This window comes from Convolutriloba macropyga, chromosome 12 (genome assembly GCF_964194025.1).
Source record: "Convolutriloba macropyga chromosome 12, txConMacr16.3, whole genome shotgun sequence".
Taxonomy (NCBI): Eukaryota; Metazoa; Xenacoelomorpha; order Acoela; family Convolutidae; genus Convolutriloba; species Convolutriloba macropyga.
In genome coordinates, this window is record NC_134479.1 from 54,185,156 (window position 1) to 54,257,244 (window position 72,089).

General features: G+C 36.6%; 2 protein-coding genes across 2 annotated transcripts in view; one reads left to right on the top strand and one right to left on the bottom strand.

Annotated features, from left to right (window-relative positions):
• Positions 1-12,640: 12,640 nt before the first annotated feature.
• On the top strand, positions 12,641-33,898 carry LOC142350546 (uncharacterized). Its single transcript, XM_075402395.1, has 6 exons — positions 12,641-12,748; positions 16,258-16,359; positions 17,011-17,074; positions 19,044-19,824; positions 32,355-32,719; positions 33,147-33,898. Exons 1-6 carry the CDS (start codon positions 12,641-12,643, stop codon positions 33,692-33,694), a joined length of 1,968 nt encoding a protein of 655 aa, XP_075258510.1. The 3' UTR covers positions 33,695-33,898.
• Positions 33,899-71,322: 37,424 nt separating this feature from the next.
• The window catches only part of LOC142350787 (2-oxoisovalerate dehydrogenase subunit alpha, mitochondrial-like), a 130,168-nt gene continuing 129,401 nt past the window's right edge, over positions 71,323-72,089 (bottom strand). Inside the window, exon 9 of the mRNA XM_075402743.1 lies at positions 71,323-72,089. This exon is cut by the window's right edge and continues 269 nt beyond it. The gene's annotated coding sequence lies outside the window, so the exon portion shown is untranslated.

A 72,089-nucleotide genomic window follows, 5' to 3' on the forward strand; every position in this document is an offset into this window, starting at 1 on the left:
AACTAAGTTTGTTCTGTAGAACAAAAAACATATTTCGTGGACAAAAATTTTCCGCTCGCTTTTCTCTCCTAATATTTAGACTTGAAAATTTCGTTTTTTATAAAAATTTTCCCCTATTTTTGGCCCTCATTCGTTGATAACATTTATATAGAGTAAATTTGTGCAAAGAAACTGTCAGAATTGACTTTTTTGCAAAATTCTTAGAAATTTTTACTTTTTGTTTGCTTTTTCCGGGTAAAAAAAACTCTTCCAACAAGATTTAGCTACCCAGAGGGAAATGCGTTATTTTTTAGCCGTTTTCTGTTGCACTAATGGTTTTGTAAGTCTACTGTGACGCCCATTTTTGGAAGAAAAAAGTCGGATTGTTTGTTTGTTCTAGATTTGCATGTTAGAAGAAATGGGTACTCTTGTTCTTCAAAAATAGAGCATCTTTTTTTTTGCTAATATCTCACTAAGTTGTCTTTTTTTGGATATTTGACCGTCAAAAGGTGTTAATCAACAATAGCAGACGTGCCCAAAAGCCAAAACATCAACAGTTTCTACGCAAGTTTGTGCTGTAGAACAAAAAACATATTTCGTGGTCGAAAATTTTCCGCTCGCTTTTCTCTCCTGATTTTTAGAATTGAAGATTTCGTTCTTTATGAAACTTTTCCGCTATTTTTGGCCATAATTCGTTGAAACCATTTATATAAAGAGAATTGGTGTGAACAAACTGTCAGAATTGACTTGTTTTGCAAACATTTTAGAAGTTTTTACCTTTTCTTTGCTTTTTCCAGGGCAAAAACTCTTACAACAAGGTTTGGCTACCCAGAGCGAAATGTGTTAGCTTTTAGCCGTTTTCTGTTGCACTAGTGGTTTTGTAGATTCATTTTGACGCCCAAATTTGGAACAAAAGTCAGATTGTATGTTTGTTCTAGATTTCCATGCTAGAAGAATTAAGTACTCTTGTTCTTCAAAAAAGGGCATATTTTTTTGTTGATATCTCACTAAGTTGTCTTTTTTCGGATATTTGACTGTCAGAAGATGTTGGTAAACAATATTATATGTGTTCAAACGCGAAAACAACAACAAAAATCTACCTAAGTTTGTGCTGTAGAACAAAAAACATTTTTCGTGGTCGAAAATTTTCCGCTCGCTTTTCTGTCCTAATTTTTAGACTTGAAAATTTCGTTCTTTATGAAACTTTTCCTCTATTTTTGGCCATAATTCGTTAATACCATTTGTATAGAGAGAATTGGTGTGAACAAACCTTCAGAATTGACTTGTTTTGCAAACATTTTAGAAGTTTTTTTGCCTTTTCTTTGCATTTTCCAGGGTAAAAACCCTTACAACAAGCTTTGGCTAACCAGAGCGAAATGTGTTAGCTTTTAGCCGTTTTCTGTTGCACTACTGGTTTTGTAGGTCTATTGTGATGCCCAATTTTTAAACAAAAGTCGGATTGTATTTTTTCTAGATTTCCATATTAGAAGAATTATTTACTCTTGTTCTTCAAAAATGGACCATTTTTTTGTTATTATCTCACAGAGTTTTCTTTTTTTTAATACTTGACCGTTAGAAGGTTTTGGTCAAGAATAGTGGACGTGTTCAAATGCGAAAACAAGAACAGTTTCTAACTAAGTATGTTCTGTAGAACAGAAAATATATTTCGCAGACAAAAATTTTCCGCTCGCTTTTCTCTCCTAATCTGTAGACTTGAAAATTTCGCTTTTTATAAAATTTTTCAGCTATTTTCGGCCCCTATTCGTTGATATCATTTGTATAGAGTAAATTTGTGCAAAGAAACTGTCAGAATTGACTTTCTGCAAAATTCTTAGAAATTTTTACCTTTTCTTTGGTTTTTTCGGAGAAAAAAACTCTTCCAACAAGGTTTAGCTAAACAGAGGGAAGTGTGTTATTTTTAGCCATTTTCTGTTGCACTAATGGTTTTGTAGGTCTACTGCGACGCCCATTTTTGGAACAAAAGTAGGATTGTATGTTTGTTCTAGATTTGCATGTTAGAAGAATTTGGTACTCTTGTTCTTCAAAAATAGAGCATATTTTTTTGTTAATATCTCACTAAGTTGTCTTTTTTTGGATATTTGACCGTCAGAAGGTGTTAGTCAACAATAGTAGACGTGTTCGAAAGCAAAAACAACAACAGTTTTTATCTAAGTTTGTTCTTTAGAGCAAAAAAAATTTCGTTGTCCAAAGTTTTCCGCTCGATTTTCTCTCCTTACACTTCGACTAGAAAATTTCGTTCTTTATGAAACTTTTCCGCTATTTTTGACCATAATTCGTTAATACCATTTGTATAGAGAGAATTGGTGTGAACAAGCTGTCAGAATTGACTTGTTCTGCAAACATTTTAGAAGTTTTTACCTTTTCTTTGCTTTTTCCAGGGAAAAACCTCTTACAACAAGGTTTGACTACCCAGAGCGAAATGTGTTAGCTTTTAGCCGTTTTCTGTTGCACTACTGGTTTTGTAGGTCTATTGTGATGCCCAATTTTTAAGCAAAAGTCGGATTGTATTTTTTCTAGATTTCCATATTAGAAGAATTATTTACTCTTGTTCTTCAAAAATGGACCATTTTTTTGTTATTATCTCACAGAGTTTTCTTTTTTTGTGTACTTGATCGTTAGAAGGTTTTGGTCAAGAATAGTGGACGTGTTCAAATGCGAAAACAAGAACAGTTTCTAACTAAGTATGTTCTGTAGAACAGAAAATATATTTCGCAGACAAAAATTTTCCGCTCGCTTTTCTCTCCTAATCTGTAGACTTGAAAATTTCGCTTTTTATAAAATTTTTCAGCTATTTTCGGCCCCTATTCGTTGATATCATTTGTATAGAGTAAATTTGTGCAAAGAAACTGTCAGAATTGACTTTCTGCAAAATTCTTAGAAATTTTTACCTTTTCTTTGCTTTTTTCGGAGAAAAAAACTCTTCCAACAAGGTTTAGCTGCCCAGAGGGAAGTGTGTTATTTTTAGCCATTTTCTGATGCACTAATGGTTTTGTAGGTCTACTGTGACGCCCATTTTTGGAACAAAAGTAGGATTGTATGTTTGTACTAGATTTGCATGTTAGAAGAATTTGGTACTCTTGTTCTTCAAAAATAGAGCATATTTTTTTGTTAATATCTCACTAAGTTGTCTTTTTTGGATATTTGACCGTCAGAAGGTGTTAGTCAACAATAGTAGACGTGTTCGAAAGCAAAAACAACAACAGTTTCTATCTAAGTTTGTTCTTTAGAGCAAAAAACATTTCGTTGTCGAAAGTTTTCCGCTCGATTTTCTCTCCTTACACTTTGACTAGAAAATTTCGTTCTTTATGAAACTTTTCCGCTATTTTTGACCATAATTCGTTAATACCATTTGTATAGAGAGAATTGGTGTGAACAAGCTGTCAGAATTGACTTGTTCTGCAAACATTTTAGAAGTTTTTACCTTTTCTTTGCTTTTTCCAGGGAAAAACCTCTTACAACAAGGTTTGGCTACCCAGAGCGAAATGTGTTAGCTTTTAGCCGTTTTCTGTTGCACTAGTGGTTTTGTAGGTCCATTTTGACGCCCAACTTTGGAACAAAAGTCAGATTGTATGTTTGTTCTAGATTTCCATGCTAGAAGAATTAGGTACTCTTGTTCTTCAAAAAAAGAGCATATTTTTTGTTAATATCTCACTAAGTTGTCTTTTTTGGATATTTGATCGTCAGAGGGTATTAGTCAACAATAGTAGACTCGTTCGAATGCGAAAACATCAACAGTTTCTGTCTAAGTTTGTTCTTTAGAGCAAAAAAAATTTCGTTGTCGAAATTTTTCCGCTCGATTTTCTCTCTTTACTCTTTGAATTAAAAATTTCGTTCTTTGTGAAACTTTTCCGCTATTTTTGGCCATAATTCGTTAATACCATTTGTAGAGAGAGAATTGGTGTGAACAAGCTGTCACAATTGACTTGTTTTGCAAAAGTTTCAGAAGTTTTTACCTTTTCTTTGCTTTTTCCAGGTAAAAAACCCTTACAACAAAGTTTGGCTACCCAGTGCGAAATGTGTTAGCTTTTAGCCGCTTTCTGTTGATCTGGCGGTTTTTTAGGTCTATTGTGATGCCCAATTTGAAACAAAAAACGTAATTCATGGTCTTAAATTTTCGGTTCGCTCTTCTCTCCTAATCTTTGACTTGAAAATTACGTTCTTTATGAAACTTTTCCGCAATTTTTGACCATAATTCGTTAATACCATTTGTATAGAGAGAATTGGTGGGAACAAGCTGTCAGAATTGACTTGTTCTGCAAACATTTTGGAAGTTTTTACCTTTTCTTTGCTTTTTCCTGGGAAAAACCTCTTACAACAAGGTTTGGCTACCCAGAGCGAAATGTGTTAGCTTTTAGCCGTTTTCTGTTGCACTAGTGGTTTTGTAGGTCCATTTTGACGCCCAACTTTGGAACAAAAGTCAGATTGTATGTTTGTTCTAGATTTCCATGCTAGAAGAATTAAGTACTCTTGTTCTTCAAAAAAAGAGCATATTTTTTGTTAATATCTAACTAAGTTGTCTTTTTTGGATATTTGGTCGTCAGAGGGTGTTAGTCAACAGTAGTAGACGCGTTCGAATGCGAAAACAGCAACAGTTTCTATCTAAGTTTGTTCTTTAGAGCAAAAAAAATTTCGTTGTCGAAATTTTTCCGCTCGATTTTCTCTCTTTACTCTTTGAATTAAAAATTTCGTTCTTTGTGAAACTTTTCCGCTATTTTTGGCCATAATTCGTTAATACCATTTGTAGAGAGAGAATTGGTATGAACAAGCTGTCACAAGTGACTTGTTTTGCAAAAGTTTTAGAAGTTTTTACCTTTTCTTTGCTTTTTCCAGGTAAAAAACACTTACAACAAAGTTTGGCTACCCAGTGCGAAATGTGTTAGCTTTTAGCCGCTTTCTGTTGATCTAGCGGTTTTTTAGGTCTATTGTGATGCCCAATTTGAAACAAAAAACGTAATTCATGGTCTTAAATTTTCGGTTCGCTCTTCTCTCCTAATCTTTGACTTGAAAATTACGTTCTTTATGAAACTTTTCCGCAATTTTTGGCCCTAGTTTGTTGATACCATTTGTATAGGGTAAATTTATGCAAAGAAACTGTCAGAATTGACTTTTTGCAAAATTCTTAGAAATTTTTACATTTTCTTTGCTTTTTCTGGGGAAAAAAACTCTTCCAACAAGGTTTAGCTACCCAGTGGGAAATGTATTATTTTTTAGCCGTTTTCTGTTGCACTAAAGGTTTTCTAGGTCTACTGTGAGTCTAAAGGTCTGAAATTGTCTTTTTTTGGATATTTGACCGTCAGAAGGTGTTAGTCAACAATAGTAGACGTGTTCGAATGCGAAAACAACAACAGTTTCTATCTAAGTTTGTTCTTTAGAGCAAAAAAAATTTCGTTTTCGAAAGTTTTCCGCTCGATTTTCTCTCCTTACTCTTTGAATTAAAAATTTCGTTCTTTGTGAAACTTTTCCGCTATTTTTGGCCATAATTCGTTGAAACCATTTATATAAAGAGAAATGGTGTGAACAAACTGTCAGAATTGACTTGTTTTGCAAACATTTTAGAAGTTTTTACCTTTTCTTTGCTTTTTCCAGGGCAAAAACTCTTACAACAAGGTTTGGCTACCCAGAGCGAAATGTGTTAGCTTTTAGTCGTTTTCTGTTGCACTAGTGGTTTTGTAGGTCCATTTTGACGCCCAACTTTGGAACAAAAGTCAGATTGTATGTTTGTTCTAGATTTCCATGCTAGAAGAATTAAGTACTCTTGTTCTTCAAAAATAGAGCATATTTTTTGTTAATATCTCACTAAGTTGTCTTGTCTTTTTTGGATATTTGATCGTCAAAGGGTGTTAGTCAACAATAGTAGACGCGTTCGAATGCGAAAACAACAACAGTTTCTATCTAAGTTTGTTCTTTAGAGCAAAAAAAAACTTTCGTTGTCGAAAGTTTTCCGCTCGATTTTCTCTCCTTACTCTTTGAATTAAAAATTTCGTTCTTTGTGAAACTTTTCCGCTATTTTTGGCCATAATTCGTTAATACCATTTGTAGAGAGAGAATTGGTGTGAACAAGCTGTCACAATTGACTTGTTTTGCAAAAGTTTTAGAAGTTTTTACCTTTTCTTTGCTTTTTCCAGGTAAAAAACCCTTACAACAAAGTTTCGCTACCCAGTGCGAAATGTGTTAGCTTTTAGCCCCTTTCTGTTGATCTAGCGGTTTTTTAGGTCTATTGTGATGCCCAATTTGAAACAAAAAACGTAATTCATGGTCTTAAATTTTCGGTTCGCTCTTCTCTCCTAATCTTTGACTTGAAAATTACGTTCTTTATGAAACTTTTCCGCAATTTTTGACCATAATTCGTTAATACCATTTGTATAGAGAGAATTGGTGTGATCAAGCTGTCAGAATTGACTTGTTCTGCAAACATTTTAGAAGTTTTTACCTTTTCTTTGCTTTTTCCAGGGAAAAACCTCTTACAACAAAGTTTGGCTACCCAGAGCGAAATGTGTTAGCTTTTAGCCGTTTTCTGTTGCACTAGTGGTTTTGTAGGTCCATTTTGACGCCCAACTTTGGAACAAAAGTCAGATTGTATGTTTGTTCTAGATTTCCATGCTAGAAGAATTAGGTACTCTTGTTCTTCAAAAAAAAGAGCATATTTTTTGTTAATATCTCACTAAGTTGTCTTTTTTGGATATTTGACCGTCAGAAGGTGTTAGTCAACAATAGTAGACGTGTTCGAATGCGAAAACAACAACAGTTTCTATCTAAGTTTGTTCTTTAGAGCAAAAAAAATTTCGTTGTCGAAAATTTTCCGCTCGATTTTCTCTCCTTACACTTTGACTAGAAAATTTCGTTCTTTATGAAACTTTTCCGCTATTTTTGACCATAATTCGTTAATACCATTTGCATAGTGAGAATTGGTGTGAACAAGCTGTCAGAATTAACTTGTTCTGCAAACATTTGAGAAGTTTTTACTTTTTCTTTGCTTTTTCCAGGGAAAAAACTCTTACAACAAGGTTTGGCTACCCAGAGCGAAATGTGTTAGCTTTTAGCCGCTTTCTGTTGATCTGGCGGTTTTTTAGGCCTATTGTGATGCCCAATTTGAAACAAAAAACGTAATTCATGGTCTTAAATTTTCGGTTCGCTCTTCTCTCCTAATCTTTGACTTGAAAATTACGTTCTTTATGAAACTTTTCCGCAATTTTTGGCCCTAGTTTGTTGATACCATTTGTATAGGGTAAATTTATGCAAAGAAACTGTCAGAATCGTATTTTTGCAAAACTCTTAGAAATTTTTACATTTTCTTTGCTTTTTCTGGGGGAAAAAACTCTTCCAACAAGGTTTGGCTACCCAGAGCGAAATGTGTTAGCTTTTAGCCGTTTTCTGTTGCACTAGTGGTTTTGTAGGTCCATTTTGACGCCCATTTTTGGAACAAAAGTCGGATTAAATGTTTGTTCTTGATTTGAATGTTAGAAGAATTGTGTACTCTTGTTCTTCGAAAATAGAGCATATTTTTTTACTAATATCTCAATAAGTTGTCTTTTTTTGGGATTTTTGACCGTCAGGTGTTAATCAACAATAGTAGACGTGCTCAAATGCCAAAAATTCAACAGCTTCTACCTAAGTTTGCGCTGTAGAACAAAAAACATATTTCAGGGTCGAAAATTTTCCGCTCGCTTTTCTCTCCTCTTATTTAGACTTGAAAATTTCGTTCTTTATGCAAATTTTCCTCTTTTTTGAAATAATTAGTTGATACCATTTTTATAGGGTGAATTGGTATTAACAAACTGCCAGATTTGATTTTTTTGCAAAAATTTTTGAAATTTTTCTTTTCTTTGATTTTTCCAGGAAAAAAACTCTTACAACAAGGTTTGGCTACCCAGAGCGAAATGTGTTAGCTTTTAGCCGTTTTCTGTTGAACCAGTGGTTTCGTAGGTCTAATGTGTTGCCCAATTTGAAACAAACGTCGTATTGTATTTTTCCTAGATTTCCATGTTAGAAGAATTTTACTCTTGTTCTTCAAAAATGGACCGTCTTTTTTGTTAATATCACACTAAGTTTTCTTTTTTCGGATATTTGATTGTCAGAAGATGTTGGTAAACAATAGTATATGTGTTCAAATGCGAAAACAACAACAGTTTCTATCTTAGTTTGTTCTGTTGAACAAAAAACGTAATTCATGGTCCCAAAATTTTGGCTCGCTCTTCTCTCCTAATCTTTGACTTGAAAATTTCGTTCTTTATGAAACTTTTCCGCAATTTTTGGCCCTAGTTTGTTGATACCATTTGTATAGGGTAAATTTATGCAAAGAAACTGTCAGAATCGTATTTTTGCAAAACTCTTAGAAATTTTTACATTTTCTTTGCTTTTTCTGGGGGAAAAAACTCTTCCGACAAGGTTTGGCTACCCTGAGCGAATTGTGTTAATTTTTAGCAGTTTACTGTTGCACTAGTGGTTTTGTAGGTCTTTTGTGAAGCCCAATTTTGGAAAAAAAAGTCTGATTGTGTGTTTTTTCTAGATTTCCTTTTTAGAAGAATTAGGTATTCTTGTTCTTCAAAATCAGAGCATCTTTTTCTGAAAGTTCAAATGCGAAAACAACAACACCTTCTACCTATATTACGTGGTCAAAAAGTTTCCACTCTCCTTAATCTCGGTCAGTTTTTGTTGAGATCGGTGTTGTCTGATATGCGCAGAACGGGAACCTGTATGAGGCAAACTTCGAAAATGTTCTCAATACCGAGAACTACCACTCAGAGACGCGTTCAAAGAAATAAAGTAGTTCTCAGCAGGGGAAGGAGGCCAACTTTGAGAGCAGAGATTGCAATAGATGTGTTCCAAAAATCTGTGGACGCGAAATCCAGAACATAATTTAGGAAAATTGCGTACCAGGCAGCCTTACAAGAGAAAGTGGTTATGCCTAGAACATGGCTTCAAAAAGAGATAGCTGGCAATGATTGGTGCTTGAACTTTCTAAAGAAGTATCCTTATCTAGATTACATAATCAGGAAAAATAAGGATTCGACAAAAGATCTGTCTTTCAAATGTTGCGTGTGCGAAGAGCTGTTTTATAAGAAAACTCAAATTACCTTGTGCAAAAGTTGCTGCAAAGTTAGGTGTTTTTCATGCTAAAATCCATCGAAGTGCTTGCAAAAAGATTCGATCGATGAGTAGTCGCAGACCTATGATTCTTTGCTGTTAATTTTGTTCAAAAAAATGTATGGAATCGACCTAATCTGAAAGAACATGGGCCCCGGTATTTTTATTTTAATTAGTTTGATGATCTGTTGCACAAAGCAAAGAAGAGCCATAATCATGATCTTCTTTTATTTTTGTGCTATCATTTGTGTTTTCGTGATAAAAAAGATTTAGGTTTACTGCCATGAAAAAAAGGAAGGGCCAAAATAATGACCTTCGTTGTAAATTAAATTTTTAGACGTAAAGCTTGTCCTTGTTTAGTTTGCTGATCTGTTGCACAAAGTAAAGGGGAGCCATAATCATGATCTTCTAGTAACTTTGTACAATGAGTGTTGTTTTTGAGGTTGAAGAGAGTTAGTTTTTTTCCATGAAAAAAAATGATGAAGGGCCAAAATATTGACCTTCAATATTTTTCAGCCTAAATTCAGTTTTGTTCTAAAAACTACGTAAGCGACGCAACAGTGGCCTCATCTAATTATTCGTAGGCGTAGAAATCTATGCCTTTATTAGAAAACTAAACTCTGAGAGGAACATTAATGTTGATTTAATATTCTTATCACAGCTATCATGGGTTTGCCTTTTTCTGGGTGTGCTAGTTTTTTTTCCTAGATCATGTCCTTGACTGATATTGTAATAACGCTGGGTTACGACCCCGAGCAGACAGGAGCACTCCTGAATATTGTGAGGCAGAATTTCCTGCAATTGAAATCCTTCCAGCAATTACCTGACGATAGGCTGGAAAAAATGGAGTTGCTTATTGCTGTCATTTATCCCGTACGTCATAAGCTTAGTACGGGCACCGAATCACCTGCTGCGCCCTTGCAAACACCGAGAAAGCAAAAGCCAGCTGCAACTCAGCGGGAAGTACCCCGGCGCAAGTTCGAACTCCGGTCATTACGCCCGAGTAAGCTAATGTGCGTGAACCGGCTTCGCTTGAAGACCTTAGAGCGCTCACAAGAGGTATCAAGCCAGAAATAGAGGGCCACAATATGAAATTTGTGTCCACGGTGTGCGAAAAAATGGTGGAGGTAATTTTCTATTTGAGTTAACGACGTGTTCTTTCGTCTTTTTCAATACTGCTTCGGGATACAATATAACTCATAATTTTTTAGCTCCTCGGCTGCAGGCCGAGCACAACAATCAAATGCTTCTATGCGCAAATGTGCGTGAACTTGTTTCCGGTTTATGTTGTTGAGGGAAAAAAGTATCCATATGTTAGTGTCAATAAATAACATTGCTCATTTAAGTGCGTGTGACCGTTTTTTTACTTCTAGGGCCTTTTTCCAGCCGTTGCATAAACTTGCAGATGGAATATCAATTCCTCAATCAGGCATCTTCGAGCACAAATTACGTAGCATGCGCATGCAAGAGAAAAAGAATTTACCTCCCTCCGATGAGTTTAACGATGACATAGGTAAAAAAAATTGATTTCCTTTGGTTTTAGTTGAGACTTCTCTTACCCAAAGTTCTTGGTTTTTAGCTGTTATAGACAGCCAACCGAACGTTCGTAAGAGAAAGCACGCATCGGGCAGTCGGGTAGTGAAAACTCCTGATCGTTCAGAACTTAAGATACTTTTCTCGAGGACCGATCAATCCATTGAAAATATACTTGCATCGACGTTTTGTCAGAAGAAAGAAATACTCCAGAACACAAAAGAGGCCATCGATATCACCGAGTACTGCTCGGTCATTGGACTGTCTTTTAATGACATGCTACTCGTAGGTTAATTTTCTTTAAAAAATTAAGTGGTGAGAGGGTTCTTTTTGTTTTTGCCTAGGTTTACCTTGATTATAAACGCTGGACGAAAAATGATCTTGAGAAACCATTCAAAATCCTCTTTACAATAGAGCGAGAAAAAATTTTGTTAATGGCAGAGCAAGTTGGGGAGCTTCCAGCTGAAGCTGAGGCCATCTTGCAAGGTATGAAAACTTTCCTTCGATTCTTAATCAGGGAAAGGCTGCTCCACAGTTCTTAGTTTTTTTTCTAGAAAGCAATTCAACCGTCAAGGCATTACTTCTTCTGCCTCATCTTGTTCCCAAAAAAAGGAATGTTGGAAGCAGTCGTGTCAATGACACGGTGTCGAGATGCAGAATGAAGTTGAATTTTATCAGCCAAACAACTGTAAGAAATTTCTAGTTCATTGAATATCGGTTAAAAGATCTAAAGAGTGTTGTTTAGGACCAAGACAATATTGATGAGTTTGCGGGTATATGTAATCTTTGTAATGGAGCCATTGTGCAAAACTCTATCAAGGTATTTTATACAATGTTTATTTTTTACCTTTTGTCACTTAGTTGATATAACCAAAATCCTTTGTAGGCTTACGTTGTTTGCGGACGCGAGTTAGCAGAACTCCCGACATTGGTTGATGCAGTTGAGTTGAGTCACAAGTACTTCACCTGTCTCAACCTCAAGTACCCAAATTCAATATCTGTTATCTGGTCACACTTGGACAAGTATGTTTGGAAGAAGCCAGTTCTCAAAAGAGTACCCGCAAAGGAAGATTTCAATAAAAGCTCAACCTTGTTTGGGCCAAAAAAAGCCAACTTGTAAAATGGAGGGCCATAATATTGACCTTTAAGTTGAATACTCTGAAACTGCTGTGCTTCATTAGGTGAATAAATAATCAGGCTCTGAAGAATTTTTGCTAAAGTTGAAACGCTGGATTTGTACTTGAAATCAAAAACTGAAAAGGATCCTCAAGATTTTGCACAGACTGAAGAAGAAAAACTATCACTCCTCAGCTTTAGTCTGTCTTATTTATTCTTTTCTCTCACTTATTAATCAAGACTTCTACTAAATTTTTGATAATCGTTGCGTTTTCTTTTGATGAGCTTATTTGAGATGTTCACTTGACCTTGTAATGAATTTGACCTTGTAAATCAGTATTTTTTCCGTTCGCCATGATCTGTTCCCCTTCTCCTCCTAAACTGTTTGTAACAAAGCTTCTGTTTTTCAGAGTAATACAGATACTAGTAGCAGGGCCATAATAATGACCTGCAGATTTAATGACGAGAACATGCAAATGAAGCTTGGAGATTGTCATTCTCCTACAGTTTCGATGGAGACAGAAACATCAGTTATATGAATTTGACCTTATTTTTGCAGTGAACCATATTAAACTGTCTTTATCAGTGAACAGACTTGTTTGAACTTACTTTTGTTTTACGTGCTAGTTTTTAATTAGTTCATCTTGTTCTTGAAAAAAAAATTTAAATTTAGTTTTCCTCAATGGTGACTTATTTACTGCTCAGAGACAGGGCCATAAAAATGACCTGCAAGTTTTTAAAGCAATTTGCTCGTCAAGCGTATCGTCTCAGGTTGTCACCAAAGATTCGTGGTTCGCTCTGTTTTAGAAGTTTTGATATCTTGACTGAAACACTGGAGAAATTTTTGCATTCTGCTCAAAAAGGGCCACAATATTGACCTTTGAAGTGTAAAGCAATTTCCCTTAAAATGTCGGCGGCCCAAATTACAGCCAGAGTTGAGTCAACTGTCCAATATTACAAGCTACAGGCGTCGATTGACTTTCGTCTGACTGAATCTCTAGTTGACAGAGATGGAGTAAGAAGTCAAAAAGCTATTGCTGGAGAAAATATGATCAATTTTCCGACCAAGACAGCCTATATCGTTTTCTTGAGGAGAGTTATACAACTTCCTGTCAATCTGTAGACTATAAACCATCTATCAATGAGTTCGTGAGTAATTCTGACCGCGGTTATTGTGGTTTCTCAGTAATTGCAAACAAAAACATTAAAAAGGGTGTAGTTGTTTCTGGATTAGTAGGAGTTGTTGGAAATTTGTCCGAAGCTTTAGAATTTGAGTTTGACTTTTCAAAATTTGGTTGCTAGAACACTCAACAAAATCGAATAATGCTGGGACCAATCCCTTTTGTTAGTCATTCTTGTCGCCCCAATGTTGCCTTCAAAATACAAAAATCAAAAATGGGAATGGTGCGTATGGTGACCCTTAGCGACATGGCTCAAGGAGAACAAATTTGCGTCAGTTACGGTGCAAAGTACTTTTTGGTTGGAGATATCAACACATGCCAGTGTCCACATAGCGATCTTCATGCTGCAAAGAAAAGTCGCTCCACGAAAAACAGCAGTCGTCCATTGGACTCTAGTCGTCAGCAGGTTTCATGCTCTCAAGAGGAACAACTACTAATGTCAGACCAAGTCCACATAGATGACGGGAATTCAAAAAATCAAGTTTTGCCGCTCATGGAGCCTTCAGGTGCTCTCGTAGAGGACATTTCTATCTCTCAAAATTCGAATGCATTGTCATAGCAATCAACTGGGCGCCCACAACGTAGAATTGAGAACTACAAAACTTTCTGGGGGAATGAACAAAGACAGGAGTTTTCCCTTAAATGTACAATTTGCGAAGAAAAAATTGATCTGGCTGAAATGACGTATCACATGAAGCTACGTCATCGTTTCGAGGCGCAGATTCCCTGCCCTGTTTGTCAACACCTTTTTCGATTCTGTGAAAGCTTTGTGCGTCATTTTGACAAACATTTGCCAGATATTCAGAATAAACTGATGATTTCTCAATCGGTTTTCGTTTCCAGTAAGGTTTGGGATTCACAAGCACTGTCAATTGCACCTGCTAGTCAGGAAGGTTTTTCTAGTGAACTCCAAGATTCTCAACAAAGCTGGGAATCTTCTGACTGTGAAATTGAAGCTGTGTTGGAACTTCAGAGTTCATCATTCCTCAGTAAAAAACAACTTGCGAAAGTAGGAGTACCTTCGGTATCAAACAAAAGGATCCTGAATGAAATAAAGAAAACACTCACTGAAAAACGGTCCATTTTGTGCAGACAAAAAAATTGTTTTATAATCACTAAAAGTTTGCAGCAGTTTTTGACGCACCTTTCCCTAGACCACACTTTTGATAAAAACTTCTTCTGTCTTTTCTGTCCTCGTTTTTATTCCTCGTCTAAGTGCGTTCGGATACATATTGTTCGAAGTCATTCATCAGAAACAAAACAATCTGATGAGTTCTTGCAGGAGAACAAAAACTTCGTTTCAGAGTCAGAAACTCGCAATGAGACAGTAGAAACTTTTGAAAAACACCTTAAAATTATCCAAAAAATGCCCGAGGTGAAGCGAGCGATGAAGTTCTATTACGTGTATTATCTTCTTCCTCAGTAACTTTAAGCAGCGCATTCAAGTTCCTTGATCAATTTGGGAACTACTTCAACCTTTTGTTCGAGTCAATCTTTCAAATTATTGAAAACTCCCTAGATGCTCCCTCTGCACTTGGCTCGGAACTTATGTAGTGCTATTCGCAACAGTAAAATTTGTACTATAAAAAATGGCGATGAACTCCAAAAATTTTTGCGGAAACAAAGCAACTACGTATCTGAAGAAGAAGTGGTTCTCGGCCCGAGGCAGGAAACCAGACTCAAGTTTGGCCGCCCAATGCAAGTCTGTGTAAAACAAGCCTGCTATTTTGTCCCCATTTCAAATGTTTTGAAAAATATGCTCCTAAAAAATGACAATGTCCTGGATCAGATTTTTAGTTACAACGAAATTTTGAGAAAAGTTACTAACCAAGGTCTTTTAATCGACATTCAGCAGGCTAAGTCGTTTGAAAACAATGGAACTCCATTTGATCTGCCTCCACCTGAAGGTTTGGAGATGACCCCTCACCCATTTAAGCTGAGCTTACAATTGTACTCAGATGATTCTGAACCAGCTGACGCAATTGGGTCCCGCAGAACCAAACACAAAAGTACTTGTTTTTATTGGATTCTTAAAAATCCTCATCTGTGGTTGACGCAGCAGTCGCGTGCAGTAAACGTTGCTGCGATCTGTAAAACCTTAGATTTGCAACGCTATAGTTACAAGCTGATCCTTTCCAGTATCAATAAAGATTTGGAGAGCTTAGAAGAACCATTCAACGTCGTAAGTGATGAGGGTACAAAAATTACTATCACTGGAGCCGAATTCTCGTTTGTAGTTGATAATGCTGAGTATTATTCGGCGCTAGGTTTTGTGAAGAGCTTCTCAAAAGCGTTTTGCTGCGAAAGATGTCTGACAACTGTTGATGATTTCAGTAAGCACTTTGAACAATCGAAGTGTTTGTTGCGTAGTTTCAAAAGTTTCACGAAAAACGATGAAAAAACTGGATTAAATCTTCAACCGTCAAAGGGCGTTCGAGCAAAGTCCCACCTAGAAACGAAGTACTTTAGTGCATGCCGCAATTGAACAGCTGACATTCAACATGATTTATTTGAAGGTGGAACTCAATTTACCTTGAAACTAGTGATTAACAACCTGATAGTCAGTCGCAAAGTTATCTCCATTGATGTGCTTAATTATAGGCTGCAGTCTTTTGCCTGCGGTCGAGAGATTGGCGGCAACCAACAGAAGTTGGTTTAAATCGGTAAGAAATATTTTTTCTGATATTGTCAGACTATCTAATCGCTGTGACTCATTTCCTTAAGTTCAGAGAAAGAAAAATAACAAATCAGCTTTTCCAATACACTGTAAAATTTGCTGATAAGATTTCTCATATTTTTTTACAGAAATTAAAGTGGGTTGGTTGATTTCTGTAGGCTCAAATATTTGAAAGACCACAGTAAACGGGGCAAAAAAGATCAAATTTTCACGCTCTATAGGGTCCTGCCTGTTATTTTGTGCGACCTTATTCCACAACAAGATGAGCTCTGGCGATTTTTACTTCAATACTTTGATTCGATCTCTATACTTCAGTCCCCATCGTTCGTGGATGCTGACCTATGGATAATGTCGTATGAAATTAGTAAGTAGCATTAATTTGTTTTGCATCCGAACACTTCTAGGCTTTCTGAGTCTTATTGTGTAATTTTTCCTGCTTGCTTTAAAAGGGCTATTGTGTTTTTAACAGGAAAACACCTGTAAAAATTCAGAAAACTGTTTCCTCACCAACCAGTAATCTTCAAACAGCATTGCCTAATCCATTACCCAACTGTTTTACAATAATCCGGACCTTTCATCCACCAGTGTGTGCTAAAATATGAAAGAAAGCACCAGTTTTTTAAACATCTCGCACATCAGATGTGCAATTTTGAAAATATTTGCAAGACTATGGTCAACAGACACCAATTGGAGCAATATGTGCACTGGTCGTCGTCAGATGATTCTCCGGCAACTAAATTTGGTCCTAGAAAGTTGGTTCCCTGTGAGGTTAGTTTCTCAAAAGAAAATGTGAAATTTCTTGCAAAAAACATTAACCTGGAGGAAAACGTTGTATACGAATGCAAGAGAGCAAAAACATTGGGAATATGGTTTGAACAGTTTGATTTTATTATTATCGATTACATTTCTAGCACTGATTTGCCAGTATTTTTGAAAATTGAAAAAAAAATTGCGAGTGGCGAACCAATTGGTTTTCTTTGGATATACACTTGAGATATTCAAATGTTCAACTACTTCCAGAATTTATCTGACAACCGAAACCCCAGTAACCAAATTTGTTTCATACAATTCTCTGTTCGACTATCACTGCCATTCCATACATCGATGCTACGATCAGAAATGTATTTATGGTCATATCGTTTTGTGAAATAAACTGCACTTCAATAACTTCGCTAGCTTGCTAACGAATGCCTAAAAACTTCCTATAACGAGCTATTGTTCTAGTAACAAATTGTTTGTAGATGCTGTTGTAATGTTATTTTGTCCGAAATTATTTTTTCCAAACAATTCTCTTGAAACTGTAATTTTTTCTATTGTTGTTGGTGTCACTTCTTTATAAAAATCTCCAGGATGGCTTGTCTTTCTAATCAGCGCGTTTGAGCTTATGAGAGAAGACAACAAATTTTGAAAACGTTTCAGATAATGCTAAACAACACAAAAGTGAGCAATGCTGAATCAAAATCGTCACTGTTGCTCACTGATGGTAAATTGACATAAACAAAAGTTTCAGGTAAGACGAAAGTTTAACGTGGAATCCATAATAGGTTCTTCTTTAGCCTAAACTCTTGTACCTGGCGTAAAGCTCAAAAACTACTGTAACTTGAGAAATTAGGCTGTAGAACTACAAGTAACTTTCAAAAGTATTTCGTTGATTGCTTTGGTTTTTCCTCTTTCAGTTTCTTGGCAGGGAAACTGGGCCATAATAATGATTAGTTGAGGCATACTGTTTGTAGCTTCTGGAGAGTTTTCTACAGTTGGGCCATAATTTGGACTAACACGAGACATGTTATGCCACTATTTGTTTCTAATCCCTCTTCTACAATTGAAGCCATAGTATGCATTAAGAGTGAATCTCAGTCCCAGTTTTGGATGTTCTTGACTAGCCGTCTTTTTAATTCCAAAGCCCATAAACTCCTCTTTTAGGTTAGCTGAAGCATTTCCCAGCAACTCTAGGCATTCAACCCCAAGTTTTTTAAATCAATTTTTTAAATCAATAAGATTAGCGCGACGTCATTTCTACAATTCATTCTCGTACTGATTTTTCTAAAATTACAAATAACTTTCAACGTTCACTGATTTGACATCTCTTCTTTCTGGGTTTTGGCATGAAAACTGGGCCATAAGATTGACCAGTTGAGGCATACTGTTTGTAATTTTCAGAGAAATTGTTTTTGCCGTTTGGAAATTTGGGCCATAATTTTGACCAACACCAAACATGTGCCATTGTTTGTTTTTTCCCTGTTAAACAGCTGAAGCAATAGCATGTTTTAAGAGTGAATCACTGTCATAATTTTTGGTGCTTTGACTAGCCGTCTTTTTAATTCCAATGCTCACTAAAACCCTGACTCGCGATTAATGAATGCCAATAAACTCCTCATTTAGAATAGCTACGAGATTTCCGAGCAACTCGAGGCATTCAATCCCAAGTTTATTTTAGATCAACTTCTTCTGCTAATGTCGGTAACGTGTTAAACTCAGAATCACATTGATAGGTCAATGATCAATTTTCCTAGGAGGTTTCAGTTGAGACTACAGTAACGTAAGATTTGCACGAAGTCATTTCTTCAATTCAACCTTGTACAGATTTTTATAAAATTACAAATAACTTTCAATGGTCATTGCTTTGGCGTCTCGTCTTTCTGGGTTTTGGCATTAAAACTGCGCCATAATAATGACCAGTTGAGGCAAACTGTTTGTAATTTTCAGAGAAATTGTTTTCGCAGTTGGGCCATAATTTTGACCAAACCGAGGCTTTTCGTGCCAATAGTTGTTTCTACTTCCAGTTCTACATTTGAAGCCCTAATTTGTAATTAAACTGAACCACTATCTCTCTTTTCTAGTGATTTCTAAACCAATTTTCGGTTGCTGAACCGAAAAAAAATATTACATAAGAAATCATGTGAATTTGGCCAAAAAATCGTGTATTTTTACCCGATTTCTCGGGTAAAAAGTATCACACGGTAAAAGATGGATTTACACGAGAAATCGTGTAAGTTTACACGATTCTCTCAGGATTTTTTGTGTGATTCACACGATTAATCATGTAATTTTCAAGCAATTGTTTGTGTGTTTCAAACCAATGTTTCATGTGTTTTCACACGAAAAATCGTGTGGTTTTCACATGAAAATTTGGTTGAAAAAACACGAGAAATCGTTTGAATTTCACATCATTTATCGTGTGAGTCACACGAGAAATCCTGAGATTAACCCCGAGAGAATCGTGTAAATTTACATGATTTCTCGTGTAAATCGACCTTTTATCGTGTGATTCTTTTTACGCGAGAAATCGGGTAAAAATACACGATTTTTTGTTGAATTCACACGATAAATTTTTAGAGTGTAGGTAATTGAATGACACTTTAGTAAGAAATTTGTAATATTTACACTATAAAAATTCTAAAATGTACTTTGTTAGAATGCTAAAAGAATCTAAGAGTTTGCAAAATTTTTAGCCAATCTGCAATTTGACGAGAGTGACAAACACTCTGATATTGTAACAAACCAACTGGTGCCAGATGTTTCTGGAAACGGCCTCAGAAAACTTCTAATTATTGGGCAGGAAGGAGTTGGCGTCAGCAGCCTTTGCAATGTAATATCCGGCACGAAGATTTTCCCGGTATCTGACAGACCGTATTCTTCCATGCAGACACCGCAGTTTGCAAACATTTTCTTCGGAAGTGAAAAAGGCAAACTAATCAGCTTAATTGACGCAGCGGGTTTTCGTGAGCAGGAGGAAGGCCCAGATGGAGAACTGAAGGAGCTGAAAAGAATACTGTGTCTTCATTGCGACCACCTCAATATTGTGGCCATAGCCGTCAACGGTCACGTTCCTCGAGTGGATCGCGCATTCATTGAAATGATTCATAGCTTAATTGAAACGTTTGGTGAAACATTTTGGAGCCATGCAGTCTTTATCGTGACAAGGGTTTCGATGGACAAGAAAAGCAGGTACAAGCGGAAATCCACAAAAGAATTAGTCGTTCTAGAAAGCTTTTTTGATCACATTCAAGAAGTTTTTCCAGGTTGCCGGGGTGTGGAACAGCTAATGATAGACTCATTGTACGATAAATCAGATGAAGTTGAAAAAATTATGTTCGAACGAGCTATGGAACGTCTCTGGTCTATGTTGGAAAAGTCCCAGGAACTTGGAACGGCGTATTTGATCCAACAGGATGTTGGAGAGTCCAAATCAAATGAAGCAGTTCCAGAACAAACATCGGCTGCTCAGATCAGGTGAATTTAATGTTTTTGGGCTCATACAAGAAAAACGGAAACAACTTTGCCAAAAATAATTCAAAAAAGTCAAATTAAAACTTCATACTCGTCTCAATTCTTGAAATTATCATAATTCACACTGCTTGGTAGAACCTCATATTAATTTTAAGACAGTTTTTGACAAACTGTTGCTAATTACACTTTTTGTATGCTTTCTAAGAACCATTGGCTGTTTTTAATTCCATTTGCTTTCTGCAAAACCTCTTGACGCTCTATCTATTAAAAAAAGTTTGCGGAGTACCCTAAAACCAGTGAACACAACACCATCAATATATAGTAATTTCTTTTCGTATCTCAATTTAGAAAAGGTTCTATGCTTAAGCGTTCCCAACGATTCCATACATTCCACGATTCCGCTGCCGTCAGTTTTTGAAATAAAAAAAATTTTAACAAAAAATTAAAGACTTTGCTTTTTGCTCGAGCTACCAATGCTTCGAACGCTTTCGAAACTGCCGATAAAAATATTCATTAAAGGCTGCTATCATTTATGCGAAAATCTAAATGTTTTAAATCTGAAAACTTGAAATAAACTTGCTCACTAACAAAAAATTTTTCAGCACAAAAAAGTTTAAGCTTTGATTATAAAAAAAGAATAATGGGTTTAAGATAAAAGTAGTATTCATATAGCGCACTGGAAAGGGGGGTTACCATGCCATGGGGATATTATGGTATGAATCCCATGCATGATAATAGGGCATAGAATTATTTGGGGATAATATGGAACGATCCTTAACCATGGGATAATAGGGTATACATGCGGAAAGTAGTGATCTAAATATAGTTACATGGGATATTACCGTATAGATTATTATATGAGATTATAGCGTATGGATTATTTGCATCGTGACAAAAATGTACATATTCACATGTATATCCTACGGAGACAATATAGGAGAAGCGTGATAAAACAGGGAAAGCGTGAAGACAAAACAATTGGAGAGGCACGTAAGGAAAAACAAATTCATTTTGAAAAACTTTGGAGAAGGAAATGGAATCAAAGGTTGCAAAAGAAGACATAAAAAGTATTCAAGAAAACTATCTATAGTTGTAAGAAAATTATCCTGATTATGGAGAAAAATTTTTGTACTTTTTAGCAACTTGTTTCCATTTGGATCCCAACATTGATCTTGACATTGCTCTTAAACTGCGTGTCTATGGTGGAATAATTGGTATTGATAATTCGTCGATGGACAAATATTTCAAATCTTTCAAAATTTTGAGGTTGCATGCTACTCTTCATGACGCTGCGAGTTTCGTTTATGAGTTTAGCGAAAAAAGACCGGGTTACTCGTACGTTTTACCTTGTCCAGTCACAAACGAGTATCTTGGTCACGTAACCGGCCTTGCATTTTGTCTTTAATTGAAAACTTTCAAAGGATGATTGTTCAGTATGTTGGAATGCTGAAATCATGAGCGGTTATTCTCGACTTTGAAGGTTTTCGGAATAAATCTGGCTTCATAATAGTTAAGCAACTTGCTATTGCTACCGAGAATTTTATCGACAAACTTCTCCTCATACCTCCCAATTCATACAGTACGCTCCCTTCAAGTGATCAAAAGTCTTACCAGTTGGTTTCTAAGTTCTTGCAAGGTCTTCTGTGGGAAACGGTAGAATATCCTTGCTGCTATTTGCAACAAATCATAGACAACATTTTTCTTCGATTTCCTTGAGCGGTAATTTACACCAAGGGTAAAGAGAAAACAAGTACTCTCACTGAACTACTTCAGAAAAACGTAATAAATTTGGAGACAGTGTCTTTTCCAAAAGTTGAACATTTGAAGTTAATTCGAAAAACTTCTGCGAGGAAGAAAACCCTACATCTCTACATCAAGTGAATTTATCTCCAAGTTTGACAGTCTACAGTTGCATAGCGACCGACCATCAATTGACTGTAATATTAGTCAAAGAGGAAAGAATTGACTCTCGTGGAAAACCAATTCTGAGAAAAAAGCAGATTGTGTGTGTTGGCGCTGAAATAGAAGCTTTTAAAAAATATCTTTCTCTCGTGCAAAATTTTCACTTGTACCATGTCTATACAAGAGAAAATGCAAAGACTGAAACTAACCCCTTTATCTATGCCCAAGCATGCAGTACCAATTCTGATGTCCCTGGACGATGAGTGTCTTCCAAAGAAATCAAGCAGCGGGTGAAAGAAAACTATGTAGAGTCCATTTTTTTCAGAGATAAAGTGTTCTCGATAAAAGCAAACTATAAAATCACTTACAGAAATGACGACCAAGACTCTGAATATGTGTTGTATGAAATATATATTGCTGAAAAATTTTTTAATAAAATAAATTTGCAATTCATTTTTCACAAACAAATTTTTAAAACGAGACAAACAGAAGATGAGTTAGAATCGGGCGGAAGCATAACTGACTTGGTTTTCGACGCCGAGCACCAAGATAGTCAGTCTTGGAGGGTCTGTAACTCGAGATTACCTCGATCAGAAGTGGTGTATTTTACACCAAGTTTTATAATAATATTTCTCATAACTGTTTCTCGGATCAAATTAGTGTTTTTCAAACTTGATTGCAAAGAATCAACATTTTGGTTTTCTCTACTCTCGTGCAGAGTTTGGTACGCTCTTCCTAATCCCAAGTTAAGAACAAAATATTTTCAACCTCTGACATGATGTACATGGCTGTTTGCGGGCCATCTCGTTGCGGAAAAACTGAGCTGATTTTCAAAAGGTTACTACGTGGAACATTTTCCCCAGAGTTTCAAAAATGTTTTTATTTTTTTCAGCATGATCGGCCAAAATATCAGTCATTAGAGAAGAAACCGAACATAGAATTTAAACAGTTTTTGGGTTTTGAACTGGTTTCAGAGTTAGAAAACAGTCTGCTTGTTTTTGACGATTCATGTGAAGAAATTTTCAACGACGAAGAGTTTTCTCAATTAGCAACTGCGGGGCAACATAGAAACATTAGTGAAATGTATGTTAAACACAATTTGTTTCAACAGAGCAAATAGTCTAGAGCAATTGATCAACACACAACAGATATATTTTTGTTCAAATCACCAAGAGACACATAGCAAATTAATTTTATTGGTCGACAACTGAATTACACACAATTTTTGAATGAAAGCTATGAGCAAGCATTCTGGTACCAGTTTGATCATTTTTTAATCGACTTGGATCCAAAAATATCCGACGTAAATTCATTAAAGTCCTTTGCGAGTGCTTACTCAATATTGTCAATGGAAATGTTCCAGTTAAAAAAACCATATTGGAAGGTTACAAGAAATCATTCAAAACACTATTACAACAAGTTTGAAACAAAAGAGGAGGAAACTCTTAGCCAAAGAAACAGAGCTGTCGAGAATTTTTAATTTTTCTTGCTATAGATACTTGACAAAAGCATAAGGCATACGAAAGAATTCAATTTAATTCCAACACAAATGTTTTTGTCACATCAAACCGTGAAAAAAAGAATTTTTGTAAAACCTTTTTTTACGAACAGAAGACAGCTCAACTATCATTATTTTAAAGAAACCAGTCTGAAAAACCACAAGAGGAAGACAAGCGCGTTGGAACTATGAGCAGTGTTTACGAAAACAAGGAGGCTACTAACGAAGAAACATCAGAACCAGTCAGCGAAGACAGTGAGATAGACACAATATTAAAGCAACAAAAAATTTATCAACCTGAGTCTTTAAAATCAAAAATTGAACCAATGGAGAAAAACAAAATTAAGCGATCTGAAATCTTAATTGAGCACAATTTGCAATCTGACGTCATTTCCATTAAAGGGAACGATAAATTTCATATCAATAAAGAACCATTGGGCGCTAAAGTTTCTACTTTTCTGTATAATTTGCAGCGACCCACAAAAAAATTGACATTAAGGAACACTCAAAGTTTTTGACTGCTCGTGATGTATCACCACATTTATTTGCAAACACTTATGCCAAGCAAATCTTGAAAAAATCGTCAGAAAAAGAACAAGAAATTTACCCAAGCCGAGAAAAACCCCACAGTAGTGGTTCCAAATCAACCCCAAAAAGAGATTACAAAGAAACAAGTGACGAAACAACAGAGAAAAAGTAACCAGTCGAAAGAAATGGTCTTTCTTCTCCTGAAGTAAAACGTTTGGACCAGCTCTATTTAAAAGGACCAGCTTCTTATGGAACGCAAAACACAAAACGCTTACATACTTAGAGCAAGCTGCCATTAGGCAAAGTGCAATCCTATTTGGAGAAAAAACCGTCTTTCACAAAGTACCGTTCAATTCTTTTAAAATTTCCCAGGCTGAAAGTTTTTGTGAAAGACATAAATAAATTTGGTCATTGGATTTGGCGCACGTTGACAAACTAGCGAAAACATAACTGTAACACAAAGTATCTCATGGAGCAGTTGATTGTCTAAAAAGATATCTACGTGTTGAAACCTTTACAACAACGTATGCGACGGGAAACAGCTGAAGCATTCCAAAAAATGATCAAAAATAAGCAGCCTAAAAAGTGTGGGTTGACGATGGTAAAGAGTTTCTTGGAGTTTTCAAACAATTGTGAAACAAACGTGGAATTCATTTATACAATACTTTCAGAGAAAAAAGTCTGCATTTGCAGAGAGGAACTTTAGGTCACTCAAAAAGATAATTCATCGGTACCTCGAAGAAAAGTTGACATAATCCTACATTGACCAATTAGAATAATTTGTGAAAACAATCATTTCAAGAGTAAATTGGGTAACCAAATTCGCCCCCCCCAAAAAAAAATACAAAAAAGATGTACCGTAGTTAGTGCCATTGATCGCGCAAACAAGCACAACTCACAAGCCCAAGTTTTACGTTGCGGATTTTGTGAGAATAGCTAAAAATGACAAAGTTTTCCCGAAAAGTTACAAGCAAGCATTCACAGACGAAGTCTTTGAAAAAACGGGAATACCTACATTAAGCCCACCAACATACTCTTTAGTTGCGTCGACAGCGAATCAATTCAAGGAAATTTTTATCAACCAGAATTACAACTGTTCAGGCTCCCTCTCGTTGAAAATGTCCAAAAACCGGTTTGAAGACGAATTTACAGTTCACGTTGTTTCATCCGCTTCAATGGAAATATTTGATTGAAACACACTTGCATCATTTTGGAATTTTTTAATGACGAAATTCAAATTTCAGGTGATTGGCGATTGGCGCTCAGTGAAATCATATGCCCAACAAAAATAGGAAATATTGTAAACGGAAATCTGACTGTGTACAACTTAAAACACTATGAAGATTCTCCAGAGATGTCTTCTGGAGCCAAGGTTATTTCTAGACCTTATAGCGGGCAAAAACTAGTTTTTATGCCAGAAACATTTGATACGGTAGCGCAACTTCTTGCCACTGTTAAGCGCACAGTTTGATTGCCCCATTTTGTCAATAAAATAAAACGCTCTGAAAAATACGAAAATTTGCTAGGGAAGTAAGAGGGAATTACATTTTCCATTGAAGAAATCCTCAGCATCATTGGTTTTGAAGGTATTCCTGACGGTAACGGATTTCATATGGGGTACAAAATGAATCCAAATGCAAACAAACTTATGAAAAGTGATGAAAAGTGATGAGACAAAAGCTTATTATGGGGAATTTTCAGCCGACCGTTATGCTGGAAATTTGCCATAATAAGTTTTTGTCTCATCACTTTTCATAAGCTTGTTTGCATTTGGATTCATTTTGTACCCTGTACTCTTAATAGGCTTGTTTGCATTTGGATTCTTTTTTTTACCATTATGAATTCCGTTTCCGTCAGGAATACCTTCAAAGCCAATAATGTTGGGGACTTCTTCACTGGGAAATGTAATTCCGTTATACTTCCCTAGCAAAGTTTCGTATTTTCCAGAGCTCTTAATTTTGCTGAAAAAAATGGGGCAATCAAACTGTGCGCTTAACTGTGGCAAGAACTTGCGCCACCGTATCAAATGGTCCTAGCATAAAAGGTAGTTTATTTCCGCTATGACTTCCAGAAATAACATTTGCTACAGAAGACGTCTTTGGGGAATCTTCATGGTCTTGCAAAATGTACACAGTCAGATTTTCGTCTACAAAATTTTCTATTTTTGTTGGGATTATGATTTCACTTAGCGCCACTCGCCAATCAACTGAAAGTTGAATTTCGTCATTAAAAAATTCGTCATTAAAAACTTCGTCATTAAAATTTTGTGTTTGAATCAAAAATTTCCATTGAAGCTGATGAAACAACGTGAACTGTAAACTCGTGTTCAAACCGGTCATTGGACTTCTTCAACGAGAGGGAGCCTGACAGATTCTAATTCTGGTTGATAAAAATTTCCTTGAACTGGTTCGCTGTCAGCGTCGACTAAAGAGTATGTTGGTGGGTTTTATTAGGTATTCCCGTTTTTTCAAAGACTTCGTCTGTGAGTGATTGCTTGTAATTTTTCCGGAAAGCTTTGTTCTTTTTAACTATTCTCACAAAATCCCCAACGTAAAACTTGGGCTTCTGAGTTTAGCTTGTTTGTTAAATCAATGACAATAACCGCGGTACATCCTTTTTGTAGTTTTATTTGGGGCATTTTGTTTGCTTAATCGATTTAGTCTTGAAATTGGTCTAATTGGTCACTGAAGGAATATGTCCACTTTTCTTCGAGGTACCGGTGAATAATCTTTTTATTCTTCAGTGACCTGAAGTTCTTATCAGCAAATGCAGACTTTTTTTCACTAAAAGTACTGTATAAATGAATTCCTTGTTTCTTGGACAATTGTTTGAAAGCTCCAAGAAACTTTTTACCATCGTCAACCCACACATTTTCAGACTGCTTTTTGATCATCTTTTGGAATATTTCAGCTGTTTCCGCCGCACACTTTGTTTTCAGGGGTTCCACACGTAAAAGTTCTGATAGACAGTCAACTGCTACCAAGATTTACTTTATTTCACGGTTATATTTGGCTAGTTTGACAACATGCGCTAAATCCAATGACCAGTTTTCATTTATGTCTTTTACAAAAAATTTCAGCCTGGGAAGTTTTAATAGAATTGAACGGTACTTTGTGAAAGACGGTTTTGTCTCCAAATAGGACTGCACTTTGCCTAATGGCAGCTTTCTCTGAGTAGGTAAGCGTTTTGTGCTTCTATAGGAAGCTGGTCCTTTTAAATAGAGCTGGTCCAAACGTTTTACTACAGGTGAAGAAAGACCATTTCTTTTGACTGCTCTCTTTTTTGACTGCTCTCTTTTTTGTCTGTCGTTTCATCACTTGTTTATTCGTAACCTTTTTTTTTAGGTTGATTTGGAACCACTACCGCGGGTTTTTTTTCGGCTTGGGTAAAATTCTTGTTCACTTTGCGACGAGTTCTCCAAGATTTGCTTGGCATAAGTGTTTGCAACTAAATGTGGTGATTTATCAAGAGCGGTCAAAATTTTTGAGTGTTTTTTTATGTCAATCTTTTTGTGGGTTGCTGCAAATTATACAGAAATTAGAAACTCTAACGCCCAGTGGTTCTTTATTGATATGAAGTACATCCTTTCCTTCAATGGAAATGACTTCAGATTGCATAATGTGTTCAAGTAAGAATTCAGAGCGTTTAATTTTGTTTTTCTCCTTTGGTTCAAGTTCAGTTATTATCAACTCAGATTGAAAAATTTTCTGTTTCCTAAATGTTGGTTCTATCTCACTGTCTTCGCTGACTGGTTCTGATGTTTCTTCGTTAGTAGCCTCCTTGTTTTCGTAAACACTGCTCATAGTTTCAACGGGCTTGTCTTCTTTTTGTGGTTTTTCAGACTGTTTTCTTTGAAAGAGTTTGATTGAGCTGCCTTCTGTTCATAAATAGGGTTCTCCAAAATTTCATTTTTCAAGGGTTGATGTGACATAAACATTCGTTTTGTAATTAAAATGAATTCTACCGTATGCATTATGCTTTTTGCAAGTATCGATAGCAAGAAAAATCAAAAATTTTCAAATATTTCAAGATTAACAATGTGAATAACGATAAAAAAAAGAAGGTTGTTCTATTCCAACTCCATATTTTCAAACTGATTTTTTACTTGGTTTTCAGCATTCTCTTGCAAACGATCAGCTAGTTTAAAGAGAAAAACAAGAACAACAGCTCTAAATCTTCAAAAACATAATCATATTAACTGTAGAAATTTAATCATGTTTCATCATAACTTTCATAATGAGACAAACATATGCGTTCAATGCGTTGTCTGAAAAATTCAATTTGTATAGTATTTGTTTTATTTTTTTCGAAAAATTCAAATATCTACACCAATTGAATGAAAGAGAAAACAAATGTAATTTTCCTCAAGCCAAAATTTTAATGGTTGAATAAATTTGAAGAATAGAGCACTCCTCTGGTAAAAAAATTCGTGAACTAATTTGTTGAAGTAAAAAATTTAGCAGTCCACTGAATTGATAAAAACCCAGCTTCAATCAACATAAAAGTAACGGTTTTGGTCAAATGAGTATCAGTTCAGATTAACTTTTAATTGAGAGGAAAAATGTCCGTTGTTGTAATTAGGCCGTTTTTCTGCTCTCATTGACCAACATTGAGGGCGTTATCATTAAGTTGAGATCAATGTAAGAAACCAGAAAAAGAAGAATCGATCTTCATTTGTTTTCAAACGGACACATGTTTTATCAAAAAACTTTGAGAAAAATTGCTTAAATAAATAATTTTATGAGAACAGGATGATTGAAAAGAAAAACGCTCGTTTCAGTGATTTGTAGATTCAAGTACCTTTTGCTCTTTTTTGTCTTTCATGCTTAAAGAAGACAAAATTTGATAAAATCTCATTTAGTCGCATTATAATTATATTGAATGGAACGAAGTTGAAACTATTTGATATGATAGGCAATGAGTGAAACTTTCACTATCAGAAATTGAATTTCAGCTATGGGCAGACACTATTTAAAATAAGCAAAGTTTTAAAAAAAGCTTTTTTAATTTTCTACTGATAACCGTTCTTGAAAGAAATCTTCGAAGCTCTATCTTGATAACACTTCAAAAACCGGAAAGAGTCTTTAGAAATCAATCAGTAGCTACGCTACTAATCATTCGGGGAATTCAAACTATCAATTTTTTCGGCTTCAGCGGAGAAAAAATTATAATTATTGCCTGATTGGTTAATAATGCGGACTTTAAATAAAGGTATCTTGATGGTTTCAGATGTTCTCGTAAGACAGGAACGGGAAGGTCAGTCCTGGATATCTCTTATTATTATTTAGAAGCAAACAGCGCTGAAATCTGTAGAAATTCTGTAAAAAAAAGTTTGAAAGGGAAATCTTTCTTCTCTCTTGATATGTAAGTCTTTAGACAGGAGCTTTTGTACCTCTCTAACAGATCTCGTAATTGAAATCAAACTTAACAAAATGTTTCGGAGTTTTTCGATTCTTTTTGTGAAAAAAAATAGAACTGATTTTCTCATTAGGAAAAGCAGTCAATTATCTAACCTTTTGTTCCCCTTAGGTACACCTGATCAAGATTTGATTGAATAAACATCTCATCCTACTTTTTTGTCTGTATTATGAAAATTGGATGCTTTCGAACACAAAATCGAAATTTACAAAACGGAACCTTCAACACCAAATCAAAATAGCACAAATGCAAAATAAGCCGCCGTGACAAAGTTGAGAGAGTTCTCAACCACTGGGGATACGGAAAGCTCCTAGGAAATAGAGTCCAGATCTGTCAAATGTAGACGCAAGAATGCCAAGCCAGTCCACCTTTCGATGTTGGATGTTCCAAGAAAGCAACTTGGTGAGCATGTGTTATCACTCAACCTTAACAGAATCGAATATTTTGGGCACGTTGCATTCTAGTTTCTACAATGGTCAATGAAGAGATGGTGCTGCCTCTTCAGTTGTCCAACGAAAAAAGCAGTAAAACATCGATGTAGCGCAGACATCGAGAACAAAGTCAAATTTGGCCGCCGTGACACAATTGACACAGATCTCAACCACTGCCTTGAGAAAAGCGCCGAGGAAAATCAGCTTAAGATTTGTCAAATTTAGTCACTGGAACGCCAACCTAATCCACCAATCACTTTTGGAACTTCCAAGAAAGCGAATTTACGAGCTTTTGTTATCACTCACTCGTACGTGAGTCAACTAATTCGATCTCATTGCAGCAACGGTGTCTACGAGATGATTGGAGAGATCTTCAGTTGCCTAACGATAAGACCAGTTAACATCGAAATAGCACATCCATCGGGCACGAATGCAAAATAAGCCGCCCTGACAACGTTGAGAGAGTTCTCAACTACTGGGGTAGTTGAAAGCGCCACTGGGTCAGAAAAACCACAGGGTTCACCTACTGAGTTAAAAAAAGAAGCGCCCAGGAAAATCAAATCAAGATCAGTCAAAAATAACACAAATCAATCTGCCCACCAATGGTAGACCTTTCGAAAAGCAACTGTTCAAAGTAACCGAGCATGGTTTCCCACTCGTCCTTACCGGAGTCGATTACTTTCTTGCTGTCAAAACCTTCTACGGTTTTGTGGAGAAGTGGTGTTGCCTCTTATACACAAGCGAAAAAATATTTAAAAGCAAGTAAACAATTTGCAAAGTTTGTGGCAAAAACAGCCGTTTTGATTTTTGTGTTAAAAAGTTTCCATGAATATTTGGTCATCCATTTATCATTGTTAAGAAGAACTGAACCTTATGTCCACTTTTTGATAATGGACCTTCTAAGAAAACGACTTGATGAGAATGTGTCATCATTCATCCGTAAGGTAATCAATTATTTTGGGCTAATTACAGTCTAGTTTCTACAATGGTTGTGAAGAGATGGTGCTGCCTCTTCAATTGTGCATCGAAAAGAGCAATAAACATCGAAGTAGCACAGTCATCTGGCAAGTCAAGTTTAGCCGCCATGACACAGTTGACAGAGATCTCCATCACTGCGTTACAAAAAGCGTCAATAAAAGTAATTTCAGATCAGTCAATTGTAGACACTGGAACGCCAACCTAATCCACCAATCGATGTTGGAACTTCCAAGAAAGCGATCTTATGAGATTTGTTATCACACAATCGTACGTGAGTCAACTAATTCGGACTCATTGCAGCAACGATGTCTACAAGGTTGATTGAAGAGATGGCGCTGCCGCTTCAGTTGCCTAACGATAAGACAAGTTAACTTCGAAATAGCACATTCATCAGGCACGAAAAAAACAGGCCGCCGTTACAATGTTGAGAGAGTTCTCAACCACTGAGGATACGGAAAGCTCCTAGTAAAATCAAGTCAAGATCTCAAATATAGACGCAAGAATGCCAAGCCAGTCCACCTTTCAATTTTGGTGACCAAAAAGCGACTTGGTGAGCATGTGTTATCACTCACACTTAACAGAATCAATTATTTCGGGCACATCGCAGTCTAGTTTCTACAATGGTCAATGGAGAGATGGTTCAATTGTACAACGAAAAAAGCAGTAAACATCGAAGTAGCACAGACATCGGGCACACAGTCAAATTCAACCGCCGTGACACAGTTGACAAAGATCTCAACGACTGCGTTGAGAAGAGCGCCGAGGAAAATCAGTTTAAGATCACTGAAATGCCAACTGAATCGATAGTGTAACTTCCAAGAAATGGACTTTAGGATCATTTGTTATCTTTCAGCCGTACCTGAGTCAATTATTTGGAACTAATTGTAGCAAATTCTCTACAACGCTGATTGGAGAGATGGTGCTGCCTCTTAAATTGTTTAACGACAAGGGCAGTTAACATCAAAGTAGAAGAGTCATCAGTCAAAAATGCAAGTTAAGCCATGATAAAGTTGAGAGAGTTCTCAACTAATGGGTTAGTTGAAAGCGCCACTGGGCTAGAAAAGCCACTGGGTTCAGCTACTGGGTTAGAAAAGCGCCAAGGAAAATCAAATCAAGATCAGTCAAAAATAACAAATTAACACAAAACAATCCGCCCAACAGCGGTAGACCTTCCGAGAAAGCACCTGTGCAAAGCAACCGAGCACTCGAACCGGAGTCGATGGTTTCCTACTCACCCGAACCGGAGTCGATTACTTCATTGCTGTCAAGTTTTTCCGAGGCTTAGGGAAGAAGTGGTGTCGCCTCTTCTACAAGCGAATAAACATCTACTGGAAAATATTTTTTTATATTATTTTATGTGAAAACGATTTAAATCCTAAGGAAATTTTCCACTGACAAAAACAGCCGTTTTGATTTCTGAGATTAGCGTTTCCGTGATTATTAAGTCATCCATTTATTATTATTAATAACAACTGAACCTTGTGTCAAAACAAGGAACCTTTCTTTATCTCAAAAATGATATCGACAGTCCACTTTTGATATTTCTTCCTTCTATTAAGTTTTTCTTCCAAGTCTGATAATAGAGATTAGATTTAATGAACTATGATCAGCTTTGCATTATAACTGTTAAAAGCATTCCAAAAAGAATTTGATTTGCAGCTTAACTATAGCGGCATAACTATAAACTTCATCTAATTATAGCTTTTATGCAAAAAATGTTTAATTTTGGTATTGTATATTTTCGTCAGTGCTGAATTTGTACAGATTATTTTTTTCAGTGTTCCATCAAAAAGTGTCGTGCGTGGTGGGAAGGATTGGATATACCCACAGGAGGCTCAAAAGGGCGATTTAACCATAATTCAGGAAGAAGAACCTGTGAACGATTCGCTGCATCAAGAGATTGCAATGTCAAATTTTGCGGATACGCTTTATCAGCGCAAAAAAATGCAATATGAAGACGTTTCACAGAAACGGAAAGCTTGTGACAAACAGCTGCCAGTTTGCAGAGAACCTATTGATCTGCAAACCGGACAGCTGCAAATTTCTAGTCAAAATGATCCAAGTGCCCCAACTCTACCAGATCCAATGTGGTTTAAGAATTCAAATTTAGGACAACAGTTAGCAGCTATACGTTTGAGGCCAAGTATAAAATTTTATTTTAATCAAAGTAAAAAATATATAGCAATTGATGTAATAATTTTATTTTAAAGTTAAAAACCACTCAAGTTATGCCATTTTTTTGTATTTTACTCATTCATTTGCTAGATGGCACTATTTATACACTACTCCTTAGCGCATTAGCCCATGTCAAATTAAAATTTTGAATGATCAAAATTAATTTTTTTTCTGCAAACAATTGCTTCGCCACATTTTCGAGGAAAATTTGACCCAAATACTTCTCAAGAAAGAATAGTTGAAATGAGATAAAAGTCAACTTAAAATGATTCTTTAAGTATCACGTTTAAAGTTCTGAGGGAATCTAAGACACTCGCAAAATTTGCTACTAATTTGATATAGAATATTTAAGAGAGGCAGTTTCTCTCAATAATGATGTGACTCTCTCGTTTTAGCTGAATGGAGTGATCGGGCCTCTGAAGTTTTCCAACAAACAAGCGGATTTCTTTCGAAAAAATTAAAAACAACTAGAGAGACCTTGGTATCTGAGTACCCTGACAGCTATTGGTATATGTTTGTAGTTGATAACAACAATGAGCATCCCAGCTGCATCAGCGCCAAAAGGGATGTTGAAGAGGAAACAACAGAAGCAAATTTGGATAAGATGGTAAAATTTCCAGTACAAAACTCCGCAAAAATACACGGGCAAAAATTTGTTTTCATTTGGAAGGCAAAGAAATCTGCAAAATCAATACGGACTGCATCTGATGACGAGAGACGTAAACTGGATAGAATCATGCGAGATGTTGAGAAAAAGATGAGGTCTGAGTCAAAGGTGGTTTCTTGGACTAATTGTAGATGGAGCGATGAATTGTCGGAGAAAATGAATGCAAATGATGTGTCTTGGAAGCATTTGATGGTTGCTAAATATTTATATGCACAAACTGAAGAAAGTGCCCATTTTAGCGTAAAGAACCTAAAAATCATAATTAGCTTCTGCTAAAAGCTTTGTTCGATAAAGCTGAAAAAATTGAGCCTCAACAGTTATGCCTTGGTTTCTTAGGTTAAAAGTATATTGGAAATTAAAATAGGTTCGAACTTCGATGCAAGCTGTACGACAAAGCTATTCATCCACAGGAAATCTCGCCTAAATTTTAATTAATATCAAACTGTATGGTATGCATTTAAATTGCTGTGTTCAAATTCATTAATCCCTCTCTTGTTCATAAAAGAATGGCTGATTAAACGTTAGCAAATAATTTTTCCTATGAAATTTAGATAGCCTCAGAAGAAACCACCAAGTGAAATACAAGGTACAAAAATTGTCACCAAAATTAATCTCTGTCCGAAAACTAGGCACCAAAGATGTATGTTTTTGCCTAGCATTGCATTCATAATTGTTTTTATCCAAAAAGCAGAGCAATATATACATATATATATATATATATATATATATATATATATAACATTTTTAATCTAAAAACAGTGTTAGTTTGCACTATAGTAGAGAATCTTTGTCAAAATACAATACCAAAATACCATTATAAGATATAAATTATTTATAATACAAGCATAACGACAATCTCAATATGAGTTTTACAGCAGTTAAGTGTGTATATCAGTTGGTATTTTATTGAGGCAAAGATTTGGACTCGATTTTCATTTTTAAAGAATTTTTTGACTGCTTCCCGGAGACCTGAAATTCAAGATCTGCAAAAAAGGAATGCAATCTTATCCTGATATTAATCAGTAGAATGCTTATCTGCTATATGACAGGAGGGGGGTCTGGACCCCCCCCCCCTGCAAAGAACTTTACCACCGAAAAACTTTACCACCGATTTTCTCGTAGTGAAGCAGTCTCAGAGACAATTTTTGTGTTACGTTGACTGGTGAAACTTAAACAAAAAAACTTGATTTCACCAAGAGAAAATCAGTTTTTCGGTGGTATATTTTTCGGTGCTGGCGCTAAGGCAACCCATATGAGCTCCTCATCTGCTCAACGGCAAAAACTCATTTTCAAGAGAACTGAAAAATTTTCCTAGGAGTCCTCAAAATTTTTGATGTCCTAATGTTATGAAATGGATTTTGTGCTCTTTTTTCATTTTTTTTCACCAATGCAGCATGGAGGTCGAAACATACAAAAATTTCAATTTTTTGAGAAAGAAAATTCAATTATTTTTCAGCCTTAAAAGCGCCTGAAATGGCTTTTGCGCTATAAAATTGCACTCAAGATGCTTTTTCCACGACCTGATAATTTTATGACGAGGTATCTTATGAGTTAAAGACTGAAAATGTCCTTGAAATATACAATTAGGTAAAAAAATTTTTAGTCTTTGTAAACGTGAAACTTTCTTTTAAAAGATATACTAATTCAAAATACAAAATAAATACCAACACAATCAGTGTCAGAGTCAACTATATAACCACGGGTGTGTTTAACTGAAATCAAAGAGGATTCTTTGAATTCTTAATCACCTTCTACTTTTTCGGAGTCTCTGGAGACAAGAATTTCGTCTTCATTGAATAGGTTTCTGTTTACATTGGCTTTGTTCTTTCTTTGTTTGCTAATGCATGCTAAAAGTAGCACTGCCACTGCCGCTGATAGATTTATCAGGGCTTTCCTCTGCTTCGTTGAAAAGGAAACGGTTACTGATTTTATTATTAGAGTCATCACTTTGATCAGATGGGTTGAAAAGGTCAACGATATCATTTAAATCATCATTTGAATACGATGCTTGATGAAAGTCGGGATCAAGTGTTTCCCAGCCCGATGCCTCGCCACCTTTGGGAAATGCGATTATATTGTACGTTTCGTTTATATCCGTGTCCTAATCAGTTTCGACATCCATTTTTTCATAATAATATCATCCTTCAAAGAAATGTGTCCAAGAAGTAGCGTATTTTCTGATCTGAGGGGATATATCTCTTGTCATCATATGCGCTCAACGCAATTTTATTGACACAAACAGCTTGTAATTATTGTTTGTCGGTTTTAAGCTTGATGTTTCCCATCCTCACTACATCACTGGTTTCTAATTTCTTTTTGAAACATTTTATGGTTCAATTTAGCTTGAGATATTTTTTGGTTCCTTTTTGCATAATTGTTTTTTAGCCGTTGGCAACGAGAATAGAGTACTTTTTTAGTTTAAGGGCACCAAACTCCTGTATTGGTGTTCCCGCAAGTTCATCTTTGAACACAAGGACAAATTTTCGTTTGATGTAACATAGAGTTTGTGATCTGTTGGAAAACTAGAGTGGTTGAAATGATTTTCGAGTTTAAATATTTCTCCTAAGTTGTTGTAGGAGTTTTGAGCTTGTAAATGGGAGAGTCTGTATCTGAAAACACCAGCGCACACACTCAGTTTCTTTTTTTATTATATTATTGTGTAACTCCGACGCAGCTTCGAAAGTTCTAAAATGCTAGCACCAACAATTGCTGGTTTGTTCCACAGGGTAGAGTACTTGTTCTTAGTGATCAGAGTCAAGTTTTCGTCTATGATTGTGATTAAAGAGACATTGCCTTGGGATATTGCTTTCGGAATTTCATCCTCCTTTCTGACAAATGAAACTGACACTAGGTTTTGCAGACTTGCATAAAATTTTTCATAGCTCGAATTTGACAATAGTCTATAGCAACCTTGGTCACACTTTGTGGATATTCCTTGTCGTTTTCGCGTGTTGAGTGCAATTTGGAATGAAAACCACTTCGATTGTCGGACTTTTTCAGCTTAATGAAGCTTGGTAATCTTGATGCCGTTGTTAATGACGAACTTCAGGTTACTGTATTGAATCACATTGTTGGCACTACTTCAAATCAGCTACAAAAGCCATCAGAGAGCAAGAAATAACATTTGAAACTGAAAACACTTGATATTTGTCAAAACTCAAAAATGATCAAAACTGAAAAACTTTACAAGTTGGGATCGAAAATCTGTACGCCCCCCATTTTTGGAAGGCAAAACCTGAGCAACCCGAGGTTATAACAAACGGTTAGGGTTACCTCTAAACTACTCATGGACCCAAGGAAAGTTATTGCATCGGACCCACAAGTGTGGCTCTTAGCACTTAAATTGTGCAAAATTGGCATTTTTCGATATTTTGTCATTTATTGTTTCTTAAGTTGTTTATTTTATTATACTTTAGATGATCATTAAAGGTCAAATACCGTACATTCGGGGCATTTAGAGCCACGTAATAATCATCCGTACTTATGTCAACAAATATAAATATTGCAGTAATTTAACATTTACTATGTAAACAATGACCTAAATCATTTTCTTGATCAAACAATCAGAAACAAGTAGCGATTATGTTATAAATGATAAAAATTTGATTATTTACATTAACTCAATTGTTTGATTAGTGAAACCGAATCGTATTTAGAACAATTAGAAACTGTTATACTGAGCAGTTGGCTCTCATACTAACTAAAAATTGATTCTTTAACAACTTTAGTCTTTTTGCTAAGTTTTGCTAGACCTTAAGATCTTGCGAGTCTAAGTTAGTTGAGCTTACTTAACGAAAAGTTAGCAACGTTACTAACACCGGTTGAGGCCTTACAAACGTCAGCACGAGATTGAACATAGACTATCACTAAGGATTCTCTTAACTTCAATCAACCAAATTAAAGTTACAGTCCTTTAAATACGTCCGAGAGACCAATTATTTCGACGAGATCGTTAACCAATCGAACTTTGTGAAGAAACAGGCCGGCGTAAAACTCAAGAACCAGGCTGTGATATATCAGTTCCGCTGAGATTCTTGAGCAGCCGCAACAATTGGTCCGCCGACCCGGACATCAACAATACGAAGAGCAACGAATCTTCAATTCAATTTGATGGACCAGAACGAAATCTTTACGATGGCTGGAAAAACCCCGATAGACATTGGAAAACGGCTGACTACAAGATGTCAGACCAACTCAAGAAGCTAGAAAGTGAGCACGCTGAATTGCTCAAAACATTTGACGGATACCTTGCTGATGTGAAAAGTCAATTGGCTCAGAACAAAACAATATCTGCAGAAAAAGCAAATCAATGTTCCTTCAAAAATTACGATGAACTCTAGGAAAACAGAAATCAGCAAAGGCTACTATTAAAACCCAAGTATTTTGAAATCTTCGACAGTGACATCTAGCGTACCTTAGAAAAGTGTAAGGTTTTGCGATGGGTAGTTGAAAAAGTGCCCTTCCTCCGAGAAATTAAAATTTATCGCACTGAAATTGTCAACTGTCGAAAAGACACACTACGAGCATACAAATTAGCGGAAGCTCGTAAACGAATATATAATGAACTGTCGATGTTGGAGGAAGATAACATAAGCGACTCTGAAAAACAGACATTGTGTAATCAACTGGTCGACCCTTTTGATCGACCCTTCTAAGAATGTCACACAAGACAGAAGTGACAAACGTTTCAGTGCCTACCCGAGAACTACAACGTTTTTTCAACAGGGTGCAGGACTTTTCTCAACGCAACTGCAAGATTCATGTATTCTCGAGTAATCAGAAATCCCTAAATCAATTAGGGTAACAGAACCACAGACATTTTTGCCCGAGACAACGTTCCAGCAAGAAGGACCGTCAGCGTTCCAAAATCGGCAGAGAAGCCAGAGTCCCAAGAACAACTATTGCAACAGATCGATGGAAAGCGAAAACCAAACAACAGTGAGCCAAGCTACCCCACAAGTAATTTATCAACCGAGTGGTGACCCAAAAGAATCACCAAAGAATCTCCTTGGAGTGGCCCGAGTGGTCAGAACTTTTCGATTTCATTGTGCATCAAAAGCGGCTGAGCGATACTGAGAAGATGCAGTATCTGAAGATTAGCCTCACTAATCATGCAAAAGCTGCAATTTCTGGAGTTGGTTTCAGCTCACAGGGATATTATCAAGCCTGTGACATTCTCTGCAAAAAGTTTGGCAGACCGAGAGTCATTGTTGATTTTCAACTCAAGAAGATATACACACATCCTCCAGTTAGACACGATAACTCCAGTAGCATCATTCGATTTTCAAACGTAGTGACAAGCACAGATAACGTTTTGACTCGACTCGGATTTCAACCTGACCTCGAATTGGAGGAAGTTCTGAGTTCAGCAACCAGAAAACTTTCCGTTCAGCTTAAAGAGCAGTGGCTACGACATCTACAGGATCATCGACTACTAGCAGCAAACATGGTTGTGTTCAAAGACTGGTTAGAATCAACTGCTTTCATACATGAAGACTTGTTAGCCCAGACCAACTCCAAGTTTCAAAGTCGCGAAGAGCTAAAAACAGTGCTTTTGCATCCAATGTTGATGATTCTACAACACCAAAGAACTCAGAATGTCCGCTCAAAGATGGACAACACGCAATCTGGAGTTATGAGAAATTTAAATCAATGAAGCTGAACGAGCGACGAGAACATGTGCAGAAATTCAGACTGTGTTTCAATTGCTTGAGACCTGGTCATCGTTGAAAGGATTACAAAAGCAGAGCTTGCAGTGTGCCCAATTGGGGACGACAACACAGCAAGCTTTTGCACAGCGACTTCTCAAAGAAGGAGGCTACAACAGCTGCCTCAGATGCTACGACAGCAGTAGCAACAATGATCACACAAGGAGGCCTCCCTGTACTGCGTATAAAACTGGTGAATGTAACCACAGCCTTAGCGTGCTGTTAATGTGTGATACACGATCCTCAATCTCATTCGTGAAAGAGTCAAATGTATCTTCACTGCAGCTGCAAGACCGAAAAGCGTCTTTGTCAGTAGCAGGAACCCACGGATCACAAGATGTCAAGATGGAAATAGTGCCGATAGCTGTTTCAGCGCGCGAGAAGTCTCCACCATTGACAACAGTTCAATTCTATGTTCACGAGAAACTGAAGTTGGGTGACCAGATTGTAGATCTGCAAGGGTTGAAAGATCGGTACCCACATCTGAAGAACTTGCCAAATCAGAGCTACAACCAAAACGGAGTTCAAGTAATCCGTGGACAAGACTGCTACGACATCCATCACCCATTAGAATTCAAAAAGTCATACGACAAAACTGCACCATGGGCAGTAAAATCGAAAATAGGATGGGCCTTAAGTGGTCCCTACCAGCAAAGCAAGTAGCAACTCTTGCTACAACAGCAACCTCAGTATCAGTGGACAAGTTAGCAAGTCAGTTAAGTAAATGGTGGGACCTCAAATCCTACGCCTCAAACTGTGATGTCACCGTCCATTCGAAGGATGAGCACAGAGCAATAAAAACATTGTAGCAAACAACTCGATTCACGGGTGAAAGATACGAAGTTGGACTTCTGTGGCGAGAAGATGAAGTGGAGTTACCAAATAATTTCTAATCTGCTATGGGACAACTCAAGTCCCTAGAACAACGCCTACAGAAAGATGATATGCTGCAAAAACGTTATCAGGAAACCATTGACACTGACGTCAAAGCTGGTCATGCCCGCAAAGTCCAACAAGCTAGAGTCCTTTAAATAGGTCCGAGCGACTAATTATTTCGACGAGCTCGTTAGTCAATCGAACCTTGTGAAAAAACAGACCGGCGTAAAACACGAGAACGAGGCTATGATATATCGGTTCCGCTGAGATTTTTGAGCAGCCGCAACACACGTAGGTTTTCTTTGTGTGGAAGGTCTGTCTCAGCTTATTGGTTTTTGATGCTGTCAATCTAAGGTTGTTTTTATAGAAGTTTGAAAACCACTCAATTCTGGGAGACCGATTGGTTCCTTGTCTGTTTCAAATGGATTGTCTGCAGGTTTATCATGCAGTTCGTCAGGGTACTCCAAATTGACTTAAACGAGGAAACCGAAAACCCCTCATCTTCAGTTTGAAATATTTCGTCCAGGGAAATTATTTCAACGAGCTCAAAACCTTTGAGTGGCAATGGGTAAAGGAGCATGATGCCACCGTGAAGATTATTCGCATCAGTTTCGATTATTGATGAAACATCTTTTGAATCACGCCGTATGGTGTTATTGGCAACATCCTGCATTGAGCTGAAGGCAGAGGAAAATCCTCCACGCATCATCCCTTCCTTCATTTCAAGTATTTTTCTATCAGTCAGCAGCTCAAGTTCTGGTCCACAAACTTTTAATTTGGCATTACTTGAAAGGTTTGAGAAATTATAGAATTACGAACATTCCAATCCGTGTGTGTTATATCACGCAGACCGTAGCCCGTCAAACCAGCATGCTAACCGCAGGGCATCTCTTGTAAGATAAAGTTCAAGGAAGTGTTTGGCACTTTCACGGTTGAGCACTTTAAACCCATTATCCAACTGACGCAGTTCTTCATTTGTGACGTCAATTTGGTTGTCTTTTAGAATGTTCTTACATTGTTTTAGACTTGGAAGAGAAACATCGCTCAGCTTCCTATCTGAGTAAAGAAAGCTTCCTTTCTTCTTCACCAATTTTTGATGCTTGTCTGTGTGGTCCCGATAAATATCATCTAGGAGAGAACATTTTGTGTTGGGTAAATTTTGTACCTGTTTATCTAAGCTACAGAGCATGAATTTGAGGCTCTCAAGAAAACAAAGAAACTCGTACACTGCAACTTTGTAACGCTTGCGTTTTCGCATTTCGATGAAACCGCCAAAATTGATTGCAATAGATTTCTCATCAATGGTTGGTTTGACCTCAATTTTTGTCGACTGAGAGGCTTGGTGAAGGGACTTCACAATATGATTTAAGTCATATTTCACAATATTCTGGGCAATAATTGGAGTCTAGTTCAACGTTTCTCGTTTTAGATTGCAGTCACTATGCGCATACCAGATGAAATTCGGTAGTAGTAGTAGTGGTCTAATACATTTTCGCTATCGTTGTTAAAATCAACATTACAAATCCAACACTTTGGCCACGTGTCTTTTGGAGGTAATGTCCTTATAAAACATGGGAATTTCCGCTTTTGCCGGGAGAAATGGTTAGCATGTTTCTCTGTTTTTGTAACAAAGCGTTCTATACAGTTGGGTCCAAAACAAACATCATAATTGCACGAGCACAGAGTTATCACACTCAACAACAATCATAGAGTAGTTGCATGGGAGATGTTGTTCTAATGCAGAAGTGCTTGAAATAGTTGGGTTGTTCTTGCCGTTGCAGCTGACACAACCAAAGATTCCAGATCCAGGTACACCATAGAAAGTGAAGACAACCTTGCCGCATAGCTCTCGAACATTGCATTGTTTTTGTTGAGTGTGAGCTTTGTTATTTGTACTGTGCCGTTTTCCCGACATACTTTTTGATGGGGATTGAGTATACATGAGAACATACATGAGATCATACATGAGAACAAATCCGACACAGCTTGATTCGATCACGACACTCTCTTCCTTTATCTTTGGAGACAAGTTTTCTTAAAATGATAATGAGAACGTATTGGTAGACCTTTTCGTTTTGTAGGAGCAAAGGACAAAGGGCCCAGAACAAAGGGAAATGATTTTCCTTTTGACAAGCTCAGGAAAGGTAGCCGTTACTTGTCTTACCTTAAGCAGAAACTTCTTCGGTTTTCAAGTGAAGATTATAAATCAAAAGTTTTTTTTCTAATTTTAGATACTGAAGATTTTTAAAAGTTTCAAGAGTTTTTTCCTTTGAAAGGCTAATTTTTAGTAGGCGAAGTGGTGAACTTTAAAAATCTTATTACCTAATCACATTGCTTGCTTTTCACTGAGATCCTGGAAATTCAATATGTCATGAAGCCTCATTGGCATTTCAAAGTTTCTTTTCGGCATATTGGCTGACGGGTTCTCTCTGCTGTATGTAAGAAAATTCGTCCTGGGTCTGAAGCACGTTGCTGGTGGTTCTAATTTTTCTTTTTTATAAACTATGTGGTATCCAGCTGTGTAGCAATATAAAAAGCAGTAATAATCGCTTCCAATGTGTATGTTCAAAAAATTCAAAACCCTTTCGCAACGGATGTCCTTCATGAAAGGGTAAACAGCTGCTACCTCGCACTGCAACAAATATAGCCAGTTTCAGGGTGACCCTGTCTCTATAGAGCATATGGCAGCTACTCGCATAAACTGAAAATTTTACAAGCTTACACACTATACTGTCAATGAGAGATTCTTAGCTTTGATCTGAAACCCCTGAATGATACACAGTTTCCGTTTCTACGTTAAATTACACGCTCACTTTGTTAGTTTTTTCCTACAAAGGCTTCTGAAGCGTCATTTAAACGTTTACTTGAAGCTTTTTGGGTAAATTTCTTTGGGCGTCTTTATGGATAATTCTTGACACTTCATCACGTTCATGAACATGTATTCTTCTATGTCTAAACTTTTCTCCCCCGTTGAAACTCATAGCAGTTCACACCACCGTAGACTGAACAGTGGGTCTTGTCAAGTAAATCTAATTTTCTTCATGTCCCATTTTGGCATGCCATGTTTGTTGTTAACGTTTTCTGCATAGTCGTGTTGTGTTTGAAAACCTACACGACAAGTGATACACACTTCCAAAACAGACTGCTGCTGAGAAGTATGAGAAAAAATTTATGCAATTTTTATGGGGCGATTATCAAAAAAAAAATTTTCGATTTCAGATAAAGAAGTTTTCATAAAATTCAAGTGTTTTTTCCCTTCGAAAGGCCAATTGTTATCATCGAGATCCTCGAAATTCAATATGTCTTGAAGCCTCATTGGCGTTTCAAAGTTTGCTTCCGGCATCTTGGCTGACGGGTTGTCTCTGCTGTATGTGATAACATTCGTCCTGGGTCTTGTCAAGTCAATCTCATTTTCTTCCATGTCCCATTTTGGCATGTCAAGCTCGTTGTTAAAGTGTTTTCTATAGTCGTGTTGTGTTTGAACACGACAAGTGTTACACAATTTTAAAGCAGGCTGCAGTTGAGAAATATGGGAAAACTGGTGCAGCGTAGGCAAGCTTCGTACGTTCTCGGAGCAGTGGAAACAGCAAAACGTTGGTACATCCGGAAATATATTATGAAAATTCTTCAGATGCTTATTAAGAGACCGTCGATCGCACAGTCTTGTTGAAGATTGGGGGTCTTTAAAATAAGCCCATTGGAATATTTGTATTGCCATGTCGAGCCAAGTTACTCGTTTATAAGTGAATGGCTTTTTAAACTCGTGAAAGTTTCAACAAATGATTTTCATGAAAATTGTAAAATTCATTAAGGTCAGAAACGTTTCAAAGAACAAATGTCAAAACAAATCAAAAAATGTTTGCAGGGTCAATTAGACAAAAACTTTTTATAAATATCAGAGGAGGTTTGAGAAAGAGCAATGTAATTGCTGTCTGTCGTAAGAAATGATTTTGAGAGTTTTTTTCCGTTACAGCTTGAAGAATTTATCATGTTGAAATCAACAAACTAAATCAGAAAACGAAATAATTGAAACACGGGTACGACAAACACTTTTGGAATTTCAATAAATAGAAAAATAACGTTGGCCTCGTGCAAATATTATAGTGAGCAATTTTCAAAATGTAAGTGTTGCTTAGTGAATAGACACTTACCTAAGTTTCAGGTGAACTTATTATCAGTCTTTTTTGTATAGATACGTAGGTATGCAACAAAACCATATCACCCAGTTTCCAAAGTTCTTAGCAAACTGTGCCTTTATAGCTGAAACAATTGAGAAATTAATTGTTTTTTAGACCTTATTGCTTTCATTTGGCGCTATAATTTTTGAAAAAGTCAGGGAAAAGCTAGGCGGATTCATTCGACATCTAACCTTGAACGCCCAGGCTAACAATGTTTATTTAATTTTAATGTTTTAGGGGTCCATATTTCTGCAAATTACTCTTTATTAAAACTTGTAAAAAACTGAACAAGTTACTGATATGTTACTACAGACTATGAAAATGACTTAAATGACTGTTTATTGAAATTGAAAGCTCAAAAATTTTAATTTTAAAACAACAGCAAAGGAAAAGGGTCGGGAAAAACGAACGAGAATCTGTGTACAAGCCTTAGCAACATTAGTTTTAAGCAACAACAAAGAAAACGGGTCGGGAAAATTTAACGAGAGTTTGTTTACAATTCTTAACAATGAAGTCATGAAATAACAGCAAACAGTTTGAGATAACTGAGCGACAAATTTTTTACTAGTTTTCAAGTATTGTATTTTTCTATTATAGTTAGAGGAAAGATAATCAGTAAGAAAATTTATGAAAAGTTCTCCTGCACTTGTCGTGAAATTTTGTTTAGTGGAATTTTCTCACTTTCCGATGTTGTTTCTCCCTCTTCTGTTTTCCTTCTTTCTACGTGTTTCTCGTAAAATGCACGGAAAAGGTCGTCCAAAAGTGCACTTGCACTTTACTGATTGCTGTTTTTTCTGTCCTAAAATTTTGCCAAAAATGACTGACTTCTCTCAAGTGTAACTATGATGTCTCACCGGTCTTGTACACGGTATTGATTGGAAAAGTGATACGGGTGATCGTGCTAGACCCAAGAGGTCAACAATGTTGTCGCATGCCTCTAGTTCAATTTCAAAGAATGGTACCGTATCGCAATCATATTTCAAGAGCACTTTTTCATGTTCTCCGGTTGATCAAAAATATTGTATGAGGAGAGATTATCCGGGATTTTAGATGGAGGAATAATGCCTACAGAAATGAAAAATAGTGCATCTGTATGTGTCTGTTGTTTTTTTTTTCAGGTAACTTGGCCCCCTTTTTGGGAGCAGGCAATGATTGAGGGTGTTCCACTCACATTTCTTGTTGTACCGCTACTGCTGCACAACTACCAGGAAATCTAATGGTGTGTCTGATACACCAGTGTTCCTTATCAAGAATTTTTATGTTTCGTGAGGATATAAGAAGACCATTTTTCAAGTTTTTGATGGTTTAAACAAATGCTGAAAAGTAAAGCAGCAAGTATATTTTTTCTACTTTTTTGGCATTGCAAAAATTGAAAAATCAAGGAAATATTCAAGTGTACAAAGGCCAACCAATTTCAGGTTCTTCTCTATGCATGCAAGCGCAGTTGTCAATTTTGTACTGTGGCTATACAGATAAAGAATTTCAAGCAGGTATCTCAGTTTTATTTAATAGCTCCATTCCCAAATACCATCTACTGACACACCCCAGGTCACAAATAATTCTACCTTATAAGCAAGTCTATTCAACAAACGTGGAATTATGGGTTTCAAGCTTTGTTTTCAAGCTATTATAAAACAAAGAATGCACTGCCAATCTCGTTGTTTATTGGAGATACTATAGAGATATGTGCATTTGACACACGGCTGTTTGAAATTATAATTTTTATTATCTAAAATGTAGCTAAACATGCAACTACCATGTAGCTAAACATCATATACACATTATTATCTGCAGTTGAAGAATTAAAATTTTAACTCACGCGTGATAGAAAAATTATTTGATATTTCAATTTCAAAGGAAAACAATTTGACACAATAAGAGAGACGCCGAGTTTGGACACGCCCGTTTTGACGTCTCTAAAAGTAAAAAACGTTTGGTCAGAGCAACGACAAGACTTATGAAAAAACTGGAAATTATGCCTGTTTCAAAGTATTCAAAGAAGCTTAACATCACTATGAAATTCATCAAAGAATAACCCTCACACTTGAAGAGTTTGAAAAACTGATGGAAAAATCTCCAAACATCCGATCCACCTTTAACAATTCTAATCATACGGTTATAACTGCTAAAGCATCACCGGCAAAGCTAAAGCGAATAGACGACGAGCACGAAATATTTGAATAAAATAATCGTTTTTACAAAATGGAGGTGCCGAATACAACGGTTCAGCACCGCCGACAAAATGAGAAGCAACCACCGTGCAAAAGAGCTCAACAAATTTGAGCAATGCCATAGCAATGAGCAAAAATCACCGTCAAAATGGAACTGTTTCTTACAAATCTTTGGATATTGCTGAAAAACATTGAATCAGCAATTACAAACTGACTGGTTATCAACTGAAACTCTAAAGGATTTGAAAAAACTTTGTGTTGTCCTCATTTTGGTGCTTTTTTGCCAAATAATTGATATTGTTGTGAGTGGCCATGGGAAATTAGATATTGACAGTGATGTTTTGTGTGCTGCCTACGCTTAGTTTTTTTTAAAAAAGAAAGTTTCCAGAAAAAAGAAATCATGTTAAATATGTTAGAGCATCATATGAAGCACAAAACGTATCAAATCAACATCACTCATCTTTAAAATTTCTTTTTCAACAAAGAGGCAATGAGCAATATAAATGCAAAATAAGCCACAAAATATTGAGTTTGGTTTTTATATTGGCTTGTTTTTTTGTTAGCAATATTGACACAGTTTGAATTTTACCTGTAGAGGAAACAAGTCTCTCGGGCGCGTGTTTTTTGTTTGAAGTTAGATTTTGTCCGCAGGTATCCGCAAAAACATAATCTCCAATTTTTTGTCCAATAAATGTCCAATATGCTCCAATTTATTGAGAAAATATTACAATCACTATGAGGAAGCTTTGAGAGACAAATTAAAAGGGAAAATGTCAGCTGCAAAGACCCCCACGAATTTGTACTTTAAAAGTTAACATTCTTGAATGAGGTTGTTTAATTTGTTTTCAAAATCAGTTCGTAAGAATATGGTTTTAAGAAACTCTGAGGGCTCAAAACTTAAGTTCAATTGAAATTGAACAACTGGTAAGCTCGGGGTGAATAAAACCATATGACTCCTGCAGAGTGGTGGTGAGATCACACAATAAATAAAATGGTTAGGACAGTCAGACAAACTTATTCCGTGCCTATTGTCAATATAGGCTAAATCTGACAATGTATTGAAGCAGTAGCGTTTTAAATCGTGTGTATAAATGGGGTTGTCAGCAACGGGGAGTCCGTTTCGGTAAATACAAGTTTGCTCCAAATTACATTTACAAAAGTGAAAAGGATTGAGTTGTTTGCTTCCTAAGAAATCTCCATTTGTGATGAAACAAATGGCAAGACGTCAAAAAGACTCCCAGCTAAAAATGCCTTTCTGTTTCCAACTTTGCAAACCAGTAGAAGCCAGAAATGTTTTTGTTATAGTTTCCAAGTAAGGATAGGACGCTGGGCTTGTTAGTAAAGTTTTTTTCAATGACAGAAACGACGTCATCGTTCAATGTCATTTTTCTCACATACAAATTCGCTTCTATAATTTTCACTTTGTATGATTTTCCAGCATCGTCAGATATTACAACAAAATCATCTATTGATCTTCGAAAGGAAATTTGCAATGTTACTCCACTCAAAAGATGTCGATCACATGTAAAAAAAGCTACCGCTACTTTTCCATAAAAAGTGCACTCAGCAGATTGTCTAACCAAAGCTTTTCGTCTGTTAACTTCAGCTATTGCTATCGCTCCAGGATTATCCTCGTACGAATAACCTTGGCAAGCCAACCAAGTAGCCTTTGCGTCTTTGTTGTGAGAAAATTCGAGTTCAATGAAACTTTTGTGAGCATAATTGCCATTTGCATTTGAAATTTCCAGTCCGTTGGCAGATACTGTACAGTCAGAAAAGAGTGAATGTAAAACATTATTACAAAAGTAAGGAGCGACTGTTTTGGTTACATCTGCTGCAGCTCCAGCATCATATTTTTCTCACTGAAGAGAAACCAAAATCAACGTTTGCTAAAGTTTGAGCCATATGCATGCACACTGATAGCAGTTTTTGTGGAGTTTTACCTGCTAATCATTATCATGTTTTGTTTGATGTGTCAGATGTTGCTACAGATTTCTTGAAAAAAACTAAACTTTATTCTGTTCCTTCCATGCTTATATACAACTTTCAATGTGTTGCCTCTGTTGGTAACATATTACTGATCATCCTTAACTTTGGCAACGAAATCCGACAGACTTCTTTTTGGCTGTTTATGTTTTGAAATGACCACCTTTCTTTTTTCTGCTAACTTTCTTTGCTTTTAAAACTGAACGTTTAGATCTTCTACAATTCATTCGTTTTGTCTGATTCGCAGTGCCAATGAGCCTTCTGTTTGCTTTTTAACTGTATTTGATATCGTGTTTTTCAGCGCTTCCTTTGGCAATTTTTTTATTTACTACCTCCATTAAGTCTGGTACGCTCTGTAACAGATGTTCTTTTCCAACACCTTTTGCTGCTGGCATAATAAATTGTTATGCAAGAGGTAGAGCGATTCTCTCAATACCACTCGCTAAAGCTCCTAAGCCCCTAATTTTTTGCCTCTGGTGTTCCGAAAAATAAGGCAATGCAGATGCTTGATTGTTGTAGTATGATTCCATTGCTTTTAGTCGCCAAATTTTTTTAGGGTACTAATTGAAAAGGGGACTAATTGACCTGTTTCGGTGCGTAGTTCTAAAGAAATTGACTCAATCGTACCAAAATTGACAAACTATTCTGTGTGTTGGTTCAAGCTCATAGGCGCTTCTGTTTTAAAACCAAATTTTTAAATCAATGATTCGCAACAAAGGTGTTTTTGCAATGCCAACGTATTTATACTCAATAATGTTTGTATAAACGAAAATCAAATCTTTACCGGCGCATAAATCAGCTGGAACGTCACCAACAAAAGCCATGGTAACATTTTTTTGCAACAGTTTGTTCGCAATTGTGTCCATTTTGAACCCAATGTGTGTTCCTCGCCCATATGGGACGCCCTTGAAACCAATAATGATTGGAATTTCATCGCTTGGAAACGTAACTCCCTCGTTTTTTCCAAAGACAACTTTAAATTTACCCGAACCTTTATTTTCACTGATTGAAAATTTTGGTAATGCGACAGTTCTTTTTTGGTAGCTAACAACTGTGGCACAGTATCAAAAGTTCATGCCATTAAAGCTAATTGCTCACCCTTTTATTGACGCGATATAGCATTCGCTCCAGATTTATGCCATTGGTGGTCTTCTAAATTCTAAACCACTTAAACTGTGAAAAGTTAGTATCCCGATTGTGATCTGTTCTAGGTTAGTTGGAAAAATTACTTCATGTAAAGCTACTCTTCAGTCTCCCGTCAGTTGTTTTTTGTGATTGAAAACATTTCTGATCGAAGCCAATGTGTTTTGATCGAAGATCTCCATCGAAGCGGAGGAGATTACATGTACCGTAAATTCATCTTCAAAAAGTTTACTTGCGATTTTGCAGAGAAACTTCTCGTACTCAGCAGAGAAACTTCTCGCACTCAGCAGATTGTCTAACTAAAGCTTTTCGTCTGTTAACTTCAGCTATTGCTATCGCTCCAGGATTATCCTTGTACGAATAACCTTGGCAAGCCAACCAAATAGCCTTTGCGCCTTTGTTGTGAGAAAATTCGAGTTCAATGAAACTTTTGTGAGCATAATTGCCATTTGCATTTGAAATTTCCAGTCCGTTGGCAGATACTGTACAGTCAGAAAAGAGTGAATGTAAAACATTATTACAAAAGTAAGGAGCGACTGTTTTGGTTACATCTGCTGCAGCTCCAGCATCATATTTTTCTCACTGAAGAGAAACCAAAATCAACGTTTGCTAAAGTTTGAGCCATATGCATGCACACTGATAGCCGTTTTTGTGGAGTTTTACCTGCTAATCATTATCATGTTTTGTTTGATGTGTCAGATGTTGCTACAGATTTCTTGGAAAAAACTAAACTTTATTCTGTTCCATGCTTATATACAACTTTCAATTGTGTATTCTCGAATGACAAGGACTTGGAGACAATAGGTACGGTTTTCGAAAAATTGAAGCTAGCTGTGGAATACATTGGTCCAACGTTACAGACGAAGGGAGACACTACAAACATTCAAAAACGTTTACCCAATTTGGTCAATGGCGTTGGTTGCAAAACTCAGCGGGCAGTTGGAAGTACTGCTTTCAAAACTCTAGAAAATAGTGTTGAGAAAAAATCAAACCAACAATTGCAAACTGACCGATTGTCTACTGAAACTCTTAAGAGATTTGAGAAAATTTTGCATGGTCCTCATTCTGGTTCTTTCTGTCAAATAATGGATATCTTTGTGAGTGGTTATGGAAAATTGTATATTGACAATGATGTGTTGTGTGTTCGCTTATTTTATGAAGAAAAAATAAAGTTTTGAAAAAAAACTTATTTCAATACATAAGTTAGTAATGTTAGAGGATCATATGAAGCGCGACACGTATCAAATCAACATCACTCATCTTTACAAACTCTTTTTCATCAAAAAGGTAATGAGCAATATATATGCAAAATAAGCCACACATTATTGAGTTTGGTTTTTGAATTGGTTGGTTTCTAAGCAATTCAAACACAGTTTGAATAATACCAGCAGAGGAAGCAATTCTATAGTGTAAATGTTTATATGAAGTTAGATTTTGTCCAGTGGATCTGCAAAAATATATTTTCCATTTTTCCGACAAATAAGTGTCCAATGTGTTCCAATTGTTTGAGAAGTTGATACATTCACTATAATGAAGCTGTTCTGAGATAGGCTAAGCGGAAAAATATCAGCAGCAAATACACCATGAAATTTATGCTTTAACAATATACATCGTTGAACGATGTTGTTTATTTCATCTTCATCCATCAGTTTGTGAGAATATGATTTTTTGAAACTCTCCGAGCAGTGTCAATGAAAATTGTGCTAGCTTTTTCACCAATTATAAAAATTTCAATGTTGCTTGGTAAGGCCGCTGAAAACTTAAGTTCAATTGAAATTGAACAATTGGTGAGTTTGGGGTGAATAAAATCATGTGACGCCTGCTGAGTGCTGGTGAGACCAAACACCATAATAAAATGGTTAAGGAATTCCAGAAAAACTTCTTCCATGTCCATTGTGTTGAAGTACAAGCGTTTTACGTCAGCTGTATTTATGGGGCTGTCTGCAACAGGGAGTCCATTTCGATAAATACAAATCTGCTCCAGATTAAATTTACGAAAGTGAAAAGGATTGAGTTGTTTGCTTCCTAAGAAAGCTTCATTTTTGTTAAGACAAATGGCAAGACGTCGAATAGGCTCCCTGCTAAAAACATCTTCCTGTTTCCAACTTTGCAAACCAGTAGAAGCCAGAAATGTTTTAGTTATAGTTTCCAGGTAAGAATACGACACTGGACTTGATAGTAAGTTTATTCAATGGCAGAAACAAGATGTTCACTGTCATTTTCCTCACATAAAAATTAGCTTCCATAACATTTACTTTGTATGACTTTCCAGCATCTTCAGAAAATATAGCAAATTGTATATTGATTGTCAAAAAGAAATTTGCGGAGTGACTCTACTCATGTCGATCTATGTGAAAATCGGCCGACACTTTTCCATAAAAAGTAAATTCAGCATATTGTCTAATCATTTTTTTGTCGATAAATTCAGCTGTTGCTATTGCTTCAGAAGGATCTTCGTACGAATAACTTTGGTAAGTCAACCAATTAGTCTTTGCATCTTTGTTGTGAGAAAACTCGGTTTCAATGAATTTTTTGCGAGCGTAAATTCCATTTGCATTTGACAAATCTACGATCTTAATTTACCAGAAGCGCTGGTTTTTCAAATATACCCAAGAAACAATGTGTTGCCTCTGTTGGTAACATATTACTGATCATCTTTAACGTTGGCAACGAAGTCCGACAGACTTCTTTTTGGCTGTTTATGTTTTGAAATGACCACCTTTCTTTTTTCTGCTAACTTTCTTTGCTTTTAAAACTGAACGTTTAGATCTTCTACAATTCATTCGTTTTGTCTGATTCGCAGTGCCAATGAGCCTTCTGTTTGCTTTTTAACTGTATTTGATATCGTGTTTTTCAGCGCTTCCTTTGGCAATTTTTTTATTTACTACCTCCATTAAGTCTGGTACGCTCTGTAACAGATGTTCTTTTCCAACACCTTTTGCTGCTGGCATAATAAATTGTTATGCAAGAGGTAGAGCGATTCTCTCAATACCACTCGCTAAAGCTCCTAAGCCCCTAATTTTTTGCCTCTGGTGTTCCGAAAAATAAGGCAATGCAGATGCTTGATTGTTGTAGTATGATTCCATTGCTTTTAGTCGCCAAATTTTTTTAGGGGACTAATTGAAAAGGGGACTAATTGACCTGTTTCGGTGCGTAGTTCTAAAGAAATTGACTCAATCGTACCAAAATTGACAAACTATTCTGTGTGTTGGTTCAAGCTCATAGGCGCTTCTGTTTTAAAACCAAATTTTTAAATCAATGATTCGCAACAAAGGTGTTTTTGCAATGCCAACGTATTTATACTCAATAATGTTTGTATAAACAAAAATCAAAGGTTTACCGGCGCAAAAGTCAGCTGGAACGTCACCAACAAAAGCCCTGGTAACATTTTTTTGCAACAGTTTGTTCGCAATTGTGTCCATTTTGAACCCAATGTGGGTTCCTCGCCCATATGGGACGCCCTTGAAACCAATAATGCTTGGAATTTCATCGCTTGGAAACGTAACTGCCTCGTTTTTTCCAAAGACAACTTTAAATTTACCCGAACCTTTATTTTCACTGAATGAAAATTTTGGTAATGCGACAGTTCTTTTTTGGTAGCTAACAACTGTGGCACAGTATCAAAAGTTCATGCCATTAAAGCTAATTGCTCACCCTTTTATTGACGCGATATAGCATTCGCTTCAGATTTATTCCATTGGTGGTCTTCTAAATTCTAAACCACTTAAACTGTGGAAAGTTAGTATCCCGATTGTGATCTGTTCTAGGTTAGTTGGAAAAATTACTTCATGTAAAGCTACTCTTCAGTCTCCCGTCAGTTGTTTTTTGTGATTGAAAACATTTCTGAACGAAGGCAATGTGTTTTCATCGAAGATCTCCATCGAAGCGGAGGAGATTACATGTACCGTAAATTCATCTTCAAAAAGTTTACTTGCAGAGAAACTTCTCGTACTAATTGACGTTCGAGTTGATAGAATTTACCTTGAATAGTTTCCTTATCGGTATTGATAGGAGAATACAATGGAAAGTTAAATTTGGAGATAGACCAAATTTCAAAAAATCTCGTCTGTTAAGTACTGTTTGTAACCCTTTCCAAAAGCCTCCACTCTTTTCAACATTCGTACAAGATCACCACCAAAAAAATTTTGGTTTTTGAGAACATATTGTATTTGCAATCAAAGATACAAGCCGCGGAACGTGTTTTCTTGTGACTTTCTTTAGTGCGAGTTTGATGGTTCGATTAACTCTAGAATTGATAATTTTAATAATCGAATACAGTTTATCTAGATCTGAATAGGTCCTTATTTGTTCGAAGTATCTGTACAATTTATTCTTGAGGTAAAGTATATCTCTTTCAGCAAAAGCAGACTTTTTCTCTCTGAACTTAATGTATAAATGAATTCCGCGTTTATCACAGAGGGCTTTGAAAGCACCGAGGAAATCTGTGTCGTGCCGTCATTAACCTAAAAGTTTAGGTTGCTTATGTTAGATCATCTTTTTGAAAGCCTCTGTGGTTTCTCTACCATTTTTCGTTTCAGTGGCTCAACTTTGAGATATCTTGACAGACAGTCAACTGCAACAAGAAGGTACTTTACACCTTGTTTGTACTTTGCAACTTTATCAAAAATTGCTGCATCTAAGGACCAGAACTCATTTAGGTCATTAACGACTACCCTGAGCCTTGGGAATCGGAGGCGACGTGAAAGATATTTGGTGCAGGATGGTTTCGTATCCATATACATTTTTACTTTTTTCATTGATAAGTTAGTCAAATTTGGTAGTCTTTTTGCACTTTTTGCATTCCCAAATGGCGCATACCCGTTTGAATAAAGGTCGTCAAGTTTCCTCACATCTTCTATAGAAAACCCAGTCTATTCTACTAATACCTTTGTCTGTCTTCTTTTTGCTCTCAACGACTTTTCGTTTTGCATTTTTTCTTTTGCTTCAGATCTTCCTCTTGGTTGCCATTGTTGTTGGTGCTGCCGTTTTTTTGTTTTCGAGTCGGTTGTTCTTCTTCTTCTTCAGTGTAAAACTCATCAAGAAATTTTTTTTGCATGAGTTTTGTAAAATCAGTGGGTTTATCTTGAATCTGGAGAACATTGTTTTCTTCAATAACAGAAAGAGTATCGGAACCAAAATTTTTTTCAGGATAATTGCAGCTTTTTTTGCTTTATTTCGACCGGTAATTTTGGTTCAAGCATTTTTGAGTCAAACGCTGAAACCTTCCGTTTGTTAATTAGTGGCTCGATTTCACTGTCATCACTAACAAAAGATTCTGATTTGACCTCATCTGGATCAATTGTTCCATTACCGGTACTCTTTGTTCTCGTGATCAATCTATCAGTGCTTGTGTCAGTATCTTGTAATTTTTTCACTGCTTTGCTCAAAAATTGGATTAGATCTCTGCAGGAGTGATAACTGAGTGGCTTTTTGTTAAAATATTGTATTATCAAAAACTTCCATTTTGGTTAGATTTTCTGATATGAACATCCTCTCGGGGGATCAGCAAAAAATCTTCTGCATGCGTTATTTGACGTTTAAGTGAAGATTACACAGGAATCTTATTGCCATGAAAGCTCTCATTTTCTCGCCAACATATATCGCTATTTGTTCAGATTTGTTTCCTTCGATAATAACTGCTGAAATGAATCCTCTTAATTTTTAAGTAACTGCTTGCTGACTGGAACTTTGCCATTGATTATATTGAGCAAACACTCACAGAGAAAATGTATAAAACTATTTTTTGCCTCTTTGAGAAACTTTGAGAAATTACTCTAAGACAGCTTGAGCATTTTCTTTAGCATACATAATTCTTTCTCTCTCATCTCGCATATTAGTAACAACCGCTTTGGAGGAAGGTAGATAAACAATTGTTGGATCTAGTTGTACAATGTTTGAACAAAAACGCAGGGATTCTGAAGTTTTTGGGTCCAAGCCGATGAGTAAGTGTTCAAAGAGTGATTTTGCTGCTATTACGAAGCTTTCAATTCAAAAATATGTATTCGTTAACTGTTTGCCAATATTGTAGATCTGATGTATGTCTCTATGTGATTTGAACAAAACGATGTGAGTTGTGTTCAGATCAATTGTTCTTGACCACTTAATCTGTTGTAAAAAATTATGCTTAACGTAAATGACGCCAATATTTGTGTGGCGTCCAGCAGTTGCAAATTCATCGGAAACTTAACTGCAAAAATCCTCAAAAACAAACCTAAAGTTTTCGAGTTGTAAAAAATTCAAATCCAGAACACTTTGTGAAAAAATGTTTAAGTCACGCTCTACAGAGCTGAATTTTGGTTGTTTATGTTGATAGAGGTGATAATTGACTTTAAGAAAATTAGGTAAAAGGTGTTTCTCAGTGAGAATTGGAATAAGGTCTCAGGTTTACCCCAGCATGACGGGACATAAATTGCCAGGAAAAGTCCGTCGCTTGTTGCAATTATCTTGTTCATAGCTTTGTATAGGAAGCGTGTAGCGAACTGTGCATGGAAGCAATGAAAACCAAAATGTTGACTCTTTACAATCAAGATAAGAAAACACAATTTTGATCAACAAAACTCCTAATAGAAACAGTATTATTACAAAATGAGTAAAATGGACAACTTCCGAACGTGGCAGTCTAGACTTACAAAGTTACCAGGAAATTCGCTCATGATTTTTTTCATCAAAAACTAAGTCCTTCAAACCTACTCGACCAGCTGAAGGTATCTCATCTTCCTAACAACTCATTTGAAAAGAAGCTTTTAGCAAAAATGAGGTAAAACATCAATTTTTGTGCTAGCTCATTATTTTGTTTGTAAGTCTCAACCATAAAAAAGTTCATATAAATGATATCTGGAGTCTTTGCCTTCTTTCTTATAAGTGACTTTGTGGTTCGATTGCATGTCATATTCTTTTGCGTAGTAGAGAAATGGCTCCACGTTTCCTTTGCTGACAATCTGTTTGATTACATCAGGGAGACTTCCGTCATCCAGGGTCTTTTGAACAGGTGCTGCTGACTTGTGAATAGGTAAATGGGTTAGTTTCAGCCTTTTCAATTTCTCTTGTAAAGACCATGTACATTCGAAAGTATTCGAGCAGTGAAAGATTTTTGCTTAGCGTCCAACCTTGGTTTTGTTGCTGAGTTTGCCAACTCCTTACAATAGAGTGGCCTCGTGATTCCATTTTCTCTTCTTTGATCAATGATAAATTGAGCTGATTGTCATTCGTTATGCAACTGCATACAGAAAAATTTGGAGACAATTTCACTTGAAAGACTGAAGAAGCTACCTTTTCCACTCGACATTTCATTGGTGGGCAGTGGTAGCCAAGAGAAAAAAAAACTGTGCTTTTTTGGCACAATGTTTTTTCTTTCAATTCCCAGTTAAATTGAAAGAGTGCAAAGCAGAGTGAAATGTTTTATTGGGTGAGAATTTTCTTCAACTTTGGAGCATAAAAAATTGTTCAAATCTACAGACTTTAATTGCAATGGGGTTCGCAGTGGTTCCGATTTCTCTTTTTCTTTTGCGTAGAATTTTTCCGGGTGGAAAACGAAGTTTAATTGAAATAAAGATTTGGGATAGAAACCAATAAGGCAAACTGCCAAGGCCAGTGCCAAGATAAACTGATTGAAAAACTACTAACCCACTACTGAGATTTCCTCTCACTAGCGCTGTTGGAAGGAATAAGATTGTGTCAGAATAGTTATTTGAGAAAATCGATAACTCTTCAATTATAAAACTTGTCTTTTTGTTACGAAAACCTTCAATATCTGAGACAACAGCTTCGGATTTCAATTTTCCAGCAAATTTAAAAATTTCCCTTAAAACGTTTTCACAAACAAGCAAAATGTTAGACCAGTTAGGTGACCAATATTGGCGTTTTTGATCGGACAAGGCAAAACATATTAATATCCAGGGCATTTCCGGCTTTGTTCTGCACAAAACCCTGAAGCGTCATGAAGTATTGCATGTAACCGAAGGAATTGATAAGACTCAAGGTAAATTTCTTGCAAAGATTTGTCTATACCTATTAAGGCATCATATGGTCTTAGCCTGAGTGCAGTTTCCAAGTTAACGTCTGGGTCTACATACAGACATGTTGCCAAAAAAATACAAACCGTTTGCACTATAACGGGTTGTCAGTTTTTGATTTGTTCAAAATATTCATGAAAACTTTTTAAATCTATGGTCGCAATGGTTGTCACGCTGATTCTGAAATGGAGAAATAAATAAATAAACAAAAGTTGCGTTTTTTGTATGAAAATAATCAAGATAAAAAAATTGCCTTTTTTCATGAAAATTTTTCCATCTTTGATAGCAGAAACCTCATCTGAGGAAATTTTAAAGTCAAAAATCACTATTGAATGCTCTTCTATAGCGCAAATCCATCTCAATCTATTTTAGGAGTTGCAAATTTTTGACATTTTTTTTCTCAAAAGTTTGAAATTTTTGTATGTTTCGACCCCAATACTGCATAGGTTAAAGGTTTAATCGAATGAAAACTTCTTCAGCCTTGGGACATAAAAAATTGTTCAAATTTACAGCTCCCTTCTGCAATGGGGTTTGCACTCATTCTTATTTCTCTTTTCCCTTTGCGTGGAACTTTCCGAATGAAAACGAAGTTTAATTGCAACAAAGATTTGTGATAGAAACCATTAAGGCAATTTTCCAGTGCTCCAAGATAAACCTAGTGAAAAACTACTAACCCACTACTGAGATCTCCTCCCACTATCGGGAAGTGAATTGTATGGCACTGGTGGAAGGAATAAGATTGTGTCAGAATGGTTATTTGTGCACTGAGATAAATCTTTAATTATAAAACAAGTCTTTTTGAGATAAAAACCTCCAAAACTCCAATTTCTAAGACAGCAAATTCGGGAATCAATATTTCAGCAAAATAAACAAAATCCTTTAAAACATTTTTCACAAACAACCAAAACGTTAGACCAGTTAGATGACCAATAATAGCGTTTGTGATTGGACAAGGCAAAACATATGAATATCCAGGGCATTTCTGACTTTGTTCTGCAAAAAAACCCTGAAGCATGCACTTTTAGCTTGCATTAGCAAACAAAGAAAGAACACAGCCAATGTAAACAGAAAATTTTTAATGAAAGCAAAAGTCTTGTCTCTAGAGACTATGAGAACGTAAAAGAAGCTGATTCTGAAAACAGAGAATTCCCTGCAATATCAATCAAACGCACCCGTGCCTTTTTAGTTGACTCTGACACTGATTGAGTTAGTATTTGTTTCGCGTTTTGAATTAGCATGTCTTTAAAAAAAATTCAAAATCACAAAGACTAATATATTGTTAAGCAAATTGTATTTCTCAAGGAGATTTGCAGTCTTTTTTTATAAGAACCCTCGTCTTAAAAAATATCAGGACAACGAAAATGCTTTTTGAGTATTATTTATTAGCGCAGAAGCAATTTCAGACACTTTAAAGGCTTAAAGTTTTTCAAATTTTTCTCTCAAAAATTTCAAATTTTTGTATGTTCCTACCCTTATACTGCTGTCGTACTTTATTATTTTGCTGTGGTGATTCGCGGTGCGAGTATGCAGACGGAATGTTTATGAGCGATTCGCGAAGCGAGATCTACTTTTACTTTTGTTTCGCTTACTTGCGGAGCGGGAGAACAGGAGACAATTTTGCAAACTGAATTGAGTTGCATAAATTAGGAAGAATGAATTTAACAGATTGGAGCCACTTGGGCACAACGTGAATACGTGATCAGACATGTCTGATCACGAAGCGGGAAACTATCAGACAATGGAATGAAATCATAAGGTAAACAAATTGAACAAAGTTAGTGAAGGTGAAAGTAATTGAGTTATTTAAAGGCATCAAATAAATTTTACTGCTACGATTAAATAAATGAATAAATATATCACCAGGTATCACATACCCTTCACAGCAAGAAGAAAAATTGTAATATACAATTTTTCAGATATAATTAATAATAACAATATTTTCAAATTAATACAAGGTCCCCGGTTAAATAGATAATATCAATATATTTGCTGGTTATCATAACTAAAAATACGATGATTAATACAATATAAAATGTCTTTTCAGTTTTCGAGTTTTACAAGGTCCAATCTTCATTTTCATAATCTTGTTCCTCTGCATCAAGAGCAGTCATAGTTCTAGCCAATGTCGGGGTGTCCGTCTCTAGCAAAGGTACATTTCGTACCGCGGGAGGCGAGACAGAACCAATCTGAGGTGACACGTTTTGCTCTTCGGGTTGGATTTCCAAGATTTGTTGCACCGATTCGACAACTGTGACAGTTGGTGCAAAATTTTCGACATCACCCGCTAGTCGGGGTTGTTTAGGTGGTGGTAGGATGTCTGATCCTGGAGATGACGTTTCGAAACCATAATATGACGGGCTTCGCCTATTACGGTCTGATGATCGTTTTGAAGATGCTGTTGCGGGTGGATTGGTAGGCGCATTTGTAGTCGGTTTGCTGATCGCGAATGGAGGTTGTGAGTTTCGGATTGCGGCGAAATTTGGCAATTTCGGAACTCGCCCCCGCATCGCGCGTGAAATGTTTGAACGTTGTGAAGAGACTCCGCTGCCCGGCTCTCTCTTCCTGTGTTTCATCTTTTTATCACTCTTTTGCTTTCGGGTGAACTCTTTAATGTGGCTGTGGATCAGCTCTTCGACGACTTTCTCCCCAGAACGTGGCCCGCGTCTGTCAGCATATACTTTTAATGGAGTCTGTCTCTCCTGTTGGGTGCCGAATTTGGCAATATCGCTATTGCGGACGGTAACAATTTGTTTGCCCGGCTCCTTGATGGTCGATGTGGTCGGGCTTACTTTGAGGATGTGCGACCCTGGGGCGAGAACCTCATAAAGACCTTCTAGTGTCTTCTTGGATCGTCTTTTGCCGTGAATTTTGCGAGCCAAGTTTAACTCTACCGATCGTTCTTTTAGGGGAATGGGGCGGATTGCTCTTGTTTTGAGGAATCTGGATTCGCAATCCGTGCTTGCCCTCTCTCTTGCGCTTGCTTCCGTTGTGGCGCGTGTCATACCCTTTTCGACTTCAATGTCGCTTCGGTATCCACTTATCCATTTGTCATCAGGTATCCACTTATCCATTTGTCATCAGGCAATATTTCCTCCGGCATCACTGTTTCTTCGTCTAAATAGTGATTTATGATACCCTTATACGACAAATTCATCAAATTCGGTTTAGTTGCAATCACGCTTAGCGGGGTATTAGGTTTTCTCCCAAAATGTGCTTCGAAGGGCGAGATCTTTGTTGTTCTTTGTTTACATATTCACAATTGGTGAATGATTATCTTTAATGCATGCTTTACATGAAAGGCGTGTGCAGCTAATTTCTCTTCTTTGATACATGCGAGTCCATTCTTAATTGTTTGAATTAATCGTTCCACCAACCCAATAGCACGGTGATCATTTACAGGCGCTTCAATAATTTCAATGTTGTTTTTATTGCAAAAAGTCTTTACTTGATGTCCAATTAAACATTTAGCTTGGTCTAAACGAATAGATCTTGGAATTCCGTGAGTTTCGATGTACATGTACAAAAAGTTTAGAACATTTGGTCCATCAGCTTTTTCGTAGATATATGCAGTTGGATATTTAGAAAAACGGTCAATTGCTGCCAAAAAATATACTTCATTGTTCTTTTCATCAAAAATTGGACCCCAAAATCGATTTGAATTTCCTGATTAGGTTCAACACATGGTATATGAGGAGTAAATTGCTTAGCGGGAATAACGGATTTTAGATTCTTACCAATTACTGTGCACGGTTTGCACTCAGTGGCCTTGACTACTAGCTCCCGATGCATGTAAGGCCACCAGCAATGTGTTGCCATACAAATCATGCCCCATGTACCTGGATGGCTGGCATGAATATCATCTGTGAGTGCTTCGCGGAGCACGTTGGGAATAGCTACCTTCTCGTCTATACATACGCACCCGGAGCGCACGTGAAGGTCCCTCCAGTACGAATGTATGTACGGGTTGATGGCTTTTAGTCGGGCTTCGTTATTTGTCAGTATGCAATCCCTGACTTCTTTTAAGACGGCATCTTTGCTAGTTAGAGAAGCGATGAGTGTTTTATTGAATATCTTTGATACTATATAAACAAACGTGGGGACGTGCCGGCTCGGCGTTAACGGGGTACTAGCATTCGAAGAATGGGTTGGGGATGTTGGGGTTATGTTGTGTGCCATGCTTGTTGCCGGCGGAGTACTAATGTTTTGCGGGCGTTGATTGGCTGTGCGGGGTGTAGATGTTGAATTAGATCGCGTACTCGCGGTGCGCGTGACGTTTTCACTGGTTGAGGGTTGATCCGCTGCGCGGGATGTATCGTTGAATCGTACTCTGGTTATTCTTTTCTTTGACGGCATACTGTTAGCTATTAAATTGATGTCTTTAATTATGGATGATGATTTAGTTAAGTTTTTGAGATTAGAAGAATGCGACTGAATTCTAGATCGACAAGGGGCAAAAAGCACTGATTTAAATTCTGGGTGGTGACTTTTGGAGTTATTTTTGGAATGTGATTCGATTGGCGGGATTTGTAATTGAGTAATTTGAAGCTTGCGCTGCGCGTATGTCACTTTATTCCTAATTTGGATTAATTGTTTGTTATTACTGGTGTTTTGCAGAGCGAGAGGAGTGCTAGGTGGATTTTGAGACGCGAGTGGTGCATAATTTAAATTGTTTAATTGGTAACTACTATTTGAGGTATGATTTCGCGGAGCGAGTGAATGACTAAATACATGTTCGCATACTTGCATAGCGCGTGTGCTAATTGAATTTATTGAGTTATTAAGAGACTCCAATTTAGGTGTGAATTGGTGTGCGGAGTTATATGTTTCAAATTTAGGTGTGTTTTGCGGGTCGAGTGTCGAGTGTATGATTTGTTAGTAACTGGTGTAAATGTGATGCGGGGTGTTCAGTTTTTAATTCTAATGTGTTAATTGATTTCGAGATTAGTTTCAACTTTGCGACTATAAATTCTTCATCATATGTGGAGAACTTTTTAGCTTTTTGAGATGGATTGCGAGAAATATAATCTACCAAACCCATTTTTGCCCCAGGAAGGTGTTCAATATCAAATTGAAAAGGGAGAAGACGATCTACCCATCGGGTTAATCTACTGTTGTAGGATTTATTAGATCTGTGTTCTTTCATAATTGAGAGAAGTGCTCTGTGATCAATAATTACTTTAAATTGTTTTCCATACAGATAATTTTTGAAATATTCTGTTGACCAGACTACACCCAAAAGTTCAAGTTCGTTTACGCTATAGCGTTCCTCGCATGAGTTTAAAAATCGAGACGCGAACGCAATTGGTTTCCACCCATCTACAGTTAATTGTTCGAGTGTCGCACCAAGACCTGACCGAGATGCGTCGCATTTCACGCGTGTTTCGAGTTGCGGGTTATAGTGACTATTAGCAGTAGCGTTCGCTATGCGGGTTTTTATTTCTTGGAAACAATTTTCATGTTCAGTCGTCCAAATGAATTTTGAAGACTTTCTCAGTAGCGGACGAAGGGGATGGCTTATTTGGGCTAAATTTGGGATGAATTTCCCAATATAATGAACGGATCCCAAAAATGAACGGAGTTTCTTTAATGTTTTCGGTGCATCAAGAGCCAAAATTGCCGCAGTCTTAGATTCGAGAGGCGAGATACCCTCTTGTGATATATGATACCCAAGCCAGTCAATTTCTAGTTTTCCAAAGTGACATTTAGGTAAATTTATCCTAAGGTTTTCATCATCTAAACGTTGTAGGCACTTCATGACGTAATTTTTGTGATTATTCAAAGACCCTTTGCTAACAATTAAAATATCATCAAGAAAGCAATATGTATTTTCCAAGTCAAATAAAGTATAATCAGCTTTTTGAAATTCTGCTGGCATATCTGTAAGTCCGTAAAATCCTGTTTGAATTCTATACGTGCCAGTCATATCACCACTAATTATATTAAAGTTGCAATGATTAGCTGTATTAACATCCAAATTCAATTGACTGTATGCGTATTTCAGATCGATCGTAGAAAAGTAAGTTGTGTTTTGCGAGGCGGGAGCGCTTATTTGTTGAGAAATTGATTCAATGAACGTATCAATATTCGGCATTTGATATTTGTTTTTGTGGATAGCTTTATTTAAAACTTTTGAATCCAATGCAAGCTTTATCGTTTGGTCTTTTTTAACAGTCACCACAATAAGTGAAATGAAATAATTATCTGGGCAGCTCGACAGTTTTATAATGTGTTTTTCGGCTAATAATTTTCGAAGTTCTGTATTAACTTTGTCTTGGAGATTGATAGGAATTCGTCTACCTTTTTGGTGTCTAGCTTGGAAATTCTTGTCAAATTTAGATTTTGCTACATGACTTTTTGATCGTCCGATGCGTGATACCAAACCAGGGAATATTGTGGCTATTTGCTCTTTAAATTCCGAGGATGCAATGTTATTGACATAATTATTTTTTTGAAGTGTTGATTGCGTTACTGCAAGTCCAAGTTGGTCGAACAAATCACGACTTATTAAGGACTTTAAGCCGTCAGCAACAACGGTGAAGGTTGCTGTGTTGTATACCCATCCTTTGCTTGTGATCGGAGCTTGGATTTTTCCCAGTACCTGTTTCGGCTCGTTAGAGAAATTTCGTAGTTGTGCTGGTGACGATTCGTGGATCCAGAAAACGCGGGGGCTGTTCTGTACTACTTGCGACGCGAGTGAATGATGCAATATACTGCATGCACTCCCGGAGTCCACGAGCAGAGTTGTATTAACGTTTCCAATCTTGAGTGGCATATTGAGGGGTTCAACTTTCTCTACTGCGGATTCAATCATGGCAACTGTGTGGTCCTCTTCGCCGCTGCTGTAATCAGATTCATAGAGTTTTGGCGATTGAACAAAGTTTACTGAGTCCTCTGGATGTGGATCTTCTTCCACTACCCGAACCATCTTTTTCTTGGGATCTTGTGGTTTTGAGTTGATGGTCTTTTGTTGTTTGCGGCACACTTTCGCAAAGTGGTTTAACAATCCGCAATTGTTGCACGTCTTTCCTTTTGCGATGCATTTTTCGCGATGATTTGGGAGCCAAACTCCACCACAGTTGGAACAACAGAGTGTTGATCTATTATTCTGTTTTGCAACATTGTTATTGTTTTTCTGCCAATACGGTCTTCGTGGATTGTTGTTGAACTGTACGGCATTTACGTTCGCCGGGACAACAATTTTGTTATGCTGTTGAATTTGGTGTTGATTTCGCATTCCGAGTTCCATGTTGATTGCTAATTCCAATGCTTGACGCGGTTCCACAGTTTGTTTTAGTAGTTCTTTTTGAATCTCAGGGTCGATTAGGTTTGTGATGAACACATCGCGTATCAGAGTTTCTTCTTTGTTCTCAAAGTCGCAGTTTAGTCAACAGTTTCCCCCCTGAGTTGTTTTGTGATCAGAAAGACGTGTCTATCGAATGTTATGTTACGCGGGCGGATGAATGCTTCTTCTACGATTTTCCAGAAATTAAGAGTTGATAGTGTATCTATCATAATATGCGGGTTCCTACAATTTAAGATACGGCGTCCCTCTATTCCAATACTCAAGTAGAGAAGGGATACTGATTTTCGGTCCGCCAACGACCACGGTTTGTCACCACACATTATGCCTATCTCGATGAGTCGTTGGCATTTGTTTTGCCAATTCATCCTTTGTTGCGCGTTGCGCGCGTTCCTTTCCCTCTCTGATTGTGCAGATGCACCCAAAATAGTCTCTTCATAGATGGGTTCCAAGGGTAGCTCCACCATTTCAGGCTTTGGGCCGAGTAGCGTGTCCAAGATGATATTCTCTTTGGCTAAGAGCGCTAATTTGTATTGAACTCTCCACTTCTCCCAGCGAAGTGGTGGGTCCGGTGTCGGTTTGTCCCAGAAAGGGTCGATTCCAAGAGGTGTTCTTTTTGTTGCTGGCTGCGCCATGTCGTACTTTATTATTTTGCTGTGGTGATTCGCGGTGCGAGTAAGCAGACGGAATGTTTATGAGCGATTCGCGAAGCGAGATCTACTTCTACTTTTGTTTCGCTTACTTGCGGAGCGGGAGAACAAGAGACAGTTTTGCAAACTGAGTTGAGTTGCATAAATTAGGAAGAATGAATTTAACAGATTGGAGCCACTTGGGCACAACGTGAATACGTGATCAGACATGTCTGATCACGAAGCGGGAAACTATCAGACAATGGAATGAAATCATAAGGTAAACAAATTGAACAAAGTTAGTGAAGGTGAAAGTAATTGAACTAATTTAAAGGCATCAAATAAATTTTACTGCAACGATTAAATAAATGAATAAATATATCACCAGGTATCACAACTGCATAGGTGAAAAAAAGTGAAAAAAAAAAGAAAATCTTTTTTGAGTGCGCTTTTATAGCGCAAAATCCATCCCATAACATTTTAGGACATCAAAAAATTTTGAAATTTCGTTAAAATTTTTTTAAAAATTTTGAAATTTTTCTCAAAAATTTGAAATTTTTGTTTTTTTGAAATTTTTCTCTCAAAAAATTGATATTTTTGCTTGTTCCGACCCTTATACTACATAGGTGAAGGAAAGTGAAAAAAACAGAAATCCATTTTTTAGTGCACTTTATAGCACAAAATCCGTTTCATAACATATTAGGACATCAAAAAATTTTGAAATTTTGCTATAATTTTTTTTTAATTTTGAAATTTGAGGTCTTATAGGAAAATTTTCTGTTCTATTGAAAATGAGTATTTGCCGTTGAGCAGATGAGGAGCTGCTCTGGGTTACCTTAACGCCGGCATATCCGCGACCTGTAGCTGCTATGTGACTGGAGATGGGGGTCCGGACACCTCCCCTGCAATGAACTTTACCACCGAAAAACTGATTTTCTCTTAGTGAAATCAAGTTTTTTTGTTTAAGTTTCACCAGTCATCTTAATACAAAAAGTATCTCTCAGACTGTTGAAACTTAAACAATAAACGTGATTTCAGTACAAGAAAATCAGTTTTTCGGTGGTAAAGTTTTTGTAGGGGGGACGACTGGACCCCCCCCCCCAACCCACCCCTTCAGTCATATAGCAGATAAGCATACTCCTTTCATGCTTCCATTTATAACCTTGGCTGCTTGCCCATATTGAAGCCACTGACCAACCAAGCTGACCAGCACTCAACGATACATCTCAATTGGATTAGTGATGAAAAATATAAAGGTGGGAGAGGGAAGAAGTAGTTGTTATTCGCGGTCACATTTTAGGAAATCTGTTCTTATTATTATTCTTCAATGTGATCTGCCTGCACAAAAGAAAATATTGCCAATTTGAGCAAACGTAAATTTATGACGATCAGTTGATCTGACGAATTTTGCTTGTGTGACAATTCTCAAAACGGACGTTTAACCTCAAATGTGGACGTACTTGCTGAGAAAAACAGTCCCGAAAACCCCCAACTACTTTACTTCCTTTGCTCAGTCCTGATTGGTTGGTAAACTTGCAAATTTAGAACCTCTATTTTGAATTTCATACTGGGAAATTTAGTCTGCTGTGTATGTGTTATGCCAACGAAAGAGCCGCTTCTCGGGAAAAGGGCTATAGTCAATCGCTATGACTCGCCATAGAGAGGCGTTTATATGTCTGCGTTACAGTGTACATGCCCATTCGGACTCAATGTCAAGTCTCAATCAGTACTGATTCCTTTAAATTGCAAGTATTGTATCAGTACTGTAGCTGAGCTCTGACCATGTCACTTTTTAGACTTAGCACGTAATTAATCAAGTCTTAAGTCTTGGCAAGTCTTGCGCAAGTCTTGGTCGAGATGTGACAAGTCTTTAGCAAATCTTGGCCAAGACCTGTCAAGTCTTGAGCAAGTCTTGGCCGAGATTTGACAAGTCTTGTGCAAGTCTTGGCCAATACTTCTCACGTCTTGAATTAAATATTGAGCAGTTTTTTTGTTGTTTTCCTTTCATTTTTAAACCGTCCTTTAAACTGACCTGCCTAAAAACTCTCCAAAGTGAAAAAAGAAACATCAGACAACGCAAGCACTCTAACAAAGTTCACTGGATAAGGAACAAAAACTCTGCTATATCGCTTAAAGGTACCAGTCGTGGCCATATGTTTAAAAGTTTTCTATCTATTCCTCATTTGGTGGTCAGTTAAGCGACAAACGTGGTTGAGCGGGTTTGGAACGTTGTGTGAACACACATTGCCAAGCCTCCTTGTTTGTAAATAATTAAAAGCAATCTAGTCTTCTAATAATGCATTAGGCAGTAGATTTTGATGAGACGATGCATCCGAGTGAGTTTATTGACACATTTTTTTGGACGAAATTCTTTTCATACAGACCAGATAATACATTATTGTCCTTTTGTTTGCCGGCTTTCTACGGCCACTGACGTTTTTAAAAATTATTTGTTTCCAACATTCATTCAGTGTCTCCAAAATTGTTGGTACAACTACATTCACATAATTTGACTATGGGAGCACTATTGGCCCGGCGGCCGTTCTCAAATGTCTTGTTCAGTTCAACTTGATGCAAATGAATCGAAATGAAAAAAAGAGGGACATTTTAAATCAGCGACCTGTTCAAAGATAAATACTATCATTTTTACGCGTAAAATGGGATGCAATTTCTCATAAGCTTTTTTACAATGTCTGACATTGTGTTCTCATTGGATTTGTCATGATCTATTTCAGTTGCAATGTGGTTGAGTTCTGTCGAAACCGTTAAGGTCTTCCACGTTGTCCCACCAACGGTACAGCGCCAACGGCTAAAAAAACCAGTGCCAGGTTTTATCTTCTGGTTCCTAAAAAACGTGAATTGAAACACCCAATGAACATTAAAAGACCAAAAAAATTAACCGTTAATTATGACAGTTAATTATGAAATCTCTAAACGCCTGAAGACAATTTTCAATCGCTTTGGCCTCAATTTTGGTGTGTACGCAGAAAATTAAACGGAATGTCAGGAACAGCTCGAAGAAAAACTCAAATAAAAATCTGAAACTGTATTGAACACGAGTCTTATCGCTTTGGAAATAGTTATTTTACAATTAAAAAACTATTCGGATTCGAATGGCGTTCTGTCAGTTTCAAAATAGTGATTTTTACCCTTTTTGTTTTTTATGATAATTACTAACCGGAATGATATCAAATTTGATGTCAATTTTTGACCAATCAATTTACCTGCAAATGAAGGCTACACTGTTTGCCTAAAATTGTTTGTGAACTTTTTAATTCTGCTTCTTTTCTTTCTTTTGTAGTCTGTTGACTTAAGTCACAACAATGACATGTCCAATTGAATTCTCACGCAGTAGATGGTCAATCAACTTGAAATTTTCTAAATGAAAGTTTATTACTGTTTCTACATATGTCTTGAAAAAAGTTGTTTTGAGAAAACATTAATGCTTTTTGAGAAATGCCAAAATTATTCTCTTTCTGCCATCGTTCGCGCACGCCTAGGAAAGATGTAGGTTGTATTTTATCTTGTGCTTTTGAAATTAGTCTTTATAGTTATCTTATCAATTATACAATTGTACTTTTTGTGTTGATACCACGAGGTTTCACAAATTTTTTTGACATTCTCCAATTTTTGGAGTTTGTTTGGCTGTTTCATTCAGTCCTCAGAAAAAATTTCTTATATTCTATTAATGGCGTTAGAAGAAAGCGCAATTGGTTACACAAAATATTTTTATTGATTATATGATGTATTCAAAGGATTCGATACCGTTCTCGCAAAAAGTATTTGTTCTTTTGTAGTCCTTTGAATTAAAGACAATCAATGGTTGCAGTTGACAGCTATTGGATTTCTTGATCTTGAAAATAATTGCTTTGAAAAAGTAAAAACGTAAAGTTTATATTTGCTGTTTTTTTACAACTGTTGATTATTTTCAATCAAAACAGGTTCTATATCCTTGGTGGTGAAATTCAAGTCAATTGTCTTATGTTAGTTTTACGCGAAAACTTTATGCTTTTATAAACTTTCGCAACCGTCTTCTCACAAAGATTAAATGACAATTTGTTTTTGCCTGTATTTGCTCTTTTTTAATCCTATGACATTCTGGAAGATGTCAGATTTTACTGTCTTCTCCAAGAGGCACCAGTTCTTAATTTAAGTTGAAAACTATGGCTTTTCATTACATTGAAATTAATTGTTTTCAATATTTTATACGTATTTCTTAACTTTTCCCTTTGTCTTTTTCTGCTTATTAAGTATTCTCAATGAAGTCTTTCAATCTTTAAGGGAGAAATTGAAGTCAATTTGTTGAGTTTAGATTTTTTGCTACTTTGACTTTGTCCTTTTTTAAACAAATAGACATTGAGTTCCGGTCGTAATTATTGCTTGTTTTTTGATTTTGTGTTTTGTCTTGTCTCATAGTCTCTTTGATGCAAATGAATCGAAATGAAAGAATACATTTTAAGTCAGCAACCTGTTCAAAGATAATTACTTTCAATTTTACGAGTGAAATGGGATGCAATTTCTCATAGGCTTTTTTACAATGTTTGACATTGTGTTCTCATTGGATTTGTCGTGCTCTATTTCAGTTGCAATGCGGCTGATGTCTGTCGAAATCGTCGAGGTCTTCCCCGTTGTTCCACCAACGGTACGGTGTCGTAATAAAAATTCTTCAAAACTTCAAGGGAAAAATTGCTTGCCAACGGTTAAAAATCAGTTCCAGGTTTTATCTTCTGGTTCTTAAAATTTATCGTGAACTGAAACACCCAATTGAACATTCAAAGGCCAAAAAAATAACCGTTTAATAGAAAATTTTGAAAATTGTTGAAACTTCGAAGAGGAAAAACGGTTGTTGCATTTGACCGTTAATTAAGAAATCTCTAAACGCATGAAGACAAATTTCAATCACTTCGGCCTAAATTCTCATTTGCTTCTCTTTCAGAGAATCAAGCAAGTTTTTTTGCTACACAACGTTTACTGTAGTATAGTGTTACAAGATACTGCATGCTTTTGAAAAAAAGGTGCTTTTCATCATGCATTTCAGAAATGTCTCGTCTTTGATAAATTTCGATACTGCATCAAGCAATCGGCTGTAAGGGCAGCGCGCTAGATTAACTTACAACCGTTTTGTCTTAGCAACAGGCTTCATTTTCGACTACGAAACGGTTAGGTCAGGCAAAAACTAAGAAGCGAAGCGTAAAAAAGTGACTCACGAAACCGAAAAACTCTGAGCCAAAAATTTCGCAAACTAATGGTTACAAAAATTCGTTCGAGAGCAAATAATAATGTCATTACGCACATTTGAGAGCAATAGCATAATGATTTTTAAGACCAACAGTTCCTTAAGCCATCTGGGTACTTCAACATTTCGCGGGCTAGCTTCATTTCGTTAGAAGTATTTGGTACTGAGGTTCCAATGTCACGTCCCAGCCTTGTGGTTGTTTGTCGTTGTTTCAAATGTGGCAAAATTATTGCTTTGGATTTTTTTTTCATTTCTGCACATCTAATAGTCTGCATATAGAGGAACATTGATCTAATTAGATTCGCGGGTATTTCAAGTATTTGTGGAATGCAGTCATTTCGCTTCTATTTTATTTTCAGAACTTTCTGATTGCGAGCGTTCTTATACGCGTTTATTAAATAAACTAAATTTCATCTGAAAATGAAATTCAAAACGTCCTCTGTAAATTTAAGGCAGACAAATAGGCAATGATTCACAAGTTTTCCGACCATCATAATTTTGTAAACATTTTTATAATATTCTGTCTCTTATGCCTACTCATGGCGAGGGCACAGTATTTGTTCATATTGATGAAGCAACTATGCCCGCAGAGAAAAAAACGTTAACCTATACCTTTGCTAGTATTGGGTGAGTAGGGTATCTCTTTCACATTGAAAACAGTTGAGTCTCAGCAGTCAAAACCAGCGTTGAATTACGACTTCATTTTTTTTACTAAAAGTTCACTAATACACATCCTTGTATTAAGTGCCAGGTTTCAGTCATAAAATTGAACACATAAAATTGAAAGAGTCAACGGACACTTCTCCGATCAATCGCTGAACTAATTCCACATTTAGTTCTGAATCGGACCTCACAATATCTGAGCTCAATTGCAACTACAAAAAAATCAAGATATTTACCCAAAGCTGTTGTAAACTGCCCAAGATTCAACATAAGCTGCAGCACTTTGACAAACCCTATTGCAGGATGGTTTGTAAATATTGCCAAAAAGAACTATTGTTGAATATCACGCTTGCAGCTTATGATTGGTTGACATTGAAATTGAAAAAATATTGCACTAAGAACCATTTCGTATTTTTGTTACCACCCCATTATCACGCAGTTGGGGCCATACAGTTTAGTTCAAAAACTCATAATAAAGTTAGCAGAAATTAGAAAGTTGTAATGCACTCCCAACTACGTACTTGAAGAAAAATTTTGAGTACAATTTAGACTAAAATAGCGATAAAAGTTTATAGACCAGCTAGCCTCCTTGATTAAGCACCAAACACTTTCAGCACGCCAACAGCACTGGTAGAAACAGCATGAAAAAACTGAATCGAACTATATAAATAGAAATTTCCAGTTACATATTACATAATAAATATGAGTAAAATTAACACCTGCTTATGATTGTGAGACTGCAAAATACTGCACGCAGCTACTTGAGCGA

Bases quoted from the DNA above. Each gene is read 5' to 3' on its own strand.
- LOC142350546 (XM_075402395.1), top strand. From the start codon at position 12,641: ATGTCGGCGGCCCAAATTACAGCCAGAGTTGAGTCAACTGTCCAATAT. The intron at 16,360-17,010 runs GTTAGTTTCTCA...AAAACGTTTCAG, and splicing joins GAAAGTTGGTTCCCTGTGAG to ATAATGCTAAACAACACAAA. The intron at 19,825-32,354 runs GTGAATTTAATG...TATTTTTTTCAG, and splicing joins ACATCGGCTGCTCAGATCAG to TGTTCCATCAAAAAGTGTCG.